Source organism: Lathamus discolor, chromosome 6, assembly GCF_037157495.1.
Source record: "Lathamus discolor isolate bLatDis1 chromosome 6, bLatDis1.hap1, whole genome shotgun sequence".
NCBI classification, from domain to species: Eukaryota; Metazoa; Chordata; class Aves; order Psittaciformes; family Psittacidae; genus Lathamus; species Lathamus discolor.
In genome coordinates, this window is record NC_088889.1 from 15625149 (window position 1) to 15696608 (window position 71460).

Genomic DNA, 71460 nt, shown 5'->3' on the forward strand with positions numbered 1-71460 from the left:
ACATTGTGAAAATCTGCTAATGGTTCTGGCCCAACAATCCATATCTGAATTTCAAATACTCCAGTTTGCAGATAGAGATATAAACCAAATGGACCACCGTAAGGATAAGGGTTATTTGCTATACAATAGCAAATATCATGCTTAGAGGCAATAAGTAACTGCCAGAGGTGTAATTCGTGTGAGAGCAGTGAAGTAAATTCCAAGGTATTTTAGCTGAATATTGCATTCAAATTCTGACATACAGGGATAGGAACTCATATGAAATGTGGAGCTGGATTTAAATTTTAAACTTCTTGCCATTAAAGCTCAGGGTATGTTTGGGTCACACAGCTCAATGCGGGTTTAGATCTCTACAGAATATCAGGTTTTTAAAGATACTTTTCATTTTCAGATGTGACAGTTAAAAAATTCTGGGTACAATAAACCATTTGACTTGGGGAAAAAAGTTGAGCTATAAGCTGAAACCAAAGTAGCTCAACTTGGGAGTGTCCCAGCTGCAGAAAACTCTTAATTTTAAAGCACTTTGATTGATCCCCAATCTCTTCGAATTACACTGCAGTAAGGACTGTGGGCCCTTCTGAAATCAGGCTATGCTTCAATTACTTCATCTGCGTATAAATTTCATTGTTATTTGAAACACATGCAAAACACAGATACCAGTTTAGCCTAAAATTGATTAAATATCTACCTCATTAAAGTACAAGCCTTACAGTATGAGAGGCCCTACTAGGAGGGTTCACTTTGCATCAAGAATGCTAAACCTTGCCAGTGAAATACCATTCTGGATCAATCCAGTTGAGCTGCACAACATCTGTATTTTAGCAGCTGGACATTTCTACTACCAACACCCTCACTAGGGTTTTCACCAAGTTTCTGCTGACACAGTGCATACAGACTGATTCCTGCAGAGAAAGGCTGCTCATCTGATTCACTCAAGCTATCCAAATGCGAAAGGCAAACAGAAGCCAGCCTCAGCTAAAAATCTGGGGTGAAGGCTTCATCCCACAAGCCAACGTTTCTGAGAACCAAATTTGGATCTGAGTATTTCAGAAGATTTTATGTATTCAAAAGTGACTTAAGGAAACACGAAACCTGACAGGCTATTAGTCCATTCTGGGGGACTATTACCTTCCAGACAATTATTTTCAACATATAATTCTGAGGTTTGGAAACCCCTTGTGCCACTTCCCATGAGGATTCATAGTCTGTTGGCCAAACTTGTCGCTGCATTGTGATACTTGCAACATACACAGCAATATTGTGTTTGCTGTCCTTGACACAATGCACCAGCAAGCATTTATAGGAAGGAGGAAAATTTCACACCTTTGCTCTAAGAAGCTATTAAAGAAGAAAAAAATCCCAATAATTATTTTAAAATGACAGAAAAACGTATATAAACGCAAAACTGTCAAGAAAACGCAGGTACATTTGGTCCCGACTTGGCAAGGAAGCACACTGGGTGAGTAGTATCCAGACATTCTGAATGGACGGACCGGTTTTTCTTTGTCCTTCTGCTAACAAGGATTCGGAGTGCCCAAATAGCAGGAACAGCACTTCCTGGTTCTCTCTGTTTTCCACGCATGCACATGCATGCAGGAAAGCCTCTAAGCACCCTAGCTTATCCTTGGAAAAATTAAGTCATGGATGTGCTGCTTGATCAGTTGGAACAGCCAGTTCCCAGTCACCGCTTTCTTTTCAGAGGGAGAATCAGGGGGATGCAGACTGCAAGCCAGATGAACTGCTGTGAAGGTGGCAGCTTACACTTTGCTGATATTCCTCACGGGACCTCACTTCTGGCACCATATGCCTGATGGAATGCAAGTCCAGAAACCCAACAAGGAAAACAGGGGTCATGATCATGGGTTTCCACCACCAAAACAACTTTGGAAGCCAACAGTCCGCACTTTATATGCTCCTGAGTTGGTACCTGAAAAGAAGGCGCAGGTTGCAAACTTGTTATCCTTTGAGTGAGCAATATGCGGCCTGCGGATCACAGGCTGATTAGCCTTACCATCAAGAGCCTCTTGTAAGTGTCTTTGTGCCCTATTTTGCAACTACAATTCTGTGTGAAGTAGTACAGCTCCATAGTATCATAGAATTACAGAATGGTTTGAGTTGGAAAGGACCTGAAGATACAATACAGTACAAGCTGTAAGCTAAAGCAGCTGTTTCAGAGGATACCACACCCCTGGGCTATTTACCAGGGATCAGCTAGTTCCAGCTCCCCTGCCATTGGCAGGGACACCTCACACTAGACCATACTGCTCAAGGCTCTGTCCAGCCTGGCCTTGAACACTGCCAGGGATGAAGCATTTACCACTCCTTTGGGCAACCCGTTCCAGTGCCTCACCACCCTCACAGTAAAGAACTTCCTTATATCTAACCTGAACTTCCCCTGTTTAAGTTTGAACCCATTACCCCTTGTCCTGTCACTACAGTCCCTGACGAAGAGTCCCTCCCCAGCATCCTTGTAGGCCCCCTTCAGATACTGGAAGGCTGCTATGAGGTCCCCACGCAGCCTTCTCTTCTCCAGGCTGAACAGCCCCAACTTCCTCAGCCTGTCTTCATGTGGGAGGTGCTCCAGTCCTCTGATCATCCTTATTGCCCTCCTCTGGACTTGCTCCAATATTGCAGCTTCTCAAAGCAATGTCTACAAGGTGTAAACCACCCCTTCAGTTAAGCAAGGAATTTGAATGGGTACTTGATCAACAGGATGAGTTACAGAGTTGTATCAGGTTTAAATCAATCCCTCTTCAACAGAGCACTTAGGTATGTGATTACCTTTAAAGATGTATGTTCCTCATTAAGTTGCTGGGGTGAAGTATGCCCTTAATGATATAAGAATGGCAAGAATATGCTCCACTATTTTACAGATAACAAGTTTCTCTGAACCAGGACCCTCATTAGTGTTCCCACTCCACTGACAAAGGGACCGATCACTTTTAGTATAGTGGAAATGGGATGTGGTCTTTCCTAATATTCCAAGCATTAAATGCAAATTCAGTCTCTAGAAGAAAGCCGCTCAAATCCACACGGACGTCCTAGCTATGTTACTGTACATCTTCCTTCCTGAGCTCTGCAGGCAAATGTCTTCTGAGTGTGCAAGTGGCTGTCCACATAGCTGCAGGGGCAAGATTCAAAACGTGCATTCTTGCAAAATCATTTGTAAACTTGGCATGAGGTTTGTTTGCTAAAATGCTGCTGTGAACAATTTGTCACTGGCTCTAGTCTGACAAACAAGCCCCTTTAGACTTATTCAGATAAAGATTAGGAATGCTTCATTGGAGCTACGGGTGAAATACAGGCTTCAAAAGCATCGCTTTTACTTACAATATCCAAAATCTGTGTTAAAATAAGACTGACAATGCAATGCCAGGAAAGTTAGGAAGTTAGGAAATATAGGAAATGCCAAAATTAAGGTTGCCTGCACAAACTTCATTCAGCCCTCTTCTGAGTGCACTTCATGATACAGGTTTTCATTATGTGATCACTAACAATTTTTTCCACCAAACCACTCCTCATTTGTTGTGAGGTAAGGGACAACCTGAGGAAAGAATTTGGGTTGTCAAGGGGATAGCTGTCTGCAGAAACGCTTGCTCAGTCAGAAAGCAAGCGGTTATTCAGTACTTCTTTCTGTTCTTCCATTCAACATGTAGCCTCAGGCTTTATCCTATACATGGACTTCAAACTCTATATTTAATACAGAATTACCAATTTCCTTATAAGCATTCCTATGGTCCTACTGGCATAGCATCCAAGAGCTTCACATAGGGTAAAAAGTTTGTCTTCACAACAGATAGGTGAGAACAGAATGAGTAGCCTCCATTCAGTTCATTTTCTATTTCCTGCTACCCCCAGGTTCTACTTCCCTCCCATTTTCTCTACTGAAATTCCCATCAGGTGCTTCTTCCTTTTATTTCTCCTGCCTGTATACTTCAGAGACAGCACTAGCAGCAAAGAAAAAGAATTATGAGACAATGGAATTTGTTCAGTTCAGATGAAAACTTCAGAGGATTTAGCTGCCAAACTCAAACAAGTCCCTACTAAACATCTGTGAACTAAAATCTTTTGAGAGCCATACATCTTGGCCTGCTTTGGGGAAATTTTTATAGGGATGCCAAGAGATCATCCTCTGATATCAGAACAACTTCCACAGCAGATTTCAATTGTTTGTCCAAAGCATAATTGAAAAAATATTTTTCATTTTAGCAACAACAAAAATGTATCTTCTTCTAATATCATAAACAGTGCAGCTGGGTTTAGCTGTTCTTCCAAATAGCTGCGGAATGACTGATAAAATCAACAGGTAACTGTTATAATGTAAAGCTCCAGATAACACCATAGATAGTGTTACTTGTTTTGCATGTAATTAATGTAATGCTAGAATCACAGACAAGTACATCACAGATATCTTCTAGGTGGTTTTAACAATACCAGAATTAAAAGATGAGAAGAACAATTGTTTGCCTAGTGATAGAGTACCTACTAACAGAGAGAAATACTGTTACCACTCACAGCAAAGCTCAGTCTAGCGCATACTGGCAACACCTGTGTGCCACAGTATGACCCTCCGGCCAAATCCTACAGTTCCCAAACCACACAATGGGAAATGTCACCAGCTAGACATGCTGCCTTCCTTTAAACAGCAACATTACATTCATATAGTACAGGAGCAGTGGGTGGTTTCTGCAGTTAATTGAGTTCCATTGGTATGAAATTAATACCTTTGGAAGAACAAGCAAGACCTTCAGTATTCCTCATCTGGAGCATAATCCTCAAAAGCACACCATGTTACATGTCCTTCTCAAATTAGTGTCTCTGGGTAGACCCTTGGCTGAGATCAGTTGGAATAACTTCACAGAATGCATGTCAGTTTGTACTTAGAAAGGTTATGCTTGACCTCAAAATAAATAGGGAGGGATGCATCAGACTATCCTTTATGGATGTCCTAATTTTTTCAGTTCATTTCCCTGCACTTTGGCCTACCAGAATCTGAATGCTGGCCTCCCATGCATCCCATTAAGCTCATCTTTTATTAGAAAATAAAGGTGGTGACTCAGTCTAGCTACGGGGTGGTGATTCCAAGACCTTGGCAGTCTGTTGCCTTTCACATTAATTTCTTTTCAGCCTATATAAATTCCCTTTCCCATTTTAGTCCCCAGGATTAATCAAAACATTACTGGAGGCAAGCTTACTCCTGATGATTTTGCAGTACTTATTACACTGTTGGGAAATGGATATCAAGCAATACAAGGGCACAAATATGAGATGGTTTGGATTGGTGGGACAATGTTTGGTTTAACATAGGATTACAGGTTGTAATTTACAAAAGCTGGGCTCCATTGTCCCCTGAGAGGTTAAGTCCCTAATGATGGCTAATTGACCTGGAAAAGAGAAAGGAATATCAGTGTAAAACACTGTCACCCATAACACAAGAGTGCTGTTACCTAATGAGCTGCAGGCACTGTCCATAGCAGTCAAGGTACTTGGTCATTTCCTTTGAGTACCTTCCAGGTGTAAAATTCCTGTGGAGCACCAATGAGATCTGACAACCAGTTCCCAGCAGCTGGGATTCAACTCCATTTAGCCAGGAAGCTCCACAAAGGAAATTTCATGACAGTGCATTTTTCTGTACCTCTTCCAGCTATTTGAGTACCTAGTTCTTCCCTCTCACCCCAAATTTCTGGGTCCCAATGACAATATGAAAGCCAAGAAATACTGAATAAACCGGGGAAATATTAGAAGCTTATTAAAAAATTTTAGAAGCTTATTAAAGCTACTGGCAAAACTGTAAGTGCTTTTCTCTTTCCTGAAAATGTCAAGGAAAGGTAATAATTTTTGACAAATTTTCAGTAGAAAATAACTTCTTTCAATCAATAACACCCCAATGATATAAAAAGGATAGATTTTCAGCCAAAAATGCACCTTTTGGGATTTAGCGAAAAATTTCCATCAAAGTAGATATCTTCTACATAGAAAATTTTACATGTTTTATCAAAAATTAATCAACAGCAAATTTATGACCAACAGATGCTCTTTGATTCACCTTCTTAGTTTAACAGCCCAGTTTCCTTATTCTTGTTTTTTGGGGTAAATCCTCATGGGCCGCAGAGGAGCACCTTTGTAACTCTTTTCACAGCAACAGAGACTGATCCCAGAGGGCAACCAGTGGGCCAGGAGGATATACAAAGGTTGTTAGAATTCCTTAAGGGCCTAAGGCTTTATTAGTGGGGATTTTTGGCCACTGGTCTCCAAATGCTACTCTTGAGTATGACTCCTCCACCCAGGCTGCGTGCCATGAGAAGGCTTAATTTTTTAGTATAGATGCATATAAAGGAGAATAGGAAGACTATTTTAAATGCAAAAGAAGACAGAGCAGCTAGATTAAGTATGCTTGTCACTAGCTTCACAGTTCCTTTTAAGATTACTATATGTATTTCTTATGCTTTTTAAAATGAGAATTTGTGCGGAGGACTACAGCTGGGAGACACACTGATAGTGAAGGCAGGTGCTGCCACCTGAATATATAAATCACTAAGTGTTACAAAGTGCCTCTAATTCATCCCTTCCCTCTTTTAAATTGACTATGCAATCCAATTAATTTGGTTTTAGTTTATAAATCAGCCCAAGCAAGCACAAGATTTCTCCCTTTCTTCTGCATTCACTACTTTAGTCAGGAACAAGATCCTACACCCATGGCCACACATGGGGCAGGGATTTACATCACAAGGCCCTAAGACTGAACTGTAGAAAAGTCTGTCAGTGTCAGGAACACCATCTGGCTTCTTGGCTTGCTCCACACACAGTTGTGCTGACAGATCTGGAGTTGCCTTTTACAATGTCGTATGGTCATGCTGCTAATGTGATGTCCCCCCTGACTTGTTCTCCTCCATGTCATTTCACTCCTTTGACTCATATTTAGCTTGAACAAAGCTGCATGCATTCATTCCTATGAATTGATGGGCCTATACTCCCTCTCACACAGTGAGCTTAGGCAAACATCCATAGTGAGGCAGCCTTTAGGCACCCCATACAGGATTTCCTTAATAAGGTTTTGGTACTCATCCAAAACTCATCCCAACAATAGCAAGGGCTTTCCCCCCACACCTCCATATCAGAGGACCTTAACACCAGTCCAATGTCACTGCCACTTCATTAAGCAGACAACGGAAGTGCCAAGAAAGTGGTGTCCTGCCCCAGAACTCCAGTTTGCCACCACCTTAACGTGAGTGAGTGCCATATTGTACTATTTCCACAGATGTCTAGTGTGTGAATCTGTGGTACTGGCTGTAAACATAATTCACAAGGCAAGCTGGAGGTGCACTGATAAAGTGTTTTTCCTACTTGTTTAAACATTCAACATACCAAATACATAAAACATCTTGTATATGAACTTCTTCCTGTGTGGACAGACCCACTCTAGAGAATAAGCCCATTTTCCTTATGTCACATAAATGAAAATCAACACTGGATGACAATCTACTGTGGACCCATTTGTTGTGATTTATTGAAGAAGAGGACACTACTTTCTAAACTTATTTGGTGTAACCCACCTGAGATTCTGACCATCCTGTTAAATATGACTTTTCTAAAAGATTTCATAATGTTGCTACACTTGGTCTGTAGTTACTAATGATAAATACCTCAGCAAAGAGGAAAAGAATCCAATTGCAAAGAGGCATAAAGAATTCCTGATTAAAACTCTGCAGCAGACCCTCTACTACTGCAAATTGGCATGAAGCAACTTACACGGGGCAAGAACCTGGTGAGCTATTTAGAAATGATTGACCATAATTCCACAGCATCTGAAATTATTTTTCCAGAACTCCTCAAACAATCGGAGTTCAGCAGATTGAAATGAGTATCTTACAGGCATGATGCTGCAAGATAAAAATTATGCTGGCCATTTTCCAACAAGGAACTTGAGCATGTGCTTATCTTGAAGCTTACAGGCAGTCACGCTGAAGTCTCATGCTTCATGCCTGAAATTAAACATTAACTCAAGTATTTTTCTGACTCAGGGCCAATACAATTTTAAAAGCGCCAACTCCAAAAGCAGGGATTGTTTTGGGAACAGTTACTCAGGTGCACCGAGTATGAGCTCACCTGACAGTTGCAGGAAGGGATGAAAGCACTGTTACCTTTCTGCTTTCCAGTAATCTCAGGGCCTGACAGTGCCTCATTTAACCCATGGTATGAATTGGAGCAGATTCAGGACTATGTGAGTTCATGCCAGTTACAATCCCAGCTGGTCTGCCACTTACTGTTGTGAACAACCCCAGCTGAGTGCCCCCATCTCACACATCCCTAAATGGTAGGGAACCTTCAACTGTGGAGATTTTTGCAGAGCAGGACAGAGTTGGTCTTTATGATTACAGAGCAAACACTAGTCAGTCACTAGATATTCTGGATCCATAGAGAAGCCTTAATGTCCATGGTGCTAATCACCCATCAGAAAACAGCAAAAATCAGGGAAATCAGGGAAAAGGAGCTTCAAGTATTATTTCTCTTATTTACTTTTTTTACTTCATGTCCTAATAAAGGGAATGTTTTCAAGTTACTGAAGGCCTATTAAAGTTAATGAGAATGTAGAATGAACCTTATACAATGCCTTGCAAATACAGCATACCTATAGCTTTATCTCTGTCATCCAAAATATAAAGTTCTAAAAATCTGTCACAAGGCTTTAAGTTAATTATTTTGTCAATAACTTAGTATTTTGCAGCCTTAACCTGCATCTTCAGCTACAAAGTAAATCAGAGACAGGAAGTAGAGATGGAAATTGGGCAGAAGAATAAGAGCTGCAAAAATCAACTGTTCTTCACATGTGAGATTCAGTATAAAATACTTCCCTATAAATAGTTGTCAATAAACACAACTGCTGCAAATGTATTTGGTAAATGTTGAGGTCAAAGGCCTCAACTGTTTATTGCCTTGTAAACTCAAAGACAAGTAAATTTATTGCCTGAATGAGTTTCAGAGTATTGGCCATCATAAAACCTCTGCATCCAAGGTACAAAATAGCCCATCAGCCAGCACCGAGCGATTCCACACAACTCAGGGGCCACCGCTTGCATCGTAATTCAAAGTACCAGAAAGTATATTGTTGCTGAATCTGCACTACTGCAGGTTAGTGCTCAACTGTCTGTCCCTACTATAAGAACTATCACTTGGTGAAATTACACACCTTTGTGCTTTTAAAAGCAATTTGCTTACTGCACTACTGCAGCAAATTGTAGCAGTGCGCTTGCCTGGCACCCTTGTTCAGCATTACGTTTTCAGAAGTCCCTAATTAAAACTGGAGCAGCAGTGTACAAAGCACTGTGCAAACACAGTAAGCAGCAGCATCTACCCCAAAAGTTTGCCATTTAAGTGAAAGCTTACAGACAGATGATGGGACAAATATTTTCCTCTGCACTTTACAGCTGAAAGAATGGATCTTGGAATTTACGTGATTTAGGTCTTGCAGAGAGAGTATTACTTTAATATACCTCATTTCCCTAATTTTAAAAAGTTAGTTCTATAGCTTCCTATAAACTCATTAGGACCATGCTTAGTGTTTAGTGCCAAATTCTATCCTCGGATATGTTATCCACAGCTATAGTTCCAAGATTAATGTGTTGAGAATCTTGCTTTCTTCCAGCTCCAAAACTTTAAAAGGCCAATTCAGGAAACAAAGCGTATAATGCATTTTCTTGAGCAGGGTTCTATTTAGGAAACATGTTTCTGTCCTCCAGAGTTCGAGCTCAGGAACTGAATGTTCAGTGTCCTTCCTCACATACTGTGTGACTATTAAATAATGTAAATTAACAGAGAACAGGTAGGAATATGCACAAATTGGATCAAGAGAAAATTCTGGGCTCACGCTAATATGGCATAGAGTATAAAACATTACACAACCAGACTTTGTAATCCAGACTGCTTGCCTCAGGACTAGCGTTGATATTTTTCTCTCTCTACCATGGGGCATGCGGCCAGTGCTAGCAACTTTGAGAATAATTCAAATCTCTTCAGTTGTATGGTCAAAAGGCAGCTGTCCTGCTGCCCAAAACTATGCTTGCCAGTTTAAATGCAACTGCATCCTGCCTTTGCTCCCAGTCCATTCTTCAGTAGCTGATAGTATCTGCAGATAAAGTTTTGCAGTGTTATTTGAGAATGAAACTGTCAGAGAATGAAGCACCCGACTGCATCTGCCAGTCAGCAGCCTAACTACCTGCACACTTCAACTGAGAATACATCCATGTAGATAGGCACCTATCGATACACACACACACATACAGTACCCCACACAGACAAGAAACCCATCAAAAAATAAAACACTAATAGCAGTCACACTTAAAAAAAATCTACTTCCACAGATCTGGAGGCTCAAGTAAACCAGAGGTCTAACTACAAAACATTTGTGAACATGCATATGTACATCTCGTCTCCTAAGAGAGCTTAGCACTAGTAAAATAAGGCATGTAGATTTGTGTTTTCACTCTAGACAGATCTAACTGTTTTCCAATATTGTTCCCATCAAAGAAAACTGTCTCAGGTTTCCTCCAGCCATTCTTTTGAAAAGTTATACGATAAAAAACCTGCTGCATCTGAGAAATCTACCCCAGTAGATTCCATTTGCTGCACAAAGGCATGAACACCTTGTCAAAATCAACAAACCAACATTTAAAACAAAAGGTACTGTACAAGATACTGTCATGCTGACCCTCTTTTTTTGATTTGTAGCTTTTATAAATACATGATTAATCCAAAACACACATAGCAAGGATAGTACTGTGATGTGGTTATGTATGAATGGGCAAATAATAAAATCTAACACTTTTTTTGCATGTTCCCAGAACAGCTTTATCTTATGATGCTGATATACAGGAGACCAAATGCAGAACACTTATGACTGAAGCCTTCATTGAAGTAAACTATCTCCATCTGAGGAGATTCAGTAGGAACTCTGTGCCTCTGTTGTCAAAAATAAATGAAAATGGAAGAGACACCTCAAGGTTAACTAATTGCTTCTCATTGCCAGTCACTAAAGGAGGCAAAATACAAAGACACACAGGTACAACTTAGAGTCCTCCAGACTCAGTGCAGAAAACCCAGAGAGGACAAAATGTTTTTTCTACTACCTGCAGCTGAGCAAGTAGCTGCTTTCAATTCTAGTAGAGAGGCCCATCAGCTTCTGCTTGCATGGCAGTATACAGTACGAGTACCAGCCTTGACTTAGAGAATGCATCACATCTGTAGGATGTGATTTAAACAGTTCCACAGGTTTGCTGTTCTTGCTTATAAAACACATGGGTCCTTTCCACACCAGGACCATTTTAGACCTCTACTGCTGACAATTTATCAGGGAAAGACTAAGAAAGCAGCACTTCCCACCTTGGCTAGTGTCACCCAGCACAGAGCATATTATCGGGGTTAGGTGGCAAAGGCATAGCCGCTGGGCAGCAGGTTGCCCAGCTCACAACCAAGCTACTCGACAAAAGAACTTATTCTCATGTCTGTGCTTGGTATTTGATGCCAGATGGAGAACTGGTGCCTCAACATGAATCTCTTCATTCCAAATCATGAGGTAAAAATAGCAGATGTTGGGAATAAAATGAGAACAAACACTTGTGTCAGGTTCAGTAAGGTTAACAGGACTGTTCAGTAGAATGGTTAAGATGAAGAAAAAAAAGTCCAAATCACCATGGGGGAAAAACAAGCCAAGCAGTAATAATGCACAAATATTAAATTTAAAACACTTCAGGTACTTCCGTCCTGTGAGTCTGCCTAGCAACAGTTAATGGAATAACAGATAAGTGATATTACATTGCCTACCCAACACAGCGTCATGCAAGAAACAATGCAGCCATACCCATGGGATATGCATGGAGTACTGTTGCTTAATCTTTCTCCTACATGTTTATAGGATGGAAATACTGTGACCAGAGGAGCCACAGGAGAGACACTTTGAAGGCTGCATTACCATGTGTGTCAATAACAAGGACCAAACAACATCTGGTTTAATTCCTTTTTGAGCTGTTTACTAACTGGAGACTGGGTGTTATTTCTTCCTTGCAATGGGAAATGCCCTTAATTGATGCTGGTGCACCTCCCTCTTGCCAAATGGCACTCATGAGATGCTATGAAAACCAGTTAAGCAGTTGTGGTAAAGACAGGGACGGGTTTGCCTACAGTGTCTCCTTAGACTGCAGGCCCTTAGAACAAAGGCTGTCTCTCACTCTGCATGCTGGTGTAGCATTTAGTCCTACAGAGCTTGAATTTGGAAAGGCTTCTTAGTGTTTCCGTAATACAAATGTATGAGAAGACTGCAATTTCCAAAGTCTATACCATCCTTTGAACAAAGAAAATGTAGCACTTTAGCATCAGAATTTCCCAAATACCTGCCAGGACAAGGCACAGGCTTCCAGGAACCCTACCCACCGGTCACTTTTAGAAACACAGTTTTCAGAACCAATCACCTGTTAGCTCTACTGTTTCGGCAAAACCTTTCGATCAGTTGGACTCAGTTTGTCTTCCAAAAACTAAACATTAGCGAAATTGCCCATGATCAGTTTTTCAGAAGAAACTATGGGGTCTTCCGTGTCCATGTTTGCCTTTGTGATCACAAAAAGGGAAAGCAGAAATAATTGGAGGCTGTTACAGAAAAATCAACCTTTCTTCAAATCATCTGTATCGGCAAACAAGTTTAAGGCACAGCTGCAGATAGGCTGTGTAGAGAGGTTCTTTGTCATTCACACAAAACATCAAACCCTATTAACAGCCATAGGAACATGCCAGAAAAAGGTCATTTGAAAATCATTACGCATTCATTTTTACGAGAAACACCTTGTGGCCCCCACTGTGAATGTGGCTGCACTGCAGCCATTTCCCTTTATGTCAGAAATGTTTTCTGGAAGCTCGGTATAAGAACTATACTAATATTTTTGTTAAGAAAAATTTCAGATTCCACAGCAGGTCCTTGAAAACAGCAATGTCATGTAAGTCTTCAGATTTTTATCATTTACAACCCGATTTAAACTTTGCCTTACATCACAATAAAATTCCTTCAAAGCTAATTTCAGTCTGGTCCCAAGAGAGCATTTGTCCATATCGTGAAAACCAGTATTTAATTTAACAGGATTACATACACATGCTGGTGCAGTCAGATGCCCGAATGGAATAGCAGAGTTAAGGCAGGTCAGGATGAAGGTGCACTGGTGGGGCTTGGCAGGGAACCTGCTTTTAGTGCTTTTGGCTCTAGCTGAGAACATCAGTTTCTCATTGGTGAGTTCTGAAAACAAAATTCTTTCCAAAGAAAAAAGAGAAGAAATAAAAGAAATCCCTTCACAAATTCTACTTCGGGCAACTGTGTATCGATGGCATAACTTAAAATCAACAAACCATACAAAGGAGGGGAATCAAAGTTAAACACATCTGTGGACATTACATTCTTTGATTCTATTTCTTACACCACTTTTGAAAACACACTTCTGATGCAGACTCAGCTGGCAGAAGCATTTTATTCAAGTTCTCCCAGCCAGTGCTCCTCCATAGGTATTAACTGCCCCTGGGGAATGCAGGCACAGAGGTAATAAACATATTCGTTTCATTACAACATCTTAAAAAATGTAAAAATTCTAAAAAACCAACTGTAAGCTGACCTCCAGCCAAAGTACACATTAATTATACAGCTTAAGTCAGGCGGATGCTCAAGGAAAAGAGATATAATGTTACACCCAGCTGGATACTTTGTAGTTAGCACAAATGTAATATAAAGCCTACCAGAGTTTGTCAAGTGTCTGTCTGGATTTTCAGTTTTCATTAGTACTATAATTAAAACCACATTTTCAGCTATATTACCTATAACAAGAAAGGAATGAGAAATGAGGTTGTCAAGGTCAGTCTCTTCCTGCTCTTTATACTGAGTATCTGCAGGCCACAAGTTGTTGAATTTGGTGTAAACCAGAGTAATAGGATGGAATGTCACATTACAACCAAACCTTTGTGGCTGAAAAGATAAACTTATGAGGTCACTTCCTTTTAATCACCAATGGAGCATATTTATCAATAGTCACATAAGTCAGGAAGACAGGCAGGCAGATGACAGACAGACTGACAGATATATGGAAATACAAACACCCTAAACACAGACACCGCAGAGCTGATGCACAGAAACACTCCTTTTCAGAAAGCTACGCTACTACTATCTGTCACAGCCCTTCCCATTTATAAATGAAACCACTGTAATGCTTTTTATGCCCTTTAATGCCCTTTCTCCAGCTCACCACAGAGGACATAGCAAAGCCTGGGCAAATAGGAAGCATGGGCAACTTGTACAAGAACAAGCTAAGATTTAGACCCAGATTCATATTTTTAACATTTTCAGAGAGTTCACAATTCTGCTTAAGGCCTGTAAGATAAAGTGACCAGGTAGCACGTAGTGGACTTCCCAGCAGAGAGACATGCTGTTCCAATCATTATATGGATGCCTTAATTAGAGATTGGTGGTGAAAAGTAGCATAGCTTCATTGAACTCGGCAGAGGTCAACATCTTACTAAGATCTGACCCATAACTATCAGTACTAAAACCATGATTTTTTCATAGTCAAGTGCAAATATGTACTTGAGGCAACCAAAGCATCAGTAGCAATAAGTGGAGATAAGTATGCAGTCTAGAAAGAAAATATTGTTTTAGCCTTCAGGAGAACCCAGGAAAAAAAATAAATCAAAAAGTAAAGCAGCTGATCAGTCATGTTAAATATAAACGACAGTTTATTTGTGACACTAAAAAGGGAATTTGGCTTCATTAAGAAAAAGCCAACAAAAACAACAACAAAAAAAACACAAACTGCTGTGAAGGGGATGAGTGAACTATTACAACACTGAAAGACTTAAAAACGATACCCCAAGAGATAACATTCTGAGAATAAAGTGAAAGAGCTCATATAAAATACAAAAGGTGTGTTGTAAAGAAGGATCAGAAGGGCAGACTTTGAGCTTCATCTAGTCATAAATCAAAAGCTTGTTCTCCATCATTCTTGTCTATGAGGTCAGCTTTGATTCCCAAGCTACAATTCCCAAAGGATGGAGGTATTTCTATTGGCAAGTATGTGTCTTTCTTCCCCCAGGCTGGCTCTGCCAGCCCTGCTGTCACCATTGACTGTCATTATCTCAATCTCTTTACTGCCCGGGATTGTTCCATCCTGGAGCCATAGGGAACTATCACAGGGCTGTGAGAGGAAAACCCTGTGTCAAGACTAAGGGCATTTGCAACAGATTAATTGACAAAGAAGTTTATCAAGGCAGGCCATCAGTAATAGTTCAGTCATTCTTCTTCATAGCAGCCAAATGCTTTAGCACACAAGTCTCAAGGTGACATTTTAGGGATACAAACTATCATGGAAAATAAAAATATGTTAAGAAAAGAGTTTAAAAACTTTACCACCAAAACTCCCCAACATTCAGAAGGGCAACTCTCTACCCAGTCATGTACTTCATAGTTTTCGTCTAGGTAACTTGAGAATTAATCTTTTAGCTTTTACTCATACAGACTATCCATACTCTTAAGAACAGTCTGTGTCAATAGAATTACTCACCTGAATACTAGAGGCTGACTTAGCGCCTCAATTTGCCATCTCCATGTAGACAGATAAAGGGCAGATACTTTCCATACAGAAGCATTTACAAAACACATTTAGGATGTTGTTTCCCCGATATTCATGTAACATACTAAAAAAAATATTATATATCAGTTTAATCTACATCTCACAAATCAAATTATTTCAATATTTTTTATTCTAAGTAAAAAAAAAAATGTTAACTTCAGAATCCTTCTTGGGTGTTAATCAAGTACAGCACACTTATAGTGTTCTTGCACAGTGGATTCTATTATTTGGTCCATTAGTACTACAGTGGTTTTACTTCAGTAATTCTCACTTAATATAGAGAAACATAGCTGTGTGGCATAAAACCTGATAGTTACTGCAGGTATCCGTAACAGAGATAACTTTTACAGAGAATAATACAGACATCTGATCCTGTTATGTTTTTAGAGATAAAAACCTTCATTCTTTCGGCAACAATTTGTAAAGAGAGGTATTGATAGGGTGTAACGACTAAATTTTTAAGACAAGATCGCCCTCTACTGCTTAGGACAGTGTAAAACTAGGGAGCATGATAAGAATTACAGAATGGTTCGGGGTGGAAGAGACCTTAAAGACCATCTAGTTCCAGAACCCCTGCCACAGGCAGGGACACCTTCCACTAGAGCAGGATGCTCCAAGCCCCGTCTAACCTGGCCTTGAAAGCTGCCAGGGATGGGGCAGCCACAGCTTCTCTGGGCAACCTGTTCCAGTGCCTCATCACCCTCACAATGAAGACCTTCTTCCTAATATCCCTTCTTTGAGTTTAAAGCCATTTCCCTTTGTCCTACCCCTACAGACCCCTGTCAAAAGTCCCTCTCCAGGTTTCTTGTCTTCTCCTTTAGGCACTAGAAGGCTGCTTTCATCCTTACCTGTAGGAAGTTTTCACATAACCGAGATAAGAAGCTAACGGACTAATTGCAAACTCAGTGGTGTCACAGCCTGGAAGTTGTTCCTTCCATTACAAACATACTGCTGAGTGAGCTCAATGACTGCAGAATAATAACTCCACAGAAAGATGCTGCCAAGGACAGGTTCTCCTATGTACGTCACTCCCTTCTCTCTGCATTTACCCCCAACTTCAGCTCATCATCACTGCTATCCTTCTGTCTATTTACAGTCTTCAACAATACCTATGGAGATCGCTCAGTGAAATTCATTTGCTTGTGTTCTACAGAAGATTGAATGAGATAAGTTGTTAACCCTACAGGTTTCCCAACTGACCTGCTTTGGAGCAGAAGGCACAACTGTTGCAGTCTCATCTACCGTGCTGTTTCCATTAACTGTGATTATTACTTCTCAGCCTGAAGACAGGCTGAGAGAATTGGGATTATTAGAGCAGCCTTCCAGTACCTAAACGGAAGACAAGAAATATGGAGTGGGACTTTTGACAAAGGCATGAAGGGATGGGACAAGGGAGAATGATTTTAAACTCAAAGAAGTGAGATTTAGATTAGATATAAGGAAGTTCTTCACTGTGAGGGCAGTGAGGCCCTCAGCCCAGAGAAGCTGTGGCTGCCCCATCCCTGGCAGTGTTCAAGGCCAGGTTGGACGGGGATTGGAGCAACCTGGTCTAGTGGAAGGTGCCCGTGTCCATGGCAAGGGGGTTGGAACTAGATGATATTTAAGGTCCCTTTCAACCCAAATCATTGCATAATTCTATGATCTGTATCCTGGTAAGACTCATAGTCAAGTTATAAACAAACTGCTAAAAACTGAGTTAAAAGTACTTTTACTTTTTACTCCACTCAACAGAATTTCAGTCTGCAATTCCCTACAGTACGGGAAAAAAAACCTTGCTTTTAAATAATCATTTCTGCTAAAATAGGTTCTTCAAGGTCATGAACAGACCACTGTAGAAAGAACAAGTCACGAAAACAAAATAAAAAGTGTAATTACAGAGATTTTCTTTACCACATTAGGTATAACTTCTGTATATTTAACACAAACAGAAAAAAACATATAAATAAATATAAATGACAGAATAGTGATAAAAGAAGGGCAGACAAGAAACACGCACCATCTCACATCAGCTGCACACTATTCTTGACTCCTGCTAGCACTAGACCTTCTTTGTCCCTACAAAAGGCTTCACAGTTTAACCCCGAATAAACAGGGATTTGTTGAAGACTGCAAGTCAAAATATCCTGGTACGTCATTAGTCTCAGTAAAGCAGGGCTGCACCCTGCTTAGAAGTGTAGAAGATCATCTGCACTAACAATTGCCAGTAACCATTATAAACTGCATGGAATGCTATTTCATTTACCTACAACATTGTTTTTCATCAACCAGCTTCAGGGCCAAATCTCAGTTCAATAGACAAGTAGGATTTACAGAGCTAGACAGAACTTAAGCCCCTTTGTGTTTCTTTCAACTCATAATTCCATAGTACTATCCTGGCAAAACAATCCATAAATCCAGTTTTATGGCAGCAGCAACAGCATAAAACACTATATTCACAAGTAAGTCACTCTACAAGCCAAGAGCTATTCTCGGTAGGCAGAGTGGTTCTGTTCAAAGCTACAGAGAAATGACAGTTTTGAAGCTTTATTGACAGAAAAGACAGCCAATCTATGAACCTTCTGTTTCCAGACAGCTGTCAGCCACAAATGTGTTTGGGTTGTGATGGAAAGCAATGAAAACCCACATGGATATGAAGAAAAGAAGTTCCCTCAGAAAATTTGGAGTAGGAAGGTAGATGTTCTGAAATAACAAACCTTGCAAAGAACCTGGCTTCAGCAACACATTGGCTTGGAGCAGACAATCACCATTCACAAATATTTGTGTAGGTGTTTTCTGGGCATGGTATTTATCTTTGAACAAGATATGCACTAAGACTATGTACCATCAAGTTCTTTTGGTCCTCCTTTCACACTAAGGAGAGACTGTGCCTGTCTCTGTATACACACTAGTTTACTCCCAGGCTTTTACATGAGATAAATCAATTATTTATTTTGCCTGAGAAACCTGAGTGCAGAATAGCAGATAGGAGATACCACACATATGAGCCACTCCACTCTCCTCAGGGATGAGGGCTCTTTCCGTGACCCAAGGACAGTAAAACCAGGTTAGGCTTAACTGCATTTGTCTAGCAGTCAGAATTTTAACATGCTACTGATATGACAACCCGTGAACTCAGGGTATAAAGATCTTCACCTTATCTTTGCACACAGACATGAGAACCAGGTGTAACCAGGGTGACATCTGAAAGCCACCTGGCTCTCAGGAGCTTAACTGTTTGCTCAGAAACAAGAAATAAAAATTACCCCAAAACCCAAATAGGTTTATACAAAATAGGTTTGTCCCAAATACAAACACCAACAGTAAGCAATTATTTTCTTACATGAAGCAGAGACTTCCATATTCTAACTGTTGTTCATTGCCTCTTCTCTTTCTGCTACACACCTCTAAGAACAGTCTGGATCTTTTTTCCACCCTCCCATTTGGTACTTGAAGTCAGCAGTTCCTAGCCCAACCATTTATCTAAAAGGCCAATTAAAATTCTGGTTAAGTCAAACCTCCTTCATCACCCTCTCTCACCAATGAAATAAATCTTCCAAATTATGTATTTCAGCCCATCCCTGTGACTGTTTTTCTTCACTTTGCACAGGCCTCCAAAACTGACAAAAATTTCCAGAAGGTAAAGCTTTGATGTTAATACATTCCTTTTTATATGCCAAAAGGACACTTTCTTGTAGACCAGCTGCTGTTAGTCTTTCCTATAAAATACACCACAAACAAGCTGATCTAGACACTTTAGCACATTAAAATTTCGTGTGCTGGGCAACAGCTCAAGTTAAGAATTAAACAGAGAACCCTAAGGCAGTTAGATAATATTTGTCATAATAAACATAATATTTGTCATTTAATGCTGCAAGATGCCCAAGGTAATAAGGAAACTCACAGGATCTCCTCAGGTTTGGTTTTGGGGGTTTTTTCCCCCCACCTTTTCCCTATATTAATTTCAGATTTCATACTTACATACTGTACCTATTCATCTCTGCTACGGCAGATCCTAAGTTCCAGCCACACATTTCGCAGGCTCCTTGGCATCACCTGCTGTTATTACCGTTTCAGATTCCATGCAACGCTGCACTGATTTCTACCACATGAAGGCACCCGAACTCCAGAGAATTCTTTTGATCTTTTCAAACAACCAAAAGTGTTATCAGTATTGCTATTTAGTATCATTGCTATACGAGCTCAATATGAGTGAATGGTGTGCATCTGCAGCAAAGAAAGCCAACAGGATGCTGGGTTACCTCAACAAGAGCATCACCAGCAGAGATACAGATGTTATTGTCCAATCTAGTCAGTACTTGTCAGGTCACACTTGGAATATTGTGTTTAGTTTTGGTCCCCACTATACAAAAAAAGATGTGGACAGGCTGGAGAGGGTCCATAAAGATATAACTCTCACAGTTAGTCTGAAATACCTTTTACAGGCATAGGCAAAATCAATCACAGAGGGAAAAAAAACCCAGCAAATTTCACATCTACATCAAATAGTGTGTTACACATAAATTCTAAGGAGACCCAAGCTAATTAGACACTGAACAGAAGCAAATAACATACCTGCTCCTTCACACAGTGGCTGCAGAAGTTAATAAAATGATGCTTGCAGCTACAGTAGCTGGCTGTCTCTTGTTGCCTCGATTCTTAAGCAGTATTTATTCCCATTGCTCATCTGCATAATTTTAATCCTCTATTACACTCACTAATGTAATTTTTGTACATTTGCTATCATACTCTGGGTTTCAATAAACTGGTCTTCTCAAGCCTCTCATCATGTTTCTTTATTCCCTGAATCTACCTTAAATCCTGTGACGCCAAGCAATTTGCTTCTACAATCCTCCTCAAGCAGCTTCATTAAAACCTCAATCTGTGGAACTAACATTACCAGTGTTAAACTAAAATCTCCACACCTGGAGATCCTTGCAGTGGTCCTACTGAGAATCCCACTAAATCCAAACCACATCAGGAATTTGTACGTAGCCATTCTTTTAACTTCAAACAAGATCTATCAAAGTCTCTGATGTCATCCTCTAGGTCAATGCCAAAAATCACTGTTTGTGCCTGTTTCCTTCATAACACAGTTCTATACAGGTCTGAACACAGGCTGTAGAAATGCCTTCATAAAGTTTTTAACAACACAATTCCACACTATCAATTTATGCGTTTCTTCCTGTTAATAAATGGACAGAATTGCTGACACCATAAACCAGAAATGATGCAAAAAAGAGGTCTACTGAAATGTTCTAAGTGTGGGCAACAACCTAGCTCTTAAAAATGAGGAAGCCAGAATTTTTTTTTCCCCCTCCCTGAAGTCATCTTTCAGGCTTAGACGAAAGCCTCCATGCAATATCCCTAAAACCTATTTGCACATAACATTTGAGAAGAGGACCACGTCAAGAGCGGGGTGAACACATCTAAAGCCTGAATTTTCCACGGAATGTCACAAGGGCATACACCACAGCCACCTTTAGCTTTCCTTCTGCATGGAGTTATGACTCGGCTATCTAAGCAGCAACATTAAAAGAACATCAGAAAGCAACATTAAGCAGCAACATTAAAAGAACAAAAGAAAAGGACAGTCCCAAAAGCTAGATGTCTTACTGCTGCCAGAACATCTGACATTAACTCCATGGTTTAAAAGAGCAAACATTCCTCATGTTTTGCTTTTAGAAAGCCCTATTTTCTCTGCACCCAGAACTGAGCAAACAAAAACCTCTGCAGGGCACCTGGGAGCCACTTAAAATCTCCTCTGCTCCCACAAAGGCCACAGCCACACACGAAGACCATGCAAATGCAAAAAAGTGGCCACCACACTTCACTGCAGCCCGATAAAGTCAAGCACACCCCTGCTCTCACATGTGCTGCGAGTGAACACTCCCATCTCCCTCCATCGCTTACTCACAGCCTGTGTGGATGTATATTCTTTATTCCACAGCTCCACAGCTGAGGAAGGGCCCATTCCTTCAGCTTTTTCCTCTCACCCTCTCCTGGGTTCAGCAGCAGCAGTTATTTTTCTCCTTCTCAGTAGCTGGTGCAGTGCTGTGGTTTTGACTTTCAGCCCGGGAACAGCGCTGATAACACCGATGTTTTTAGTTGCTGCTCAGTAATGTTTACTCTGACCAAGGACTTTCTGAGTCTCAAGCTCTGCCAGGGAGGAGGGGAAGCCAGGAGGAAGCAGAGACAGGACACCTGACCCAAACTGACCAAAGAGGTAGTCCATGCCTCAGCACGTCATGCCCACTGTATAAACTGGGGGAACTTATCTGGAAGGGTGAGATCACTGCTCAGGTCAGGCTGGGTATCGGTCGGCAGGTGGTGAGCGGTTGTATTCTCTTCCCTTGTTATTTCTCTTATCATTATTATCATTGGTGGTAGCAGCAGCGGTTTGTGTCATACCTTAGTTACTGGACTGCTCTTATCTCAGCTGTGGGAGTTACATTCTTTCGGTTCTCCTCCCCATCCCTCTGGGAGACGGGGGAGTAAGGGGGAGAGTAAGCGAGCGGCTGTGTGGTTCTGGGTTACCGGCTGGGCTTAACCCACGACACACCGCACCTGCACTAAGCACCCCACGGCTGATATAAGCCCAGTAGAGGGAAATGGAAATAAAATGATAAAGCTGCAGGAGCACGGGGAGCCAAGGAGCGCGTGTCTGCTGCGTGCTTTCCAGCACATTTACCTCACGAATAGCATCCCAGGTGAAAACGACCAAGGACAATGCGGAAGAAACCACAGTAAGCCAGTGCAAAGGCTATTTCCGCCCCTTTTTGAGTCAGAAAGGCAAAGCTGGCTTTAACAAAGGAATTAAATGGGGACGAAGACGGCACCTTCACTGTCCGGCCCGCACAGGGCCCTCGGGCTCCAGACACCGCCCCTTCCCATTGCACGGCCTCAGCCAATCAGCGCAAAGATGACAGCCGCCGGCTTCGGTTTGTTTTCGTTTAAGCCCGCCTCTGCCTCGCTGCCCGCCAATCAGAATGCACCATCGTGAAGCCGTCGGGAGGGCTTCTCACGCATCCGATGCGCGACAGTTTTCCATTGGAGGAAGGAAGGCAAGGGCTCAGCCAATGAGATAGCGCAGGCTAGAGGCAGGGGACAGTTCAAACCAGTAGCTGCCCGGGAGCGGCGCCATGGTGAAGCAGGTGAGGGTTGGGGTCATGGCTGCACCGGGATCGCCCAGCGCCGCCTCAGCCGAGGGGGGAGCCTCGGCCCCCCGGTGAGCTCCTCCCTCCCCTCCAGCCACAGGCCTGCGCAATGTTGGTGGGTGACTTTGATTCCTCTGATGAAGACGATGCTGAGGAGGACACGAAGCCGTTCCTTATTTCCTGGTGAGACGTACTCTGAGGCGGGGGCCGGTGTCCGGTGTCTTTTCCCTCAGAAGCTCCACAGGATTAGCGTTAAATCTCTGTCTTGCAAAACGGAGAGGCGTTTTCCTGAAGGAAACCCCTCCCGGGCTCTGGTGTCCTTTCAGAGCGAGGAGGGAGGTCTTAATTGCCAGAATAGTGCCCCTGACATGGGATTAAGTTGGTGCTGCTGCAGAGAAACAAACAAAAATAGCAGCCGTTCAGTACCTGAAGGGTGCCTGCCAGAAAGCGAGAGAGAGGCTTTTGCAAGGGCATGTGGTGATAGGACAAGGCGGAATGGCTTTAAACTGACAGAGGGGAGATTTGGATTAGATATTAGGCAGAAGTTCTTCCCTATGAGGGTGCTGAGGCGCTGGCACAGGGTGCCCAGAGAAGCTGTGGCTGCCCCATCCCTGGCAGTGTTCAAGGCCAGGCTGGATGGGGCTTGGAGCAACCTGGTCCGGTGGAAGGTGTCCCTGCCCGTGGCAGGGGGTTGGAACTGGGTGAGCTTGAAGGTCCCTTCCAACCCAGATCATTCTGTGATTCTATGATGTGGGGCCAGCTCCACTTTGGAAGTGTTTACTAGTCACTGTCAGTCTATGTACCTACCTATATAGTATAAGTGTAGTCTATGTTACCTACCTATATAGGTAGGTATTTCTACTCAAATAATAAAACATTCTCTTCTCATTTTTATCTTATTTCCTGATAGGTTGTCTTTGCTTCCTGTCTACTCTTCTGAGTTCCTGGGATTATGTTCCCTTCCAGGTAAAAAGCATTCACTGAAATTTGCAGGCCTGTTTGAAGCTGAAGAGAGGCAATAACTTGTACCCCACAATTCTGTGTTGCATTTACTCAGTGCGGTGACTTTCTTTGTAATCTACCACTGGAATAATTGTTTCAGAAATACTAAAGCTAATTTAGATGAAAGATTATATGGCAGAGTGGTAAGAGAATAGTGAAGAGGGAGAATTTTTAATGTGATTTGTGCTGAGTATTACAGAACAGGGAACTTACTTTAATATTAGTCAGCGAGACAGTCTTGAGTGATCTCTATCCAGCCCTTTTCCTCTTTTTTTTTTTTTTTTGTGTGTTTTGTGAGGCTTTTGTATTTTATTTTCATAGTTGTACCTAGATTTATAACATCCAAAACTTTTCATCTGGGAAATGCATAGCAGCTTAAAACCTTGGACAGATGTTTTCAATCTTATCACATTACAGTATTAAGCAGATAATGGTGCTTAAACTGACTTCTGCACTAGTGATCTATTTGCAAAAATAAGAACTGTGTTTTACTTGGAGTGTGACTTTGTTCTTTGGTTTGCGGGGGAGGTTGTGTGTGCTCTGTTCTTCATCTGTAGCAGCCATTCCATAAATGTCACTTACCCGTGGTGGTAATTGTCACTCATCATTTGTTTTAGGTTGCAGGTTTAAAGGTATTAGAAGAAATCTTCAGAAAGATATAGGTGAGTCTTCTGGCCAGCGTGTAAGTACCTCTCATTTCCATGCAACGGCAAGAAAAATGTGCAGGTAAACTGAAAGCATAAGTTACTAGAGGTTTACTTTGTCTGGACGCTGCTGGAGTTGCTGTTCATCTAATCTGGGCATAAAGATCCAGACACCTGGTATCTAAACCAGTGGTGTTTTACTGATGCTTTTACAGTGGTTGCTATAGTTGTCCGTGTACATGGCATGATATTGCATGAATGCAAGGTAGTTATTTACAAAGTCTTGCTGGGGGTATATCCAACAGCAGTGTCTGTCTGGGTTTTAGTTACACTGCTTGAAGATACAGCAAATATGTTAGCACAGTCACTGTTATGAGTACTAGACATCATTTTGAAGTGTGCAGTGCCACTTTCTCTGTGGCTTCTCTACCAAGTATTGAATAGTCAGGGTGTTTCCAGACTGGAGCTGAACAGGCATCTGTGTATCTTTCACAGTAACCATGAGGTCTGCTAAGTCAGGTGCAGGAGACAGCATCTTCAAAGCAGATAGGGTCAAGATGAGTTACAAACTTCTAATCTCTTCTTCCCAGAGAAAAGTGAGATTGGGACTGAAAAAATGAAATTATGCAAAGATTTGTGCTGGGTATTCATCTATAGACACTAGAAGAGCAGAAAGTAATACCAAAACAAAAATAGCAGCCCTCTAATACCTAAAGGGGCTTATAAGAAAGCTGGAGAGGGACTTTTCACAAAGGCATGTAGTGACAGGACAAGGGGGAATTGCTTTAACCCGACAGAGGGGAGATATAGATTAGATATTAGGAAGCTCTTCACTATGAGGGTGGTGAGACCCTGGCACAGGTTGCCCAGAGAAACTGTGGTTGCCCCATCCCTGGCAGTGTTCAAGGCCAGGTTGGACGGGGCTTGGAGCAACCTGGTCTAATGGAAGGTGTCCCTGCCTGCAGCAGAGGGTTGGAACTGAATGATCTTTAAGGTCCCTTCCAATCCAAATGATTCTGTGATTCTAAGATTCAAAACACCCTAGTGTTTGGATGCAGCCACAGCTGGAGACAAGACAGAATCATGCTTAAGCTAGCAGCAGTAACAGATTGTTCCAGATGCCAGCATGCCTTCTAGTTAGGCTCGTCTCAAGACTCACTCTGAACTGAGAAAGTTCTTCTCATGGCTTACCTGAAAGCAAATGTGGGAGAGACTCAATAGAAGTAAATGCTGCTCAAAGCAAAGTTGCTGACTCCTGTTGGCTTAACCTCAAAGATTAAACAAGAGAATTGGTACCAAGTAGCTTATCTGTTTATCCTTGAGCTTGACAGGCTTTTGTTTATTTGCAAGTGTCTTAATCTGTTTGCAGAAGAGCTAAAGAGCTGTGGTACCCAGGATATATTTGTGCTCTGTACCAGAGGAGAGCTCTTAAAATACCGAGTACCAAACCTAATAGATGCCTACCAGCAGCATGGGATCTGCGTGCACCACTATCCTATTCCCGATGGGGACGCTCCTGACATTGAAAAGTGCTGCAAAATCCTGGAGGAGCTCAGAAGCTGCCTGCAAAGTAACAGGAAAACAATCATACAGTAGGTTCTGGTTGCCTTTCACCCCACGTTCTGTAAAAGATAGCAGCTTCTCTCTAGATGTGTGACCAGCTGAAACAGAGTCCTCTCAAACAGTTGCATTCTTTAGGGTTAGTTCAAGCTGTGAAAAACTGCTTGTTTCTTCGCATGGACCTTTTTGAGCTATTTTGTCCTTTGTGAGATTTGAATCTCTCCTTTCCCCTTAACTCTGTCCAGCAAGCCCTTCAAAGTGTGTGTTGGATGGCACCGTGTTTCTCATTGCTGCTAGCCTAGCTGGATGCGAGTTGGATACAGTATGAGTTGTAAACTAAAGCAGCTGTTTCAGAGGATACCACACCCCTGAGCTATTTAACAGGGACTCTTAAGGGTTCCAGCAGTGCAAAATTCACTCTTAAATTGCATAACACTTATATAAAGTTATTTCTTTGGACACCTGTAGCTGAACTCAGGGTAGAGGGGAAGAGCTTTCCAAGTTCTGTGCATGACCCTGCTGACAGCTCTCACCCATATATCAATGGAGTCCTTGGGCTCCCTGCTGATGCAGAACCCTGCTCACAGCTATCATCCAAGCTTTAATGTGGAGTAGGAATGAAAGAAAATTGAGGGTGTCCATCTTCATGCTGTTTTGTGGCCTCCTGTGTCATTGAGACTATCCCCATCAACAAAGGGGATTGTTAAAACCAGTTTCTCTAGAAAAATGCTACTTAAGGAAGGTCTGAAGAATAAATGGAGATAGTCTTGTAGGTATTTCTGTAGAAATTCCTATTCTGACTTTCTTGCACCACTGCTCCTCTTGATTATATTGAGACAAGAATTATCTATGAATTATGGGGGGGGGTCTGGGTGTTGCAGTGTACTACTTGTTACAACCAAATGTCTTCTTCTCTTTCAGCTGTTACGGTGGCCTTGGACGCTCATGTCTCAGTAAGCAGTTGTTTTCCCTTTCTCAATGCCTGACTAACCTGTCTTAGAAACCCATTCTTGTGAGACAGCTCTGTCTAAAGTAGCCAAATTCTGCTTGAAGCTTTCCTGTGGTTACGTTGCAAACTGTGGCTACAGGTAGCAGGTTAGTTAATATATTTGGGCTCATTTTTGGTGAAAAGGTACTATCAAATGGTAGTAACATTAGTTGCCTGTATAGAAACCCTTTGGGATGAGTGACACAAGTATTTCATGCTATAGACCTGAGTTTGTAGGTGGGGAGGGTCAGGCAGGTCAGTCTTTCAGTGAGGCTGATGGAAAGTTCTCTCATATTTTCTGACTCTCCATTTTCACTGCAAATTCTACTGTTCTCTGACTGATGGGATTGCACTTTTCCCTGAACATTTCCTCAAGAAAAGGAGATGACCCTATTCCTCTGCATCTTTCCTCAGTGCAATGTTTCGCCTAAAGCTTTCAGGGTCATTAGTTCAGCAAATGTGATCAGAAGACACAAAGGGGAATTAACTATGTGTACTGTGATTCTTGAAGAGCTTAGGATTTGCATCCCAAATGTTGCTGGAAAAGCAGGGGGGAAACAGTGAGAGGGTTTTCACCAATGTCCTGCAGGCTTAGGCGGGAGCAGCAAGTGAACAAGGCCAATGTCAAGAAACAGCATTCAGCAAAAGATCCAACAGATCTGTGACCTTGTTGTGACAAGGTTGAGTTTTGCTGGAGTGGTTTTCATGGAACAAACCATGCAGTGTGCAGTTGGAGGTGCTCAGTACATGTGTGTGTCTGTACCTTTCTCTTACAGTAGCTGCGTGCCTCCTGCTTCAGCTTTCGGATGCTCTGGCACCTCAGCAAGTGATGGACAGCCTCAGAAACCTGAGAGGATCTGGGGCGATACAGACCATCAAGGTAATGAAGCTAGAGCAGGCAATGCATGTGCTGAAATGACAGTGAAGAACTTGCACAGTCCTCACCTTCACAAAGGGATCCCTCTGTCTGAGAGACTCCACAGCTGGTGCCCCTGCTGCTCCCCAGGGTTCAGCTACTTCTAGCTTTCTGCTTCCATGCTGATTCTGTCTTGTTCTGCCCCTGCTGAATTCACCGGCTGTTCTGCCTGTCTGCTCTTCATCATTAGTAAGTTTCTGCTTTCTTCTTATCCCTACTCATAACTCAACTATTCTGTCTTTCTCTGTTGCTCACATTCTACTCACAACTTGGACACCTGCTTGATATTTCTGCCTTGGTTTTGTTCCACTCTCCTAACCCAACCACGTTCATCTCCTGTAGCTATCACATCAACCTACTGGCAGTTTTTTTTAAGAAGTATCCCTAGCATTAGTGGTGAAACCTACATGAACAGAGGCCTAAGTTACTGAGCATAATGGGTTTTACTACTTTTGGTGGGATTTTCAGCTACTCTATACACTTTCTGTTGATAGGAGTCCTAGAGGTAATGCTCTTAACATAGTTCTGTATACAGGAAAGAGGATCTGACATTTTAAGAGTTTACAAGATAGTAGTTTCTGAAGAGAAAGACTTGCCTAAAGACTGTCTGTGTTAGCTCTAAGCCTTTCTGGAAGGCAGGTCTTGTTTTCAATGAGTAGTTTAAACCATTTTTCCACAACCCAAGAGGCAGGTGAGGAGCAGCTTGTGTCCTTGACTGAAGAGAAACCCTCACAGACACTTGGGTCAGATGATCTGTCCTTCAGCTTCTGCTGAGCAGTGGTTTTATTTCACTTTGAACTCAACTTTTTTGAGCATATGATGTATGAGTTGACCTAAGAACTCTTACTACAAACTGTTGTACATGATACTTAGCTGTGCTCCACATCAAGGACTCGTTATGGAAAGACTACTATTCTTGGTGACCCAGTTAAAGCAGCTTTGAATTCTGACATGAAACTCCCACCTATGAGGCCCATGGTTTGTGTTACCTTGAGCTCATGTGTGGCCTTTATGAGGAACCACAGGATCCAAGCCAAGATCCATGTAACTTCTGTCTGATGGTAAAAAATCACAGGGTATCTGGAGTCAGCACAAGAACAAATAAATGGACTAGAGGGTGCAGTTTTCATCTTGGGATATCCAACAGCTTTTGAAGATGGGTACTGCCTCTTCTGAGCACTCACTGCAAATCTGGTTGTGTTTTTTCAGCAATACAATTACCTCCATGACTTCCGAGAGAACCTGGCTGCGCACCTGGTGACAAAGAATACAACACCGAGATCGGTGTCACGGTAGCTAACACCAGCGTGGTGTGTCTTTGTGTCTACATGGCTGCAGCAGGCCGACACTTGTGCAAGACACCTCGCTCCTGACCTTTACAGTCTCCTCATAGGTACTGCATGTATGACACAGCTGCTTGCTGAATGTCCTGCAGGACTTCCTTCTCCCACACCCCAAAGCTTTACACACAGATTTAGAAGCATCTTCCTCTATTTGGTAGTTTCTAATATGCATAGCCTTAAAAACACAAGTACTTGTGTTCATTGCTGTTCTGCTGGTGGCTTACATGCCTCATCTCATGCACTTCTTCGTAATATTATAATATTATAATGACTTTTGCACAATGTCTTCACTTTTACCATCACTTGGTACCAGCCACACACAAAAAGGGCTGCTTCCAAAGGGTGTACTTTCCAAGCAGAAGAGAGGCTAGGCTGGCAAAGTAGCAACTGCATTTCAGTTTGATTTCATCTCCACTTCACATACTGTGAGAACTGGGACAAGCTATTGGATGCAAAGGTAGGATCTGTGAGAAAGCAGAATAGCCTGTAACTCTTCACAGCCAAGTGCAGACTTCTGGTGCCAATAGGCTGGCTTTTACTGCAGTGTGTCAGGGAGGGAAAAGGAGGGGAAGTGAAGGGTAACTCCTCTGCTGCCTTTGTAAGAGTGTCATGCTGGCGTAATGTAGCTAGATAAAAATTACACTGGGGCTGTTTAAGAAAAATCCCTTGGCTCTAGCTTTAAACCGAATGAAAGTCAAGTATGAAGTTTCCTGCTGGAGTGCTTGCTCCTCTCAACTTGTACGAGCTCATTCTGGAACATTACAGTTCTGCTCTTGGTGTGTTCAGTGCTACTGAGGAATGAGACCTCTCATCCCCAAAGGAGGTTTTGTATTGAAGATCTGTGACAAACCAAGCCGGTGGGGTTTTACATGAATGTGGTAGGAAGAGCTGCTGCCCTGTAGCTGTGCAAGTGAGTTTCTGGTAAAGCATTTCTGCGTACTCATGCTAGAGAAAGTAAATAGCTGTAGGCTGAAGAGAGCCTCACAGAAAGATTCCTGTAATGGTCCACATCCCTTCTCTTTAACTATCTCCACTTGTAAAGATCAGGGAAGATGAACAGGCTCCTGAACAAAACATTTAAATTAGTTGTGTTCCATCCTGAGGAAGTGACAAGCATCTGGGTATCCTGTGACGCCCTATGAGGTAAGTTTTGGCTCCAGGAAACACACTGTGTCTTCCGCTATTAGACAAACAAGCGGTGTCACGGAACTGTCGCCCATGGGCTGAAGTCACTGTGTGGCTGCTGTCAGTGGTGTGTCAGCATCCCAACTGCCCTCCTGTTTCCCTGCAGTTAATTCTAAGTGCCTTTTTCCCTGCTGTGCGCTTCAGGAAACAGCTGGTTACCTGCCCCACACCAGCATCTTCCTGTGCTCCCCAAACCTGCAGCCAGCACTTCCCTATAGCCACAGCAACTCAAGCATTCACAGGTCATTTTGAGGAAATTCTGGTAACTCCAAGTCAGAAGTTGTGCCATGAGACTGACACAGCACTGGTGACTGTGACTTGAAGTAGATCTTGCAGCTTTGTGAGTTTTAAAATTCACCGCTCTCTGTTAATGCCATTGTTTGAACCCAGACACTTGAATACACACTTAAAGGTGATTTCTATGGATAGTATTTAATTAGCTTTTACTGCTATTCCCTTCTCCACCCCTAAAGCAGACAACATGAACTGTTTTCACAGCATGGAATCACTTACAGAAAATACTTTGCTGTAAATGTGCGTTGTTCCTTCCTCAGCACTGCTCCCACCACACAAAGAGCAACACTGAAAAAGTGTCTGTGTTCCTTCCTCAGTGACTGATCCTTGCAACTGATGCTTTTCAGACAGTAGGTATCAGATGGCATTTTAAGACAGCTCAGCAGAAAACTTACTGACAGGGAGAGAAATGTTCTTTATTTTCTTTGTATCTTTCACCTCCTGGAGTTCCAAAGATCAATTATCATCAGGTCTGCAGTTTGGACACAAAACAGCTGGTACTCCAGCTGCACAGCACATGTTGGTCTCCACAGGTACCAGTGGCTTTCACAAGTGAGGCACCAGGTACAGATGACCATGTTCATACCACCCAGCAGCTGAGGGGTGCTGGTAGACACCATTTTTAAAGTGTACAGAAACCAGTTTCAAGACTTGTTTTCTAAGGACCCTACCATCATGCTGTGTTCTCATAGGACTTTTTAACTCCTGTTTCTGACCTTTCCCTGTGATGTTTTGACACTTTAAAGACCTTTGAACTGAGATTAAATTCCTCAGTTCTGTGTTGAACCACAGTGGGCAGAGCAGGGCAGGCTCCAAATGAGCATTTTGCTCCTGTGGTTAATGGTGATTTCAGGTTCACCAGCACAATTGTGCCACCAAACCACTGTGCCATTCCCACCTCTTGAATTCCTTTGCTTAGTACTTGGAGGTACTTTTACATTAGATGCAGGAAGCCAGTCGTTGCTGAAACAGCACAAGTGTTGCAAGCGCTTGGTTAAATATTCCTGGACGAAGCCTCCACAGCTGGATTGGGGGTTCAAAAGAAGCTATGAGCTAGATGCAGTACATCCTACATCTCTTACTCTGGAGCGTAACTTGCCTTACATCAACCTGGTATGAAGGGAATGAGAGGCAGCTGAGGGTTTGTGAGCCAGTCTCATTTCTGTAACAGATTAATAAAGATGTGAACATACGGGATTAATGAGTTTTGCTGCTGCATTAGAGCAGTCTGAAGGAGCTAAAGCAAAAGAATAAAAGTGATCCAGCAGGAACAATATTCCCAGGTTTCTAAAAAGCCTTTCAAAAATTCTGCTGCTGAAAGCTCAAAATTATGATTCATAAGGAATAAAATCCTCATCAACTAACAACTGATAGAAAAGGATTTGGGAATGGGAGTTGAGGAGGCACAGAAAACACCAGCCCTGGCATTAACACCTGCGACTGGCCCAAATGTTTTGGGACAGTCATGACAATAAAACTACACATTGTCACACTGCTTGAGCAGGGATGGTGTGGGAAGCAAAGTGTCAGTAAGTGCAACCAGGAAACACGTGAGAAAAACAATTTTAAGTGTAGTAATAAGGTGCCAGGTGTCTATTACGACTTAAGAAAGAGAATTTGCAGTTATCACAGCTTGAGTTCTCATACCCCCAGTACATTATAGTAAGAGGAGAGGAATTCAGAAGCAGCAAGCAGGAAGTTGCATTGCAATTCCCTGGACAGCCACACTTTGTGTGATGACAACGGCTTAGAAATGGAAAATCTGCAAAAAAAAGGACAGTTAACAAAGCTGAAGAAGGACTTCCAATAGAGGAGAGGTTAAACGGGCTTCTCCGCTTGGACAGATGTGATGAAGGTGTATTCAATCATACCCAGCACAAATAAGGTGGCAAGAGGGAAATTTTCAGTGTGTTCTAAAAAAATAAGAGCTATGTGGCACCAGATGAAGTGCAGCAGAAGTTTTAAGCAGGTGCTTTTTACAAACAGAGTAATTCCACTGCAGAGCTCACTGCCTGCCAGGGATCTTCCATAGTGGGTTATGAAAGTGCTCAAAAGCAACTGCAGTAATGGAAGAAAAGCTGTTCAAGGGCTGTTGAAGATGCTCAACCTATAGCGCAGGACATCTGTAACATATCCAAATACATTCTCTCACTGCTCAGGCAGAGACTCAATACCTGCCCTGTTTCATATTCCTTTCCCTCTGCCATTGCTGCTGTCCAACACACCAGCATTGGAGTATCCAAATTTCTGGCTGAAGCCAGTGCAGCCATTGTACAGCTCTTAATGCATCCAACACCCAAGACACCCAAAGTGAACAAATACACAGTTTATACAAAAAAAGTTTTACTAAAACTGGGCACCTATTTGTTATTCTCCAGCACAGGTAAACGAAACAGATTCCTAATTATTACTCCTAAATTCGGCTGTTCGCAGTCACAATTTACAATGCAGTATTATCAGTTTATCTGAAACATCTTTACCCCCACCCCATTTATCTGCAGACCCAGGAAAACTAAAAGCAGGAAAGCAGAGCTTCCCTTTTCCAGGCATAACTTGATTCAGTGTTCTGTTTTTAAAGGTATGTAATTATCCATCATAAAACTAAGAGGTGAACACTGCAAGTAGCTGTTCTGTTCAAAAACAAACCAAGGCACCAGGTAAAAATAAGTGTTTCTGCATTTGAGAATCATTTTGTAATTATCGTTATTTATTACGCTAAGGAACATCAGGGCAGCTTCACAATCCCACTTCTGCTTTGAAAAGGTCTCTAGTAGTACTCAAGAGAAATTTCACAAGTGTCCTGGTTTCAGCTGGGATAGGGTTAATTTTCTTCCTAGTAGCTGGTGCAGTGCTGTGTTTCGGCTTTAGTCTGCGAACAATGCTGACAACACACCGATGTTTCAATTGTTGCTTAGCATTTACCCCAATCAAGGGCTTTTCAGTCTCATGCTCTGCCACTGAGGAGGGGCACAAGAAGCCAGGAGGAAGCAGAGACAGGACACCTGAACCAAACTAGCCAAAGGGGTGTTCCATAGCACAGCACATCATGCCCAGTATAGAAACTGGGGGGAGCCACTAGGAAGGTACTGATCACTGCTCGGGTCAGGCTGAGCAATTAGAATGTGCATCACTTGTGTTTTCTGAGCTTTCGTTTCTTCTCTATTATTATTATCGTTGGTATTCTTTCTGTTACCACTATTTCTTATTTTAGTTATTGGATTGTTCTTATCTCAATCCGTGGGGGTTACAACTCTTTTGATTCTCCTCCCCATCCTGCTCAGGGGAGGGGGAAAGGTGGAGTGAGCGAGCAGCTGCCTGGTGCTGGGTTACTGGCTGGGTTAAAACCACAATGAAAAGTTACTCAAAGAGTAACTCAAGAGTATTTTCATCATTGGACTCAATAAATGTTGCAGATTTGTCCATTTGTTAATAAGACAGCACACACATTAACAAAAACAACCGTCATCATTTAAATTCATTCCTTTGTGGACAATTCAGCTTCTATCACAATGACAGATACTCGAGATTAAAGCAAGGTTATACAGAACTCTCTGAACCATGCATATACAGGGAAAATTAACCAGATAGAAAACAAAACCCAAAATAAACCAAAATAGAACTCTTACTTTTGCAATTGTGTCCATGAATTCATCTCCTAAGACTGACATCACCTACAGGTAAAGCACAGACAGCACTTCCAGTCCTTCCCAAGCCCTCAGCACCTACAGCTGATTTACAGTTAGAGTGGGATACACAAGTCCAGATGAGCCACTACAAAGCCCAGCCTAAAGGAGACCCCTAGTGTGCTAAGGCTAATCAGTAACCAATACCTACGTGGAGATTAGGGCTGTTCCTTGTGGAGTGCAAAGTCAAAACTTTTCAAACCCTGTAATCTTTGTCTTAATTTACATATAATTCATTCATTTCAGTGTCCCAGTAAAATATAAGAAAACAGTCTTTCCACAAGTATAAAATGTGGAAATGTTTTAAAAAGAGGGGTCATTGTTTTCTAACGAAAATGCGATCATCAGATTCCATATTTAATCTTGGTAAGAGGTTCTCGTTGTAAAGAATCCATGTTTTGTGGCTTTTGCATGCACTTAACTGGAAGGAAGCCTGCTGAATGCCTTCTTAAGAGCTCACCAGAACATAAATCATGCTGGAAAATAAAATAAAAACATTGCAGTGCATCATTTTCATTAGTGTTATACATTTAATTCTACATACATATCCTATATTCTAAGGCACAGACCTGTGAGAGGTACAGGGATTGTGACTGGAGGCTTTACACAAAACACATCAGAGGGGCATTATAAAGTACAACACAAGCCAATGCAACAGCCAATTGTTGCTAGAGCAAGAGACACACTAACAGGGAGCCTGTATAATCACAATGCTGATGTGCCAAAAGCCTCAACTGTTGCAGCCGTGTTGCAGGAAGCCCAGTGTGCCCAGAGGAAGGGCTGCACACTGCTTCTATGTCACACCACCCTAGCGACAACCTTGCTTTGGCTCAGAGGAAGAACTGGGAGGAAGAACCAGGCAGCAGCACTGGCTTTTGTGCCTCCCACCCCTGTTAACTCTCGGAATGACTCTTCTACCTTTGACTTCAACAAAGATCATATTTACATCAATATAACTACTTATTCTATAAATATTCTTAATGAAAACAGGGGGGATTATATTATGCTAAAAGAAGAAGAAAAGCTTGGAGCTTTCCAGCCTCCAGTCACAGTATACATATTCAAAACTAATTCTGGCCAAGTTAAGACTTATATTTTAAAACATCATAAATGGTGATTGTAGATTCTTTTTCAGGGAATTTGGCCCTATATATGTTCCTATATACAAAATCTTTCTTGTGCAACAAGACAAAATATCAAATTGAAAATCAGATGGGAGACAGAGGAAAAACAAAACTTACCCATATAGGTAGTAAAAAAATGATAGAAGGTAGAATGCCAATTTGCACCATCCTTCTTTCTGGCAATAGGCTAATATATCTGCGTTCATGATGGTTGTAGGATCATACAGACCAGGGCCACTCATCACAGGTCTACTCATGTACCTGAAAGCGAAGCACAGTTAGTTTTGTGGTGATGGTGATGGGAAACATCGGTTCCAGCCCACTCCTGGCCCCCTCCCCAAGTAATAGCAGAATCAGGACAAGGAATCACACCCCTCAGTAAAGCCCATCAGCTCCATGTAGGAGATGGCAAACTGCAAGAGCGATACAAAGCTCCCAACTGAACCTGCCTATGGAAGAGCTTTCACAGGCTCACCTCACCATGACAGCTCACCTCAGCCTTAAACCACGCTGAGCTCTGGTACACCAAAAGGAAGTAGGACAAATTTAGAAACAAATGAAAAATGGGATTCCTTATAAAAGGATTGGAGAAGCTGCAGAAGAGACCAACATACAACCCTGTGTAACCAACAGCCTGTCCTCATTAAAGAACACATGCTGGCTGCCATGCTGAAGGAATACTCACATGGGCCAGCACAAGATGAGCCAGAAAATGTAGTTTAACATAGGCTAGTAGTGAAAGGAACAGTCCTACCTCCACCTCTCCAACCCGTCCTCTCACCAGGACTGGCACAGATAGAGCTGCACAGTGGAAGCTGTCTGGCTGGGTTACAAGTCACCCAGACCAGCTCCCTCCTGCAGCTCCCCACACAGGCCTAATACCAGCTGATACAGGGACATTAGGTCTAATACAAGGAGAGGCAGAGCCCACGTCTCAGTGGCAGGAGGAAAGCGGGATTGTGGCTGCCGCCGGCAAGCCACAGTGTGAACCTGTAGCAGTGTATCCCTCTGACACGGCAGCTACCTCCAAGCACCCGCAACACAACTCCATTCTTGCATAGCACGAGAGGGTAAAACCCAAAAGTGACAACAGAGAAAGCAAAGTGATGGTTCTTATAGCCATGGCCTAAACTTCCTCAATGCCCTTCCAGAAAGCATCTTTATTTGCCAAAGACACAGAACACTGAACAGGAAGCACTGCAACAGGAGAATGAGTAACAACGTGAGTACAGATGCCAGACTCGTCAATATTACCTCCAAATATGATAAGCCAGCAAAGGCATATTGAGACCCAGCGTAAGCCACTCTGCTGCACAGAGAAACATAACACAGAAGAATGCATGGATGAGGTACTCTGGAAGTACAAGCTGGAAAAGAAAAATATGAGTTAGGAAGTCTCAATTACTCAAAGCAAAACACATGGGGTTTAATCTAGTAAAATATAACTCAAGAACAATGCTAACAAGATTGCAGAAAGTGAAAACAACAACTAGCAGTGTGTGCCTTGCTGTTTTCACGTGGTAATTCATGAACCATGAAGACAAATTTACAAAACTAAAGGCTCAGACCAATTTTTTTTATTCTTCTATTAATTAAGTGCACCATTAACAGGTTCTGTGCTTTGTACGTGACCTTCACAACAGAAGAGATCATAGAGATATTTCTGCTCATGCAACAGTGAAATATCAGGAGGAAACATGCTCCGTAGAACGGTTTATAGGCAAAAAGATGTTTTGTTTTTCCCTGTTTTACCGCTTTGCTTTGGTATTCACTCAAACATCACTTTCCAAAGTCAAACTACTGCTGGGACGTAGCCCCACACGCAGAGCTTCACACACCAGAGCAGTGGTAACGGTGCCTGCGGCGCACAAGGAGGGTGCGACAGCAGCCACACACATAGTTTGTTGACCAGTTTCGTTTTCTTTCCCCAGTGTGCATGCTCTCCAGCATCATGCTTCCCAGCAGAAGCCCACAGAGCTAACTGTCAGTTTACTATGAAATCACGGGAAGCATGAAATGCCGGGTAGTATTAGTGCTATTAATAGGAATCATATGGAGAGATACAAAGATTAAATGCATGCAAAGAGCCAGCAGAAGCCCGCACCCACCACAAGAGTAAGCTCTTCTAAAACAAGTCACCCCAGAGTGATACGGGTTACTCCTTTACCATGTAGCTGAGAAAAGAGGAAATCTGTACACTTCTGACTTGTCAGCTCAGGACACTAAAACATCTCCTCATGCAGGGACACCTCACACCAAACCATGTCACCCAAGGCTCTGTCCAACCTGGCCTTGACCACTGCCAGGGATGAAGCATTCACCACTTCTTTTGGCAACCCATTGCAGTGCCTCACCACCCTAACAGGAAAGAACTTCTTCCTTATATCCGATCTAAACTTCCCCTGTTTAAGTTTTAACCCATTACCCCTTGTCCTATCACTATGGTCCCTAATGAATAGTCCCTCCCCAGCACCCCTATAGGCCCCCTTCAGATACTGGAAGGCTGCTATGAGGTCTCCACGCAGCCTTCTCTTCTCCAGGCTGAACAGCCCCAACTTCCTCAGCCTGTCTTCATACGGGAGGTGCTCCAGTCCCCTGATCATCCTCGTGGCCCTCCTCTGGACTTGTTCCAACAGCCCCATGTCCTTTTTTATGTTGAGGACACCAGAGCTCCACTTCTACCCAAAGACTTTAACTGTCTACATGTGTGCACACACACACAAAACATATTCTGCCCCTTTGTGTGGGATATGACTGACGATGCACAGGATAGCTGCACTGAAGTTTCAGTGGTTTAACAGTTTGCTCATTCTTTCAGTCTGCTTTAAAACCCCCAAAATATCTTCCTAGACATCTACAACCTACCATCAGACATTCTCACATTGCTGCTACAACATTCTGCTTCTCTAAATGAAGAATATCACACAGAGCAAACTTGAATCAACATCAACAAAAAGAAGCTGTCACACAGGAAACGTTTCAAGTAAATATTTTCACCCAGATCCTTCTTTGTATACTCACCATTTACAACTTGGCATTTACATATCCAAAACACAATGCACTTGGCAGCCTGCTGAGGCAGATTTACCAGGTCAGAAAATCTGTAGTTTATTTTAACTACACATCTCAAAACAGGTTTTTAATTTCTCTTGTTTATTAGAGCCTACTCCCACACCACAATACCTGCCTCTCAATCCCACTGCACCTGATCCTCCCTGGCTATCCTAAAGGAAAGTTAACTACATGAAATTCCACCATGATACTTATTTCAGAAGCAAGGGAGGAAGAAATCTCCTTGCTGAGAAGAGACACAACTACAACCAGAGCAGGGAAGAGACGGCATCAGCAGCGTACTGAGCAGTTACTATTTTGGGCTAATCTTTCCGCCAAGGCGCCTCCATTCCTACCAGGATTTTTGATTCTTTGCAGAGGCAAACAACACTTCAGTGTGTTTGTCCAGCACCATTTACCGGATCCCGAGAGTCTGGATCTTAACTTCACTTTTAGTGGCTACTCTACTTTCACAAGAACAGCAAATATGAAGTTATTTAGTATTTTCAGTTCACAAAGCTATCAGATAAATAAACACTACATGCACGTGGGTTAACAGAAGGTTAATATTTGCGTTAAACATGCACATTGTAATACTTCAGAGGTTGCGATAAGATCACAATGCATAAATGTAATGAGAATTTGCCTTTCCCCATACTGTAGCAGGGATGACCGTCGAACAGACCAAGCAAGGGAAACTGTTAGATGCGCAGCCATCGAGTGGCAAACCTCACTCTCCGAGATGCAGTCCTCTGCCTGCCACCTCTTCTCCTCCCCACCCATTCTCACGCTGCAATACTCACTGGCAATTGATGCGCTGTACGTTTAACACTTGGGTTTTCTGCCCCCAACTACTGCAAATTCATTTTTCATTTTCATAATTTACTTAACTCTTCAGAACATAACCCAGGCCACACTGCTGTGCTGCCCCTATATTCTACCTCAGCCCAGGCACACCAAGCTGAAGTAAAACCCATGAGGAATGTACGAAAACCCAGCTGTATCAAACAATACACTCTTTAACAAGCATCCCTCTTATTATCAGCCTGTTACAGACGTAAGCAGATAGTTTGCCTCAAATTGTTTTCATAAACCAAGGAGTGTCGGGAGTTGCATCCAAGAGAGGACAACACCAAGATACACCCCTGATCCTGGAATGGAAAACAAAGAAAGTGAAGATAACACCTACCAGGCTGCATCCCCTAAATCCTCTCAGATCAGAATATATTTGGGCAATGCTTAAAAAACAAATAGTCTCCTATAATCTCAGAGCTCACTAAGTCTTGAAAAACACTAGTTATGTCTATCTGAAGTTACTTCAGCTGACTAAGAGGATATCTAACAGGCATGTAACAGTTTTCCCCACTTCACTGGGTAAGCAAGCAAATCATTTTGCACAAAATATGGAAATCCATGGAGTTGTTATAAACCCCGACAAACAAACAGTGAGCAGATGAACAGGCACACTAAACAAAACAGCTTAATAGTACTACAAACGTTCCTAACAAAATGAAAGGGAAGTGGCATTAAGAACATTAAACTGAAAAGCAGTACACACCTTTAATGCAATTTTGACTCTTTTAATCTTTTTGACCTTTTCAACTGTCTTTGTGCAGAAAACGTAGAAAGCAGATTGAAAGAATGTTAGTAGGACAGCTGACAAGATCACCAGCAGATTAACAACAGTCAGAATATTCAACTTGAAAGTAAAGAATCAGACAAAGAAGCTTCCATAGAACTTCTATCAAACAGCCAGGTTTTGTCAACCCAGGTGCAAGTCTATTGCCTAGTTTGATTACATCAAACACCAAAAACAAGCACTTGCATATATTTATTAACGAAAACCCCAAACTTATAGCATGCTACTCACAGGATTGAGTGTATTACACTGGTCTATGGGATTCTTGTAATCAGTCTTCAGTTCATCAAATGCTATAATCTAGAAAAAAGTAACAACGAAACAGTTGTGATTCTTCAGTCCAGGAGCAACAATGCGTTTTAACCATGAAAAAGTAACATTTTGGCACAGTGCAGTAACATCCACCCAGAACACTGCTTCTGCCAAGTTCTAACTTTGTAAACGCGCAGGTCAGACACGTTTAAAACTGGTTATACAAACGAGAAAGCAGAAGACAGTTCAGGCGTTCAAAGACCTCTGCCCACACCCCACTTTCCTGCCTCCCACCAGCAAGGAATTCCCAACATCCCTCCCAGCAGTTCCTAACCCCACTCCCTGCGCACAGACCTGCTCCATGCACCCACCCCGAACATCGCCAGTGACTCTCTTGGGGACCTTACACGGGGCTCCTGAACCAAGAAAAGTCAGCAGCACTCTTAACAGCAGACAGATGGGTTGTCTTATTGTCAAAGTAAACGCTGACTCCACATATACGTCCAAAAGGTGCATCCATAAAGAAACCACACAGACTCGAGCTTTTCATGTCATACAAATGAGACGAAGGTGCAGCATGAAACACAGCAAAAGCCACCCCATGGAACAAATGTCTTGCCAGACATTATGTCCTCTTCTAGAGAAATATCTCACAGCTGACCCTAGGTAGGTTCCTGTTTGCTCAGCTCTCAAAAATTAAGTCTCAGCACAAAGCACGGAAAAAATACATCACACAACACGGAACTCATTATTTTTGTTAAATAAGCAGCCAGACTGACACCCTCATAAGAATCACGGAATGGTTTGGGTTGGAAAGGCCCTTAAAGCTCATCCAGTTCCAACCCCCCTGCCATGGGCAGGGACACCCACTAGACCAGGCTGCTCCAAGCCCCATTCAACCTGGCCCTGAGTATTGCCAAGGATGGGGCAGCCACAGCTTCTCTGGGCACCCTGTGCCAGCGCCTCAGCACCCTCACAGGGAAGAACTTCTTCCTAATGTCTAATCTAAATCCACTCTCTATTCTAAAAAGGCTGCTCGCATTTAAAACACCGCTCAGTTAAACGGCTGTATTTTCTATGAGCGCTCCAAAATCCACGTTATTCGCAGGCAAGCTCTGCCAGGCTTCTCCCTCTTCAGGCCAAGCATGACACCGCTGCCTCAGCCCCAGCTCTTGATGGGGCTGTGCCTCGGGAACCGGCCCAGCGCTGCGCCTGCCGGCCTCGCCGCTCCGGAGCTTCCACTGGGCCCCCTTCCCCCGGGCAGGGAGGAGGTCCCCGGCTGGTCCCCGGCAGCCTCCGGCCCACACGCTGCGGCTCAGCGGGGTTCATCACGGGAGAGCCCTGCGTGACACGCCTCGGCCCTGCGGCCGCGGCTTCGCGTTCAGCTCCAGCCGGGCTTGGTGCTCCGAAGGCGGCCCCGGCTGTGTCCCCCTCCCACCCTTCCCCGCGCTGTCTTCGGTCCGTATCTGCCGCCGGCCCGGCGCACACAGCGGTAAAGCGCGTCCCGCCGCAAGAGCGGGCACGGGCCGCCCCTCAGGCGGACTGACGGGCACCACCCTGGCCTGCGCCGGGCGCCCGGGAACCCCACCCGGAAGGGCCGCGCTCCGCCCCCGCGGGACCCGCTGCCGGCCCGGCGGCCGTCCCCTCAGCCGGGGCGGCGGGAAGGCAGCGGCAGAGCCGCGCCTGAGGCCGCGGGGAAAGGCCGGCGGGAAGGGCGAGCCGGGCGGCCCGCACTCACATGCCAGATGGCGAAGAAGATGAGCGCGGCGGTGAGCAGCAGCGCCAGCATGTAGCAGAACGCGGCGAACGTGAAGGCCATGGCGGCGGGGCCGGGCGAACCGCGGCGGGCCGGGGCAACGCGGGGAGAGCCGGGAGCGGGCCCGCACCGCCGGGAGGGGCCGCCCGCCACGCCCCGCCCCGCGGCGGCGCCCTCTGCCGGGGACCGCCGGACCCGCCCAGCGGGTGGGGAGCGGGAGGCGGCGGCCGAGCGGGCTGCCCGGCGCCTGCGCGGGGCGGGGGGAAGTGCGTGCGCCGGAGGAGCGGTGTGCCTGGGGCGTGCGGCCCCGTCCGTCCCTTCCGGAGCGAGCGCGTAGGGAGAAGGTGGATTTCACATCGCTTTCTGCGCAGGCTTAGGCTCGGTGCAAGGCAGAAGCTCCTCCCTGTGAGGGTGCTGAGGCGCTGGCACAGGGTGCCCAGAGAAGCTGTGGCTGCCCCATCCCTGGCAGTGTTCAAGGCCAGGCTGGACGGCGCTTGGAGCAGCCTGGTCTAGTGGAAGGTGTCCCTGCCTGTGGCACGGGGGTGGAACTGGATGAGCTTTACGGTCCCTTCCAATACAAACCATTCTGTGACTGCGATTTTCCTTCTGCAGCGTCAAATAAAAGTAATTTCAGCTTTAAGTAGGGATATCTCATGGTAATGGACAACCTGGGTAATTGCTGCAGCCATTGTAGTGACAGGACAAGGGGTAATGGGTTAAAACTTAAACAGGGGAAGTTTAGATTGGATATAAGGAGGAAATTCTTTCCTGTTAGGGTGGTGAGGCACTGGAATGGGTTGCCCAGGGAGGTTGTGAGTGCTCCATCCCTGGCGGTGTTCAAGGCCAGGTTGGATGAAGCCCTGTGTAGGATGGTTTAGTGTGAGGTGTCCCTGGCCATGGCAGGGTGGTTGGAACTAGATGATCTTGAGGTCCTTTCCAACCCTAACTATTCTATGATTCTATGATTCCCTCCAGACAAACAGCAAAGTAATGGGGGCTGGCCTACATGACCTTTGAAGGTCCTTTCCAACCCAAACTATTCTATGATTTCCATAAAACTAATAGCAGCCAAATAATATTTTCCAGTGACAGCTGCCAGAAAGCTTTACGCGCAGTAATTGAGTGTCACAAGGAGAGGTGAGCAGAAGCTTTATGTCCTTCACCAAAATAAGAGGGAAAAGTGTAGCAAACGAGTTGTCTTTGGGAAATCAGTGGTTGCAAACATAAAATTGATCTTTCAATATAAAATCACTTACCCACAAACTACTCCCATAAAACCTCCATGGTGTCATTATGAACTTCAACTGAAACCTAGAAAAGAGACCTGAAAATTAACCTTAGTGAATATTAACTGAAAGGTAAGAAAATAGAGGAGATGTGGCTCTGGCAGTGTATCACAGCCACCCTCCAACGCTCCTTATCCCTTGCTCCTGAGGAATGGGTTAGAAACAACAGGAGACCAAAGTCTTCCTCTGCAATAAGCTATTTTTGTACAGACAACTTACCAAATGCTTCATTAGGATGTATTTATTAGCATAGTTCATTTCCTACCTCAAGAAGACTGCAGCTGCATAGAACACCTATTCCCAAGCCCATCTGACAGGACTCTGCTGGAAGACCTGATGTTCTGTGGCCAGACTCCTGGTTTCAGGCTTTTCCTAAGCAGCCCAAGGAGGGTCATTTGCATCGGAAGAGCTGTGGGATGTACAGAAGATGAAGATGTGTGTAAACATCCTGCTATAACTTGGAATTGCGTAGTGCTGCTTTTCAACTGCCATATGGAAACCAGCCATTTGATCCATTTGAGGTAGATACTCAGTTACAAAGGCACCCAGAAGTAGTGACCATCGTTGCCTGAACTGGTACACCTAGAGCCTCGCTGACAAGCCAAAGCCCTGCAGAATTACAGGTGTTTTGGCACTAAGCCTTTTAATACTGCTCAAGAAAGAGACCTGGCTCCCCACAAGACCCATAAGAAGCCATCAGGTTCACATGTAACACATGAATTTGTCCTTCAAGACACATAAATATGCAGTAAGGACTCCACACAGGATTAGGCCAAGCCAATCTTCATGTAGCACCTGGGCAGGCCAGCACCACGCTGTCAGTGGCTGTTCAAACACACACAGGTCATTGCAGCAGTAAGATTTCCTTCCCAGCACTCCAGCTGGTTGGTTTGGACTGGGATGTATGATCTGAATTAGCTGAAACAGGGGAAAGAAAAGGGAAACAATCTGTTCTGTACCTGAATAAGCAGTGGGGTTTCATTCAGCGTTCCTTTACAACAGAACATTGTACAATAGGGATGTGTAGTACCAGAAATAATAAGGTGTATCAGCCATGTACTTGCATTTGCAATTACTATTGGTTCTGCCTCAAGGAATGTGACATTTTATTGGCTCTGATGCTTGCATGTCATTCAACTGCAATTATCTTGTCGGGAGAAATGGAAGGCAGCTGTAATCTCGTGCAACACAGATCTGTTCATTGAAGGATTTCTTGTGTTATAGATTGTCTTTTTAAGATAACACAAAAGGAAATTAAAAGCAAATTCTATAGAAAAGGTCTAATCAAGTCTCGTTCATTTATTTGGGATCTTAAATCAAGCAATGTTTCTCAAATCCAATCAAATAAAATCAAATCAACCAACCAAAATGAGTATTTGGATTAAACTTTGTAAACAATGTAAGGAAGACACAGTGGAGATCTGGCGATGGCCTACAGTCTTTAATGCACTGTCCTTTTATCCTGGATTCATTGAGCTTAATCCTGATTGGAATTCCAAGGGAAAATGTCAGTGTCTATTCACTTCATCTTAAATCCCTCTCAAGTATTTTCCCTTGTCAGAAAACAGTCATATCATCAGTCATAATTCAGCACGTTACAGTCAGTTCATAGGGAAGATTTAGGTGAAGAAAGAAGACTCTGGCAGGTCATGACAGCAGTGCTCTGGCAGAGAGCTGCGAGAAAAGGTTACAGAGCAATATCTCTGAATTATCATGGTAGAAATGCCTGGGTTAATGACATCTGTTGACATTAAAAATAATATCCCTGGAAAACAGTCATTTCAGTTACAAGTATCGGGGAAGAATCTAATACTGTTGAACTCGGTAATAAAAATCCTACTGATTTCAATAAAGATTTCACTTCCTGGGTGTTCAGGAGAGGAAAATCTGAGTGTTCACCTGCAATTCAGTAGAGACTCCAAATACCTCTGACATAGCCTGACAGAGGTCACCTTTCTGATACACATCAGAAGCAGCAATGCCATCTCCGCACCCGCTTACCTCACATCTGCACCAACAGGCATCAGAGTGGAGGATGGTGGTTCACTGATCAATCCTTAGTCAGCAGAGTGAGAAGATCCCTGGACTTGCAAGCTTCCTTCCCAAACCAGCAAGTATCCTTCCCTGTTGCACTCAATAACTCATCTTTAGAATCCCTGGTTAGACTCTACCTTTACGTATGCGACCACGTAAACAACCTGATGTTATAAATCCATTTCCAGGTGAAAGTAAGTCTCAAGGGAAACCAGAATCACATTTAAAACTCAATTTCAGAACACAGACACTGCCAGGCATCTCACCACATCTCATTATGGAATCCACTTGTGGCCTCAATCCCTCTGACATTTACTGTCACATGGCAACAGTTTTCTTTTAATACTGAATACTCAACCTGGCGTTTTAATAATAACAGGCTTTGGTTTTCTCTTGCTGTGCTGTTGATGCCTATCTGTACAATTCTGAGCCCACGGCATAATGCCAGCCTGTGACCAGGCAAAGGGACCAATAATTGTTTTTTCAAGAACTGTTTTAGAATGCATTTCAGGATGTGGCTGCTCATTAACAAAGTAAGAGGGGGATTTTCCAAGACATTCTGTGCTCGCCTGTAGCAGTGATGACTCTGAAAATGCCACCCTTAGTGTCTAACTCTTCAAAGAACAACTTTAAATTCCGATCCAAATATAAACCAGTGCAGCAGTGTCAGCCTGAATAAACAGAAGATGAAGCCATAGTAGTGGTGTTTTAAGATGGCATCATCTTTGGTACTGAGTGATGACACCTAAAAAAGGTCTCCCTCATTAATTATCTCATTGTTAATTGTTTTAGCAGAAACCCCATCACTGCTGGATATGGTGGGAATATTGCATCAAGGTATTCACTGGGACAAATGAGGCATTCAGTCCTCTGCCAGACATAACATCATTATTGTTTCTGCCCAAAAGGAGGGAAGATACATGCAACTTCTGCTTTGTATCATAAAACCATGAGCTGCTCAGGGATTGGTGTCTTGTCAACAGCCAGAAGACACAGCCCAGTTACCACATGTCCTGGCTTCAGCTGTAGCAGTTATTTTTCTCCTTCCTCACAGCTGGTGCAGTGCTGTGGTTTTGACTTTAGCCTCAGAATAATGCTGATAACACACACCAGTGTTTTAGTTGTTGCAAAGTAATGCTTACCCTAATCAAGGACTTTTCAGTCTCTCATGCTCTGCTAGTGAAGAGGGGCACAAGAAGCCAGGAGGGAGCAGAGACAGGACACCTGACCCAAACTAGCCAAAGGGGTATTCCATAGCACAGCACGTCATGCCCAGTATAGAAACTGGGGGGAGCTACCTGAAGGGACAGATCACAGCTCGGGTCGGGCTGGGTATCGGTCAGTGGGTGGTGAGCAGTTGTATTGTGCATCACTTGTGCTTATTGTTTTATTTTCCTTTTCCCCTTTTAGTTCTGTATTCTCTCCCTTCATCATTATTATTATTGGTGGTAGTGGTAGTGGGCTTGCATTATACCCTAGCTACTGGACTGTTCTTATCTCAGCCCATGGGGTTCAATTCTCCTCCCCATCCCTCCAGGAGTAGGGGGGAAGAAAGGGAGGAGTGAGCGAGTGGCTGCGTGGTTCAGAGTTACCAGCTGGGCTTAAACCATGACACCACAACCTCATGCTTCCCCAGGCTGCTCTTTTGATCCCAGCAGGTATGCAGCATGCTTGAAGATTTGTGAGGGAGAATAAAGAGTCAACACGGGATGCAGTTGGCTTTGGTCTCCTCCATATGCCATAGACAACGCATGCGGCTTTGAGTTTGGCATCTTCAGGCCCAATGTGTATTTACACACTTAAATCATAGTAAATAGTATTTCAAAAGGCTTCATCTACATCTAAATTCCCTTGCAAATCTTGCTTTTCATCTCTCCAGCTATATTCGTATTATCAAATCAGCTCTGTCAGTGCTAGAAATCCACGTCCTTGGTTGTTCTTAAGATTTAAATCCTGCCACATATTGGGGCTCTATGTCTGCATGAGTTCTCCCATCCGTAACCACATGCAGAGGGAGCAGCATGGATGGCTGGCTCACCCATCACATCTGCCCCTCCAGGCCATGTGGACAAGGTTGCAGAGCCAGCAGCTCTAAGATCTTTGGACTAAACTGCAGCAAGAAGAGCAACAGCAGCGCCAGTGTAGGGAATAAAGATGCAGAAGCTCTGTGAAATGAGAACAGCTCCTCCTTCACCTCACAGAGAGGGAAAGCAGGCTTATGTCAGGCCGTACAGACCTTGGATGTGGGCCATTTAAGGAAAAAAGGGCTGTTGAGTGGACGCATCGATTTTTCTATTCTTCCAGTAATACAGCTATACAATTTGTTTTGTACTTCTGAACCAAACAATTGCACATTAACAGTTGGAGGTAGGGTATAAATATTGTCTCTAGCTGATCCCTTGATCCAGTCGCCCTAGCTGAATTAATCACATTCGCAAATCAATCCAGGATTTGGTGCTGTCAGAGCAGATGGCCAGGCAGGCTGCAGTCGTGAGCAAGGCAGGGACATTCTCCTTCCATTATCCAGCAGCAGTTTCCAACAGCAGATACTTAAAATTAGACCTTATTTTGAAGAAAGGCTAAATCTCTCTTGTTCCTTATTCAGCTTAATAAGGGCACTGACCCCTAACTTTCTGCTCTACTTCTGTCCTCCGAGGCTTCAGTAAAAGTATAGAATGGCTGGTGCCCCTTTCCCTTTCAATCGAGTATTTTCTGCCCCATTTTCTTCTGCTGTCTTCCTACTTTCTGCAGAGGTGACAGCAACAGATGCTGTTTGGCATGGGGTTTTCAAGGGTGCGCTATATTAATTGATGAGCTGAGCACTGCAGAAAGGGGAGGAGAATCTGCATTCATGCTATTAGCTGCCTGCCGCAGCACATTAACAGCAGGGACAGTTAAGAGCACACCTTTCAAAAAGCCTTGCTGGGACTTCCCCATCAGAGTAGTCAATTTGCCATGAAAGACAGTCATGCTGTTCTCCCAGCTTTCACATCTGTTCTGCATTGAGAGTCTTTCTGGCTGATAATTGCTCTCTTCTGTCTGCCTCTTGCAGAGGAACCGATAGAGCTGTGGGGGGAGTTTCAGCTGAGCTCAGCCACATTCTGTACGAGATGTCTCACTTATCACCAAAGGTGAACAAGGTTAACCAGGAGTGTGTTTGTAGTCCCTAAAAGAACAGAACATGACAGAACAGTCCAGAGGAGACAATTCCCCTGTGGTGTGACAAAATGGCCCATTCTGGTTAACTACCTCTATGCAGGTGCACTAAAATAATCTCTTTCACTTTAAAGACCTAGAGGCTAGTCAGATCAAGGCAAGCTATACAAGCTACAGGCTGCAGCAGATAGTCTGTCATCCACACAGGATCACATAATCTTAGTAGCACCAAAAGGAATAGCAGATACTGAAGAAAGCCTACAAGAACTGGGAGGGGAACGGTGGCCAAGTTTACACTAATGCAAATACAATTTGAAGTAGTGTCCAAACCATTACCACAGCATATTCAGTTTAGTACTCCACCATTTGCCTTCACTGTCTTCCACAAAATGAAAATGGAGCATCAATAATGTATATATGTAATTGCTCAGCCTCATGCTCAACCTTTCAGTATAGACACCTGGAAGATACAAATGTGATTAACTGAAGCAAATGAAAGCTAATGCCAGGGCTTCCTACACTTCAGAATTGTGTTTATTGAAACATGGCTGGAAACAAAGCTCCCAATGCCCTGAATACAGCACAAGTCAAGCCAGTCCACTGCCTTATGCAGCAGCCCAGAGAGAGGTTGCCAGTTCTCCGAGATCAACATCTGACCCCAGAGGTATTCTGAGAACTATGAATCCTTTCACTCACTAAGCTGCAGGGACCTTTACACTTGCATATCCAGAGCTCTGGACTGCTCTTTAGGAACACGAGGACTTCCTCACAGATCCCAGAATTCTCTCCTCCCCAGCAGTTACAATTTAAGCTGTGTACCCAGGCCAGCCCCGAGGCCAGCTTAGTGCACAGGACTGATTCTCTGTGCTCAATATCCTTCTAGAGGAGATGGGGAAGCAGCAGTCCTTCTGTCAACTTGGTACCATCTCCACAACCCTTCCTCTGCTGTTAGACAGAAGCAGTTGCCTGCCCTAAGACCCTACAGATAGTAACTGTTACCAAACTAGACATACATGTAGAACAAAATTGCTATTCTTCAGCACTGGCAGAAACAATGTATGTCATAGTATGAATTCCTTGGGTCATTAGTAATTTTTTTCTACGATATAAAAACCCCACAACCCTCCAAAGATCAGGAAAGGCAGAAAGTCAGCAAGCATGAGGAAAATAACTGTTTCAGTCAAACTGATCTAGTGGTCTTTTGGCCAGGAAAGAGAGGAGCCAACAGCTATGAGAAGGTACAACTAAGTTCCTTTGACTTCTTCAAGCTTTGAGGCCTCCTCAACAACTACTCTTAACATTGCACAGTTGGCACCTGCACTCCATACTGCTTCACTGTATTTCACTCAAATACTCTATTTCACTGCTCCAGGTCATGCCAGGAGCCTTGGCCTTGTGGAAGTACAACATGGAAGTCTGTGTGGCATGTCAGAATGAAATCCAGCTCTCATGCTGCCTGCAGGTCACAAATGTACACTGAGTTTTGTGACACGGAGGTGCAAAGCAGCAGAGGATGATGGCAGTTATCCCATAGTGCCCCATCAACTGCTGTCCTCTCCTCTCCCTTGCTGCCACCCTTCACAACAGATGGAAAGAGGAATTATTTTGGGTAGAAAAGCAAGCGAAGGAGCACATTCAGGACTGAAGATCCCACTACAAGTACAAAGTCAACTCCAGGAAGCTGAGGAGGAAAGTCATGACTAATATGAATAGATTTTCCCTGTCAGACACCCATGCTAGATGTGCTACTTTGCAATTAAAACAGGGCACCAGAACCTCTTAATTAAACATTTTATTTAAACCAATACAAGCACCACGCTTAGCAAAAAAGATTTGGTTTAAAGTAAACATGCAATGTGAACTAGCAGAGACTACACAGCATATGGAAGTTGTACTGTTTTTTTCATGGAATTACCAAATGCATAAAACTGGCCATGAACCTCTCACACCGTTTACTACCCGCAGCACTGGTGCCAATCCTGGCATCTCACAGCACTCAGGTCACACTGAGTCTGGATCGCGCCACACCTCCACTTCTCTAGATGTATCCAAAGAAAGTATGTTGGATATTTCTTTTTTGAGCACACTGAAGTGAGGAACTGAACTCCCTTCATTTTGCATGTTTGATTCAGACCCTTGTTACCAGCTTAACATAATTTCTGGACTAGTTATTTGACAGTTAAAAATACAAAAATGGAATGCTAGTACAAATGCCTAAGATGCTCCTTTGGAGAACTGAAAAGGTGTCAACACCCACATTATTGCCTCCTTTGACAGATCAAAACAGCATTCATGATACTAGAAACTTAAACCATCAAATACCAGCATGTAATTTTTTTCTTGTTAAAAATATTCAAACAATACAAGTCCATTTTACAGGCTGACATGCAAACTCATGCTTTAATTCAGTCTACCATCAATTAATAAGATTAGAACAGCTGCATCCCAGCCATCTAGTCAATATTTAAAGCAAACAGATTAATTGTGGCAGAATTCTCCCTTTGAGGGACCTTCAACTCTAACTCCAGGCCAAAGATTTTATGGACAAATTACTAGCCCCTGAAAAATAGGAGCTCACAATGGAAAATGCTGACTCTCAGACCTTTAGCTACAAAGGCTCCCACAGGTGCCTTTAGTTAGTTTAGGCTGTCCTTTTGTCTAAACCCTCTTTAAGCATCTGAAAATTCAAAACAAAGATGTATGATTACAGATGGGCAACTCGCTAATAAAGCACAGTCAGAACATACCAGCCTTCTGAACGTTGACACATCTGCCACCCACTGACCTTAAGGGGACAGCAGTACAGAAAATAAAGATTAGGTGGGAAAAATGTTATAAAAACAAGTATTATTTGTGCAGGAAAGATTCTGACATGATTAATGTCTTTGTTTAATCAAGTATTAGCACTACCTGTATCTTGAAAGCCCAGGAAAGTAAACATCATACAGTTGTGTCAAAGCACTGCATTAAAAACAAGGAAACCACAAACAAGCATAGAACAGCAAACATCCTCTGCACACTCATTCTCCAAGTACCTGCAGCTGCTTCCTCACTTCCATAGCTCAGAGAGGAGAAGGAGGTACAGCTACCAGGGCTGTTTGATGAGTAATACTGGTGGGCTGAGCAGCATCATAGAATCACCATTCACAAGAAAGTGGGCTTTAACACTCTCATCAGGATTTGTTTGCTTTCTGCAAGACTTGAGGGGAAGCACTCAAGGTAAGTGGAGGCAAGAAGAACTTCTTTCTGATATAGCCAAAAGTAGCAATATTTTCTTGGCAGAAGGTGGAGTGATGCAGAGATGAAGAACCAAATTCAATCACTTGGCTGCAGCAGCTCCTCCCCTCCTGAGAGACAGGCCCTTTCACTGTTATTTTTGTCAAGACCTGTGCAAGCAGCAGTTGGATGCTGGCAGCCCACCAGTGTACAAAGTACAATGAGAAAGATGATTAATCCCGTTTTCCCCACAGCAAATCAAGCTGAACATTGCAAGTGGCATCTTCCCTCTCACCCACGCTGTACTTTGACATGCCTTAACCTTAGCACAACACCACAAAATGAGATCAATTCTTCCTGTTTCAAGAGTGATGCTTAAAATGACACTATTCTTTAAGCCAAAGTCTTATTTATACAATGTTTGTCACAAAACACATGGCTTTTATTGATCTGTAGTACATCATGATTAAGCAACAGTTTCATAATCAAATTTTTTTTTGTCCAGGGAAATGAAATTGTTTTTCCAGTTCACTACATTAACACAGAAATTTAATTGCAAGCATTTCTTTTCCATACTGAAAGATCAATTGCATCATTCTAACATGTATTTTGAAAAGCTCCTCTCAAGTCAGGTTTGACTCCAAATAAATGAGCAGTAACATCAAACTAAGAAGAGGTTTACCAACACTGAAGACCTTTGCAAATTAATTCCTTGTGATCTCAGGGGAATTAGTGTTTTAACACTAACACAACATATGCTTACAAATGAAAATAAACCTCCTTTCAACAAAGGTTTCACAGCATGAAATACTGGCCTCCAAATTTAACACTGCATTCCTTCCCACCAAACAGATTTGTTAGGGCAGCTGTATTTTAAAGTACATTATCAACAGGAAGCTGCCCCTATGCAGATACTTATTCAGCAGCATAAACACAAGATAGTGAGATACTGTCACATGAGTACTCCTTGTGCCACTGCATGGGCTGAACATGTCCCATATCAGACAACTACTCTATTCAATATAAAACAGACCTGTAAAAAGACTGGTCATTTATAAAAGTTAAATACTAATTTCACATTAGAATATTTGCTGTTTCAAAGAGATGAACCGTAAGTAAATGAAAAATCAAATTATCACTTATGCAAAAGCTTTATCTGGAATGTAATTTTGACCAACAAGCAGTTAAGAAAGTTAAGAGACTGTATAATTTAAGTACTCAAAAGCTGTATGTGGCCAACTTTTATAACAAAAGAGATATAAATTATTCACTATAATGAAAAGCTTTAACCTCCTGACTCCTACAAATGGAGTAGATGAGTGGAATTTCAAAGAAAATGAGGTTGGCTTTTTATTTAAACAGATGTCAACTGCAACAATAGGCACTAGGAAAAAATGTTACTTGGATTCTTTAACAAAGTTTTTACCAAATTTGTAGTAAGTGGCAGTGTAAAATTCTCAAGTCATTTTAAAGCTAACAAATTAAAGGCACACAGTATTAACATGTGTTCATATAACAGGAGATGAGCAGAGGTAAACTTCCTAACAGTGTAATAAGTTATATATGCAAGACATCTGGTACAAGAGTAACCAGAGTCATAATTCAGCCCTTAGTTATCATCTAGTTCCTGTAAGACTGTCTTAGCATGAGAGCTGGACAGTCAAAGCTTTGCCCTGAAGTTTATTAAGACTGACTCAACTGAGGAATTACTGGAATAACAAAAATTTGTTCCAGGAATTTGAGAAAGTTCACATAGACTCGAAGGAAAGATTTGCTGTACAATGATTTTGTCTTTTTAATACTAAATGTTTCCAGGGAATAGTTTTCGTGATTAAGAAGACATTAAGTCACAAAATCTGAAGAGTAGTTGACAGTAGACAATTTTTGCATATAAATGGCTAGTATGTCTTAAGGATGCATTTGTAGCTCACAAAAAGTTAGCGTCAGCTTCCAAATGATGTTTGGAGATAGGTATAAACCCAGAACTGAACTGTTTTAGTTATAGAAATATTAGTTACAAGAGTGCAAAAGGAGTCCCTGCAGAGGAGTATTCCCTTTTAACAGGTACAAATAAGGAAACACCTGCAAAGATTTGTTACTTCAAGAAGACAGACCTGCTATTCTTTGCACAAACTTCGCACAAGAGAGATACTTGCAGGAGACAGATGTAAATACAGTGCATTCTTTAGATGTAAGTATTCATGTCTGGTTCCAGTATTATCAGGATGGTACATAAATACTTATCACAGAGATTTTCTTAATGGAAGAACCCCAGTTTCTCACGCAGCCATTCTTCAGTTAGGTCTTCTGTGTTTCTTATTTCAAATACCTAAACAAAATTGCATTGCAGAAATTCTTGAGGTGATGGTACTTGAAAGGGATAAGTATACAATGCAGACAGACACACAACTTCAGCTGTAATAAACCAGTAACCAAACTAGAGTTTTCATATGCTTTCTTGAAAGGATTGGTTAGTATTCTAAAGTAACATCAGTGGAAAATGCACACAACTAAGTGGCAAGGAATATTTCTAACTTGAATAAGAATTCTGTAATTCCTGTTTCTAGGCTTCTTTAAGAATATGTGACAACAGCACATGTACTACATTTTAAAGTTACTCTGAAATGGCACTATCTCATAATTGTTATCTCAGCAAGAAGACTGTCTATTCGAAGAATACAAATGACTTTAACATCTGGTAAAGCCAAGTAAGTAAATTTTACAAATCACAGAATGGTTTGGGTTGGAAGGGACCTTAAAAATCCACAGGTCTTCAAAAGCATTCTTCTAGGCAATGAAAACAAAAATATTTTAATATTTTAAATACTGACAATACTGAAAATAAAACCACATCAGCACCAAATCGATTATCTGCCCTTCTAGTGGTATGGAGCACCCAGCTGAGAAAAGCACGCTCAGTCCAATAGAATGGATGGGATTTTGAGAGACTCACAAAACAAGCTTCTCCGTGAACCTGACATTTGGAATGAACTTCCTATTTAGTCCTGTCCTCAGCCATTTCACCATTTTATCTCTTTCAGGAAAGAATTCAAGTTTTGTACTTTTTCTTCCTCGTTTTACATCTCTGCTGGAGTGGGCTCTGGACACTCCTTCCTGTATTCAGACAGTAATCCACTACTATCAAACTAATACTGATTTCTTAAGTAAAATATCAGGGGAACCCCAAAAATTCAGTGTTATAAGGACAGAACAGTTTAACAGAAGCCAAGCTAATATGCAAGCCACTGGAAAAATAAAAGGGCTCAGTTGAATCACATGCTGAAATCACACCAGGAAGAAGTCACGGCATGAGCTAAATTGAAACATAGCTCAGTGAGCGGCAAGAATAAAGCACATTTGAAGTGCAAGTAAGCAACCCGAACTGAATACAGGCTATCTTCTCCAGCTTCAGAAGAAAGGTGATCACCTCTATATCCACCCCTAGGCTTTCATTCAAAACCCTTTCAGAGTGAATTTCTCCCACCTGACAGGTGCTAGGAAGTCCCATACAGCTAGTCCCCAGGTTTTCACTTCTCATCAACTCTTTCCTTCCCTATTGCTGAAAACTGCCTTCCTCCTCAAGCAATTCTTCCTTTCTATCAAAAATGCTAGAGTTGTCAGGCCTCTAAGATGCAGTTTCAACAGACCGAAACAGAGATTTCTTGGGGCTGTAAATGACTGCTTCCACCATCTTCTCTTAAGCTTCACTCCTATTTAATCCTGTCAACTTGACATCTAACTTAAAACAAAAAGGTCCTTTCTTACATGGTACAGCTAGAAGAGGTAAAAGTTCACAGTTCTCTTACTGGCCCAATATATGTTTTTACTGCGATGTTAAAGTACTCAGGATAAAAAAAACCAAAAGGGAACAGTGCCATTGGGGAATGGTTAAGTTATTTCACATCTGAAAAAGCTGAAGTAACCACTGACTATTTAGCTTTACTGGTTGGAACTAGAACTTGAAGAAGTCTAGGTCCCAACTAAGCAGACATTTCAAAGATTTCCCAAATGACAATGAGGTAGCTTTTTAAACTTTCAAATATATATATATATATATATATATACACACACACACACACATACACACACACCTATCCCTAATAAATACAGTAATCTCTTTTGATTTCAGTACTGGAGGAAGCAAACACAGGAAGATTTAGAATTGTTCAGCACTTGGCACACACTAACTTATTCTGGAGGCTATGTTCTGCAAGCATACAGCCCCATAAATCATGCAGCAAAACCAGTCTGCACCACACCAAACTAAGACTTCAGTATATTCCTCCCATCAATAAATTCATTCTCCAAATAAAGACATCCTATGTTAGTTTTAGAGACCACTGTTCTTCCTGTACCCTCAACCACCAGAAATCCCCACTCCTCTCTTCAGTCTTCCTAAAACAATCTGTTCAGTGGAACTGCAAAGTCTTGTAACATCTTTCTTGTGATAGGTTCAAGCAAGATACAAAACAGCTTTCACAACCTGCGTTTAAGGAGGAGACAGTTATTTCGACCAGTCAGTTATACCTTAGTGAGTTCAGCTGTCTGTACAAGTTTATTCTTGCTTCCAGCATACATCATCTGCTGTTCAGGCTTACATCCTGTAGTTGTGTGGAAAAAACAGAGGTTTTATTTAGTTATTTTGACTGTAATGCTTAAAAAAAAAACACAACAAAAAAAAAAAACCCTGAATATTTGAAGAATCCAAAGTGAAAGCTGAAGTCTCCATTAAGTGACTTATTTCTTCATGCACATTCTCATCCTTGCTTTTACTTTCACATCTAGTACTTGAAAGACGTTTCTAGAAGTAACAGTTGTGCAGGTTGAATTGATGGTCCCAACATGCCAACCTTTCTGAGGCAAGATCAAATGTGGCAGCAGTCAAACTCGAATCACAAGAGCCAACAAAGTAGTTATCTCCTGCCACTACAGTAATGTGCTGATTACACTATGTTAAATTTTTTGCCCTCTTGCTATTTCTGGAAGATTCCCATGGTTTTCCTGGTTACAGTTACACAGATCTTTATATCATATGCCTTTGAACTGGAGTCAAACTGAGAACAAGCTAAGTTAGTTTGAGTTTGTTATTCTTTTTCCTAATCTAATCTCTCCCCAAATACGCCGATTGTATTGGTAGGTCTAAGCGACACACGCTCCCCTTCCCCTCCTCCTGCATCAAACACAGAGCAACTTCAGTCACAGTCAAAGTTAACTGCTGTTTAAAGTCCCAACTAATGGGTTTTTTTTGTGACTACAGTTACAGCCTAACCACTAACTGCAAGTCTGCCCGCTTTGCTATTTTAAGGTCTCCCAGGAAGTTTCTTACTGCTTTTCTAACTCACAGAGTTATCTCTCCTTCAGAAGAAAAGTAACACCCATAACATCCACGCAAACATTCTCACGTAACTAAAGACACATATGCCCACAAGTTGCTAAACTTTTACCTACCTATTCTAGTTCTGAGTAATGAAGGGTAAAACAATGCAATCACTTTATCTTCTTCTATAGGATAACAAGGATAATCCAGTAATGCTAGCAAGCTACCCTATTACAACTCAGAACACAGATGGAAGCCACAGGAGCAATTCAGCTCTGTAAGTCCACATCAAGTACACACAGGTAATTTGGCTTCTGTTAAAAATCACACAGTTCCCTGCACAGGTATATTTATATTGAAGGTGGATGTAGCACAGAGGAAGCTACTGCTCTATATAAACCTGGAACAATCCAAGATTAGTTTCTTTCTCTTTGCACATAGTCTGTTCACCCAGCACTTCCACCTCCGAGAGCCGGGTTACGGAGCCCTGTTTACGTCCTTCACCTATAGTTGTAGCAGCCCTTTAGACTTCCAAATCACAGCAGTGTTTGGAGGCATCCTCTGTCATTAACATTGGAATAGCAAGATGGACAGAGTTGAACAGAAACCCTCAGGAACAGTGGTGGCATCTTCCAGCTCTCTCCTCACTTATCCCCTGAGCCTTGTCTGGTCATTATCTTGAAGATTCATCAAGATTTGAGGAGAGGGTAACAGGAAAGCCATTAGGCTAAACCTGTATGACTACACGTAGAGTGCTTCAGGCCCCTTCCTTTACAGGAGGGTGCTGCTGAGCACACCACCAAGAACACAGAGGGCAGGCACATTTATGAAGACCCATCTTTTGGCCAGCTACGCAGGAAACTAACACTTCCATTTAACTTTTAGAAATGGAAAAGAGAGAATCTGTTCTATCATTTACCTAAATGTCAACCCCTAAAGACAGTGCAACTGGACAGATAGAAGAACTTGTCATCAACTGCTGGTGTGAACAGAGATTCCTCTCTGCCAAAGGTCTCCAGTAATGCCATAGCTTTACAGTGCCTTGCTTCTAGCAGTGGCATAAGCACATGTAGCCTTAAACACCTGAACCAGTATGCTAGCATTAAGAACTCAGCTTCTCTTCCACAGTAAAGAATATTCCCATTTTTACAGCACATACTACCTACTATTCACAATGTTCACTCACCAACTGGACTGGAGAAGATAAAGCACAAAGGATAAGAAACTCTTCCATCTTCATGCTGATACTTGTAACTGTACACAATAAATGTTTTTTCCAAGGTTAAAGAAACTAAGAAATCAATGATTTTATTAGCATATAATCCTTAGTTACCAGAGCTTCCATACCTGACTTTCAGAACTGACCCTGCCCATCTTTACCAACCTCTACCACAGCTGGGTGCAAGGGCTGTCTCTATATTACTGTTTCACATCAGAGCTAAATATCGCTGTTTCATCACAAATGCTCCCAGCTGTGTAAAAAGATTTCCCACACCCACCAACATGTTTCTGGCTAGTGAAAGGCAAATTCTTTCTTTTAATGAAATTTAACTCCTTTGCTTTTAATGAAAGAAAAATTCTTTCTTTTGCAGACTAAGCACTTCAGTTTCAGGTGTTTTGCTGAATATAACTCAAGTTTTAGCTAGGACTCCTGCTTTATACCCTCCTACTGAACTACAGTGATGAAAAGAAAGATTCAGAACAGCACATGGAATAGCACTAGCCAACTTTTGAGGCTGATAGTTTCTTACACTCATAACTTGAGTGCTCCTTTTATTTCATCTAGTTAAAGAATAATTTACTTGTCCCTCTCTTTTTATTTTTAAATACAGGGATTCTTCCCTAGATCACATGCCTACAGCACTCCCAGAACCAGTAACTGCAGCAAAACAGCAAGGGCCACACACTGAGAAAGTACCAAAAAATTGATTCGTTACACGGGCAGTTTTCTATGTTTACAAGTAGCCACATATGAAACTGGTACATTTTACTCACTTCTTTACATTAACAGCAGTGTGGCTTCGCTTTGCTTTCCCGAACATTACATAGTCTAAAGAGAAATAAAATCTTGGGAAAGGCTTAGATGTGTCAGTCATTGTTTCAGCAAGTGGGACAACTGCTCAGCACAGCATGAGAACTGATTCCTAGGTCACATCACAAAGGAAGTCCAGGTAAAGTCAAACTACAGGCAAGTATGGGCCCAAGAAGGTGAAGTCCAACTTTCAATGTTTCAAACAGCTTCCAGGAGTAAATGCCAGCAGCATAAAAAGGATATCGAGGTTGTCTCTCAGGCAGCTCATCTTTTAGTTCATCGGGAGAAATACCCTGGTAACATTAAACACAAGCAATATCTGAGCACATGATCTTGCACTTTATGAAGGCTAAAGCAGAATAATGGAACAGTGAAACAGTTGTAAGTCAGGTGTACATCTACAGCTTAACTGGTAACCTTCTCTCAAATTACTAGAGCAGTTCAGGAAAACTCATGTGCTAAGAGATTCCTATGAGCCAACACAGAATTAATGTTAGCATGAGTAATCACCCCTATTTTAGGCATAATGAGTTTAAAAAATATTTCTGGTTGTATGTGCTGGCAGCTATCATGCTTTTCTAACTCTAGTGCTAAACAGAAGTAAGCAAGCACACAGAAAATTATCTGCTAAAATCAACGACATAAATGGTTCTTTTGAAAAAAAAAAAAAAACAAACCAAAAGAACACAAATCAATCCTTCCTCCTTAAGCAAGCAAGAAGAGTCCCCATTCTATTTAAATGTTACATTAACTCCTACATTCTAGGGAATAAGAGCTATGGTTAATGCTCAAATCCCTGGAAAGGATTTAATTTTTCCCTATGTACCGTTAAGAAACACTCCATGCTGGGCTGACCTTATTATGCCACCCATCAAATTTAGAGTCTGCAGAGGATTAGCAATCCTAGCTTCTAATTGACGGCAGACCAGCTCAGAGGCAAATATGCAGCTTTACGTGGAAACAGCAGAAACCTCTTCAGCCAGCCAGCAGGTGTAAAAGATACTTTTTACATAGCTGTGCCCTAACAGCTTTAAAACAACTTTTTCTTTATTGCAATTAGTTAGTCAATTCAATTGCTTCTGCATAGTTCCACTATAAATAGTGCTGTGCTTTACATGCAGAGTGACCATGCATTTAAATAAGCTCATGACCCAAATTAGATTAAGAGTTTGATAACAATTTGAAACTAAGGCAGTACCTTAGAGACAACAATACATTGCAGGCTGAAGATACTCTTATTTACAATTCATTTAACAAACCTCATGCTCCTCATCCAGTACCACCAACTGCTTATCCTTGTCGATTTTCACTATAAATCAAAATAAAAGACATCATTTCTTTCAATCAATTTATACAACATATGCATGATGCATTTTAACATTCCTCCATGAGTATATTCCTTGTGCTTCCATTGTGCTGCTTCATCCCATGACTCCACAAAATCACTAAGGCTAGAAGTGCACAGTCTGAGCGGGGTTCACTGCAGTACGCTATCCTCAAATTTCAAAGACAGAAACGTCAACCCCCCCTACTTAAAGGCTATAAAACTTACAAACTCAAAATGACTGTGCCTAGACATTTTTTATTATCATTTTACAAAGAGTGGTAGACTTTGAGCCACAATTAAGTAAAAATACTACAAGCAGATGCAGTCTTGTGTCATAAAAAGCATTGCTTTACTGTTAAAACTACAGGCAGACTTGGAAGAACTTAAGTTCATACAAGAAACAGCCTTTTGGCTCACCTCTACCTGTTACAGCAGCAACATTACATGGGAAGGAAGAGACACAATTTTCTGCAAGACCTTGCAATTTTCGTCAGACATGTTTTTAACTTACTTATAATGGCAGCATTGTTGGTTTCTTTACGAAACCGGAATTTTCTCAGTTTCTCCACCAGGTCTTCAGCAACATCACAAACCACCAGAGATTCACTCTATAAAACAGAAATGGGGGGGGGCGGGGGGGGGGGGAACCGATAAATCTTTCTAGAAAAACAGAAAAAAAATCCCTATGTCACATACAGATGCACACAAATTCTACTGAAGTGGAATTGTGTGCACCCTGTCCAAAGTTCGAAAACATACACATAAACAAAAAAAACCATGGATGAATGCAGTTTAAAAAACACAGTAACAGAACCTGGTAGTAAAGCCTATCTGTTTTACTATCCATCCTCAAAGCCACACAGTTAACTAGAAATAGTTTATTAGCTATTCCCAGAGTGGGATTATTCTCAGAGCTCTTAGAGGCAAACAAATTTTGTAGTTCATTTCCTAAAACACGCCCTGAAATAAGGAAGCCCCTCAGAGCAGCACTAAATTAATTTCAACAATTTGAAAGAGCAGAAGCTACTGTTAGTATTTCAGAAGAACAAATACAGTAGTTGAGGATGAAGGCTTATTTTTACCTACAAAAATATTAACTGAACTTTTGAGATTTATGCACACAGAAAACATTTTAGACATTTTAGTAAAAGTACACATGCTTTTTGATTAATTCCAAATTTTCAGAAGAGAGGTCCAGATAACATATTAGTCATCACACCGCAGATGGGGAAGGAAATTATTATTTTGCAAGCAACTATGCAGGTTGTCTTCCATTACACATGCAATTTTCAAACTGTACCAAGCCAACCACTGCCATTTCCTGAATAACATTTTATACACACAACCTCTATATTGCCAGCTATGGCAGGCATGCCAGCTAGACGAAGAGAAGTTAACATGTCCAGCTTATTCATTCTACTGTATTCATAAATTCCTAAGGCATCAAGGCTTTTGTGCCAAAACCAACTGTATTTCAGGACTTCTTAAAAAAAAAATAATAAAATTGTTCAAATAATAATTAGTTGCAAAATTACCTATCACAAGCTCTAACACTCTAAAGAGCTGTTTCATTGAGACAAATCACTGCTTATAATCAGAAGAAAGTTACTATTTAAACTCTGAGTTCTGTCTCCTCCTACTCAACACTGGCTTGTTTGCGAGATTTTCCTCAAAAAAGCAGAGAAGTGTCTCTCATTCCCACTTCCAAAATCACCTTGTAAATATCCTATATTTGTTGTTACTCCTAGGAAAAAATTCCACCTTGACCAAATTCTGGCACAAAGTCTTGTGCCTCTGCTTCCTTTTACCAGCTGGAGCTGGAACAACAGTAAGGCAAATGCTCTTTCCTGAAGGAAGCATTTCTCCCAGTTCTCCAAGCTCAGCAGTTTCCTAATGCATTCCAGCAGACACTGCAGGGTAAGCAGTGCTGTTACAGAATCACAGAATGGTTTGAAAGGCACCTTAAAGACCATATAGTTCCAACTCCCCTGCCGTGGGCAGGGACACTTTCCACTGGACCAGGTTGCTCCAAGCCCCATCCAACCTGGCCTTGAACACTGCCAGGGATGGGGCAGCCACAGCTTCTCTGGGTACCCTGTGCCAGGGCCTCACCATGCTCATGGGAAAGAACTTCTTCCTAATACCTAATGTAAATCTGCCCTCTGACAGTTTAAAGTCATTCCCCCTTGTCCTATCGCTACACACCCTTGTTCATACCTGTGCAGCCACACAAACACAAATCCCTAATAGAAGCTGAAGGCTGTGCCTGCAAAACACATGGTGACATCTGATTTGGATCATCTGTTGGGGCTAAGCTGGCTCACCGGTGCTTGCTTTAGTAAAAGCTGAAGAAATTCAAGAGACAGAAGGGCTGCAGAGAGCAGACAAACGTGCCACCCAGCGCAGGGGAGGGGTTGTCTTGCTGTTGGTTAACCTCAGCCACCATACTACAAGACTACCAGAAGCCGATTTAACTGGCTGCCGGCAAGGCAGATCACAACTTCCTTTTTAAACAGCTGTTTCTTCACCCTCCCCCCGCAGGCTGCCAACGCCCGCAGAAAAACAACCGGGGAGGTCCGCAGCAGGTGAAGGCGGCGCGACCCGGGGCAGCTTCTCCCGGCAGCAGCTTCCCGGGCAGCACCCCAAGACCGAAGGGCTCGCCCTAAGGAGACCCCGGTCCCCGTTACTGCACAGGCACCTATCCTCCTGTCTGCGCCTCCTCCCCGCACGCTGCCCCTCCCGCCTCAGCGGGGCACCCCCCAAGCCCGCAGAGGCGGCCGGGCTCGGCTCGCCCTGCCCTGCCCTACCCTACCCTACCCTACCCTACCCTACCCTGCCCTGCCCTGCCCGGCCCGGCCCGACCCGGATCCCCCTCAGGCGCCGCGGGCTCCTCTCACCATCTTGCGCGCGCCCAACCGCCGCCGCTCGCGCGCCAACAACGGAAGCCACCGCCCGCCACCCCTTCGCCGAGGCTGCGCACCCCAACTGAGCCTGCGCGGCACAGACCCCGCCTCTCCACCCCCCCCTTCTCCGCAGCTGGCCAATCAGCACCGCTATCCGGGCTGGGCGGGCGGGGTCACCCGCCTACGGGTAGCGGGAAGGCCCACGTGCCGCGGCACCACGTGACGCCCTCGGCCTCGCACCCTGCTGTGCCCTCCCCTGCTGCCCGTGGCGGCGAGGCCCTGCCCTCCCGCGGAGCCATGGCAACGGGGCGGGAACGTGCGCTGACGCGGTGCGGTACCGTCTGTGCTCGGCGGGAGGGGGCGGGGGTCGGGACGGTTGTGTGTCAGCGGCCGATGGCCCTTAAGGGGGACAAGGGGTGGCCGTGCAGGTCCTGATCTGCTGAGTATCCCCCTGGTGCCGAGACCGGGCTGCGGTATCAACCCGCGGGCAGGGTCAGCGCCAGGCCCGGGGAGGGTGACCACACTTCAACAAGGCTGTTAAGTAACAGTAACTTTGCATACTTTACTAGAACACCAAAAGCCTCAGCTAGAATGTCTGTCTCATTAAATATCAGAAAATTCAAGCACAAGGCAGAAATCATTAAGTTCTGCTGCTTGTGGCGCTTCTTGTTTGTACAAGTCAAGTGTAGTAAACCAGGATTTGGAGCTCATGAATCACAAATATGAGAGCTGGGCACGAGGCAGACACTTCCCTAATAGGCTGTTGGTGGAGGGCTGTTGTGGTGCTTGGGTAAACGTCTGGCCTTTTTTCCTGCTGGGAATTTAAGCGGCTGTAACAGAAATCTGAAGACAGACTTTTGATAAGGGCATGTAGGGATAGGACAAGGGAGAATGGCTTTAAACTGGCAGAGGGGAGATTTAGATTAAAGTAGAAGTTCTTCCGCCTGTGGGTGCTGAGGCACTGGCACAGGCTGCCCAGAGAAGCTGTAGCTGCCCCATCCCTGCCAGCGTTCAAGGCCAGGTTGGATGGGGCTTGGAGCAACCTGGTCTAGTGGAAGGTGTCCCTGCCCATGGCAGCCGTTGGAACTGTATGAGCTTTAAGGTCCCTCTAACCCAAACCATTCTGTGATTCTTGGCAATCCTGTGTCAGTGAGAACTGAGAGTATCGTTGCTTGGCTCATTCAAAGAGAATGAAAATGTAGTCAATACTTCAAGTGTCCAATACAACCTCTTGATAATTAACGACTTAAATGCTGGCTCCACAAGATACAATTGCACATTTTCAGCGGGTGTTTCAGCATTTGGCACTACCCCATCCTCACCCAGATCAGTTTGCAAGCCCGGGCTTGCCGCGTCAAGGCCTGGGGCGATTAAGGTGGTGGTGCCGGACGGCACATAGCCCTTCTCTTGCTCCTCTAACGATTTGTGCCTCCGCAGGCAGGGAACGCCGGCAGGGGCCAGCAGCACCGCCCATCTCCGGGCAAGACGAAGGCAACGGCTTCCCCCCGCCGCCGCGCATGCGCCCGACTCGCAAGCCGGAGCGTTCTGTTGTGGGGCGGGCGCCTCGGCCTGGCCTGTCTCAATGGCCGCTGTGTTCCTTGTCACACTCTATGAGTACTCGCCGCTCTTTTACATCACCGTGGTGTTCGTCTGCTTCCTGGTCACCAGCGGCCTGGTGCTGGCATGGTGAGTCGGCGGGGCGGCCGGCCGCGGCGGTCCCTATGGGGCCGGTCCTGGCTGTGGATACCTGTCTGGGGCGATGGGCTTTGGCCGCGGAGGTCTGTCCGTGCATTGAGGTGGCAAGGCGTAGGAGAGGGGTAATAGGAGCTGGTACCCCTTGGGGAATGAGCTCCAGGATGTGGGGTGTCTGTGGGGTGCCACAGCGTCGGGGCTGGCAGTGGGGATGGGTGTGTGGGGCTTATCAGAGGCCGGGGAGCGGGGCTGCGTTGAAGGAGGGCTGATAAGGAGGGCTAGTACTGAACATAGGGGAAGAAGAGGGGCTGCTCGGGCAGGAGAAGAGAATGAGAGCTGTCAGGAAACACGGTGGCCAGGAGAGGGCCTGACCCTGAGCATGGGGGTGGGGGTCAGGGAGAGTTCCTTCAGGGGAAAAGTTTGGCAGTGTTGGAGATAAACAAATCTTGATCGTAAATAAAATGGGCAGATATTGAGTAAGATGACTAGTGTCAGGCCGAGTAGCAGCTAAATCTGACAGGCTTTAAGGCAGGGCTGTTACTGAGGTATGAGAGTACCCAGGACTGCTGATGGGGCACCAGCCTGTTCTGCTGTTGGGGGAGAAGGGGGTGTTTACGTAACAGGGTGCTGGGATTGGGATGAAGAGGAGCCTTAAATAACTGATCTGCTAAAGTATATAAAGGGGCCACAAGTGGAAGACATTCTACTTGTGTTTGCGAGGATTCAGCAAAGATGTCACTGCTGCCTTTTTCAGAAGCAGGTCCCTGCGTGTCTGTCATAGATAGCACTGTTCTGTCTGCCTTCCTGCCAACTCAGGAGCATCTGTAGATGTAAATACTGATACTTGCCAGTGCAGGGCATTGATTAGCAATCAAAATATTTTGTGTAGGAACTGTGGATACGCTACACTTGTGTAGCTTCTGGAGAGAATAAAATTGAGTTATTTTGTTTCCTCTCATTAGCTCAACATTAATATTTGTAGTGCTGTGCTTCAGTGTTTTCCATCCATTGTTTCTCTTTGAATTAGAGATGTTTTAGCTGTAGCTGTTTGTTCTTTTGGCAGCTTACAAATACTCTGCTTGACTTTTCATTCAGTGTAAACTCTTTGCCTTGTTTACATCACTTTGTTAGCTGCCATTGGCTCAAACATATGCCATCCGTTGCTTTCAGTGGGAATAAAGCATATCTTTTGATCTTTCAGATATGTTTCGTGGAAAGTTTTCGTTCCTCTTTTGCATTGCCTCCCCTACTGCTCGGCAAGTGGTAGTGAAGGCAACTGGTCTTATTTTTTTGATGGAGGAAGCTCCACCTCATTATTTACTTGGAGAAAAAGTTAAAGAAATCCTTTCATAATGCTCTCTCTGTGTCCTACTGCACACTCATGGTATTACATTGCCATCCACTTTTTTGCTTCATCAGTTCTTCAAAAATACTGTCTTTACCAAAAAATGATACTGAATCATGATTCAAATAAATCTCCTGCATATATATCCCAAACCAGTGATCCGTTTATCAATTTAATATTTTTTTTACAGAAACGCAGAATCATTTAGGTTGGAAAAGACCTTTAAGATCATTGAGTCCAGCTATTAACCCAGCACTGCCAGATCCATTGCAGTGGACTTTCAGTGGACAGAGCCATGCGTGACAAGCTGTATCTGGTCTCCTCTGTTTTCTGGTCCAGATGAGGCTGTTGGGAATATTCCTACCCCTATTTAAGAAAGAAGCTGCCAGCACTCTATTTCTGTATATCAAGGAAAACAGTGTGTTGAATTAAATGTGATGGCTGAGAACCTGCTTCAAACACAGAATCAGCTAAGTTCGAAAAGACCTTTAAGATCATCAAGTCCAACCATTACCCTAGGACTGCCAAGACCACCACTAAACCATATCACTGAGGGCTTGCTTTGCAATTCCCAACTGTAAAATGTCAGAAGTTCCTTACATCTGATCCTTACATATGTCCATTGATGTATTTTGGGCCAGAGGGTGTGCAGAGGACTGTCCAGAGGCATTTTTATTTCCGGATCAGAGATTCTAGATGTATCTATACTAGGTATTACTGAAATTTATGTAAATATATACAAACTGTCTACAAACTAGTTTGTTAAGGAACTGTTAGTCAAGTAGAACCAGTAGTCAGGAGCTCAGCACATACTTATCTGTGAATATGTAGCCAGTTGCTCAGAGGTGATTGCTGCTGCCTTTGAACTCTACCTTACCGTAGCCATATGACCAATAGCTTTGAAGCAACCTCATTGTGTCTGCAGTTGCAGTCATGGTTTAAGTGCTCTAGAACTTACTCGTGAAAACAACTTGATCCTTTATTTGCTACAGAGAGTACTATAAATGCATATGGTGCGTTATAAGTACATAATACATAATATATTGTTGTAATGACATTTTTTCCCCCATCATTTCAGCATCAATTGTCAGTTTGTTTTACAGATATGTTTGTGGTGGTGTCAGTCAGCCTGAAAACCACCAGCTGCTTGGGAATGTTGATGGTTTTATTTGCAAAATTCTGCACTGGTTTGATGAGTGGCTGTTTTTATGGCCAGCTCTGGATACCTGTGGCTTTGCTCAGAGAGTCTGGGTAGGTTACTGCACAGGTAAACTACCTACTGCAGTAACCTAGAGCCAGTCCAATAGATGCTCTGGGTATATAGGAATGACGTGGAATTTAAATTAGCTGAAGACAGTCCTGTGCATCATCTTTTAGCTGTGGATGAATTATAAGGAGGAACTGGAGGCTCAGCACCTGTTTGAAGTCCAGACTGCTCTTTGGGGAAATTAACCCATGAACAGAACTGTTGGAAGCTCCTGCCTTTTATAAACTAACATTGTTCTGAAGAAATTAGTTTTCCTCTATAACAGCTAAAGATCCTGGCTGAGAGACCAGGATCATAAAATGAAAACTATATTCATCCTTCATATGCTCAATACTACCTTAAAAATTTTACAGCAACACTGTACCTTATTGTTGAACAGAGAGGCCTTTTTGCCTTCAGCTGCTGCTAAAACTGTACTAGAGGCTCTTTTCTGTGGCTGCTTTTCATGGTGATTATCCTGTTGCTTTTAACCAGCGAAGAAAGTTTCCAAAGAACAGGGGTTTTACTTCAGAATCAGCCAGATGGTATAAAACAGGAGGCATCTTTATGTGCAGTAGGAGAGATTAGCTCCACTGAGTTTTGGATATTGAATAAGTGAAACAGCTGCTGCACCTGGTTTCTTTGTAAGATGTTTAACTGGTGTGTTTCATTACAGTCTCAGGGAAGTCAGTGTGGCTGGTTTTACTTGCATCAGAGAGATTTGACCCTCCGTGTGCCCAAACCGAATATGGCTGAGTGTCCTATATTATATCATTGAAGAAATGCAAAATGTTTCTATCAAAGTCTAGCAAAACAAAGGCATTTCTCAAAGATGGAGTAATTAGTATAGAGTATTTTCTGCCAGCCCAATCTCTTTTCTCCGTGTTGTATCTGTGACACTCCGGCACACAAGATGTTAAATGGTAAAGGCAAATATTTGTTAGACTGCCAGGAACAGGTTCTTGCTATTGAGAATGGATTTGCAAATTTTTTTCCTGAAGTAGTTTCCTCAACTTGAAAATCACTTTTGACTGATGTTTTTCCCAGTTAGTCTTGCAAAGGCACCTCTCTGACATGAATCAATAGAAAAGAGCCCGGTGTCAGTAAAAGCTCTGCTTTTTTCATCTGCTTTTGATGCACACGAGTTGGAAAAGATTTTAAAACCAGGGAAAAGTAGTAGTTAAGCACATAATTGTCTGTTTGGCTCAGAGCTGTATTGTACACAAAATTACTTTAGCAGTTTCAAACTGATTACATTCAAGTTGGTAGTGCCCTTTTCAGCTTGAGTTATTGATATAAGACCCATCTTACTGTAATAGCTGCTATTTCAGTATATTAAACAGAAACAGTTGATGTGGAGAAGAGCCAATGCTTTGTGCCATTTGGTGTTTTCCAGCACCCAATATTCTGATGGCTGCCTAAACCAAAATTCAAAGCCATTAAACAGGTTGTCATGTCAATAGTACATGTGGCAGCAACAAAAGCACAAATTCAGGAAAGTACAGCCTCAGCTACTTAATAACTGTTTTCTAAAATGCACTGACAGAAGCCTCCCATAGCCTCTCCCTGTTACCTTACTAAGGAGACAGGACGGGATTAATGCAATTAAGGAATCTCTTCAGTCTCCAAAGTAATCTTCTTATAGCATATCTGGGACAGTTTCTCTAATCAACTTTTGGTTATTGAAAGTTATTTCTAAGAATTATATTTAGCTACATGTAAAAGGAAGTCTGTTGTGGAGCTTGTTTTTCTAGATCCTGACCTTACGTAATGGTTCTTTTAGAAGCCCCAGGTAATATGAAAATCTTGGGGGTTTTAATTGGCGTCAAAAATCATCCCAAAATATTCTTCCTCACTTTCTTTGACTTTTATTTTTATTCATAGGGTGTTTAAACTTTTAAACCTTTTCTTTGTTATCCTTTCAGGGTAAGAATACCACTTGGGTTAGTATGCTAGGTTTGGCTTTGAAGGGGTCGTAGTGTCTCAGCTTTGATTTAGCTGTTTTGCACTTGGTTTCTTGCTCAAAGTAGAGGCTTTACAGCCTTTGATTCAGTATCAGCATATTGTAATTGAGGTTTACATGGGAAATCAGGATCTCAGTCTTGCTGGCTGTAGCTACAGCTAGAGAGATATTTTAGAGCTGAATGATTTACTCTTCCATTTGAGCACCCGATCGATTAAGGTTGTTCCATCTTTGCAAGCAGTAATTTTTGTGCCGGGGATCCTGTAAAAAAGGGTGCGCAAGAATGTCAACTGGGAGAAAGTACTCGCTAACAGTTTACCACTAGAGGGCATTGACCATTCTCATTTATTTTCTCCCTTTCTGGAGCGGCAAGAGTAAAGTATTCCCCTTTTAGAGATCTTCTGTATCACTGTGAAGACTCCTACCTTCTGCCACGGAAAGCTGAAGTCAGATTGGCAGCCCGTGTTACGTTTGCATCCTGACAGATGTTGTGCTGCTTGCTATTTAGAGTGAAGAAAAATTCAAATGTGTCAACACTAATACTTAACCCACTTGTTCTTGTTTTGTGTCTCATAGGTCTGGGTTGGGTGTTCCTGTTATTCTGAGAAACTCAGAAGAAACAGAATGCAGTACAAGAATGTTGAAAAAGCAGATGAGACAAGTGAAGAATCCTTTTGGGTTAGAAATCCTTCATCCTGCTACGGCTTCTGTAACAAGTCAGTGGATTTCTGATGTGCTTGATTTTTGTCAGTTTGGGTTCCTGAACTTAGTACTTTCTGTTTTCTTGCTCTCTGCCTTTTACTTTATCAAAATTGCTCAGAAACATGCTTCTGTCCATCATTACAACAGAAATAATTTTTACACCATTTATAAATGTGGTGGTTTTAAAAGTAAAATTTTTGGCTATTTAAACAGAGTTTAATTCTTATTAATGAAACACTTCCTACTGTAACAGATTTCTAAGTAGCAAAACCATTTGTAGATTACAAAAACGCCTGCGGTAGCTGGTAAACTTTACAGAATTGTTGAACTGTATAGATTTTATTACAGCATATATGCCAGCCACTAAAGTCTAAGTCCCAGTCTCCAGTGGAAGTGCGCTACTTTACTTTAAAAACAAATCTCCTCTTTCTATCTGTGTTTTGGTGGAAACTGAATTTAAATATCTGTTTGGATCAGGGTTTGAGGTAGTTCCTAACATCCGTGAAATGGCCCACATAGGAAGTGAAATTCATGCCCTTCTGCATCACTGGGGAGTAGTAAACAAGGCTGACTTGCATTGGCTTCTTCTGCCATCACGGATGTGGAGCCTTCCTGTGAATGAGAAAAGGGCTGCAGCAGTTTTACCCCTCTGTCTACATCAAAAAAGCCCAACAAACCCCAAACAAGAAATCCAGCGATGTAGTCTTCGGGTAATTTGGGTTTTTCAAGAGGTTTGGGCTCTTGAATTTTGTGGGACTTTTCAAGAGCTCTGCTCCTGTATGTGCAGTAAGTGATTAGAAGTTAATGGGTTGGGTGTTTGATTTTTACAAGAGAAATGAAGCACACAGATCCTCTGTTTATCCTCCCTCTGTACAATCAAAAGGACCTTATTATTTGAGACCACAGAGTGTTGTAGGCTGGTGATCCAATTAATACCATTATCTAAGGAGGGAATGGACTTTGGACTAGGGATTGTACTCATGGGTCTGCCAGTGAGTATGTAAAATGTTACCAGAAGTTAACA

The 71460-nt window shown here is 42.9% G+C and overlaps 4 protein-coding genes across 5 annotated transcripts in view; 2 read left to right on the forward strand and 2 right to left on the reverse strand.

Annotated features, from left to right (window-relative positions):
• Positions 1–22658: 22658 nt before the first annotated feature.
• On the forward strand, positions 22659–34337 carry CDKN3 (cyclin dependent kinase inhibitor 3). The gene is made up of 8 exons (XM_065683015.1): positions 22659–22777; positions 22875–22963; positions 23691–23746; positions 24400–24444; positions 25796–26018; positions 26908–26939; positions 27751–27854; positions 29100–34337. Exons 1-8 carry the CDS (start codon positions 22766–22768, stop codon positions 29184–29186), a joined length of 648 nt encoding a protein of 215 aa, XP_065539087.1. The 5' UTR covers positions 22659–22765; the 3' UTR covers positions 29187–34337.
• On the reverse strand, positions 33039–42389 carry CNIH1 (cornichon family member 1). The gene is made up of 5 exons (XM_065683016.1): positions 42200–42389; positions 40441–40509; positions 36774–36886; positions 35637–35780; positions 33039–34871 (listed from the first exon to the last, which is right to left on the reverse strand). Exons 1-5 carry the CDS (start codon positions 42278–42280, stop codon positions 34844–34846), a joined length of 435 nt encoding a protein of 144 aa, XP_065539088.1. The 5' UTR covers positions 42281–42389; the 3' UTR covers positions 33039–34843.
• Positions 42390–50470: 8081 nt separating this feature from the next.
• GMFB (glia maturation factor beta) lies at positions 50471–63575 on the reverse strand. Of its 2 annotated transcripts, none has more exons than XM_065685361.1 (7): positions 63483–63575; positions 61097–61193; positions 60518–60567; positions 59500–59551; positions 58413–58493; positions 56437–56510; positions 50471–54238 (listed from the first exon to the last, which is right to left on the reverse strand). In XM_065685361.1, the coding sequence occupies exons 1-7, from the start codon at positions 63483–63485 to the stop codon at positions 54167–54169; spliced, it is 429 nt and encodes a 142-aa protein (XP_065541433.1). In that variant the 5' UTR covers positions 63486–63575; the 3' UTR covers positions 50471–54166. The 2 variants fall into 2 exon arrangements, with proteins under 2 accessions (XP_065541433.1, XP_065541432.1); XM_065685360.1 differs by lacking the exon at positions 63483–63575 and adding an exon at positions 62803–63200.
• A 1373-nt stretch (positions 63576–64948) lies between these two features.
• CGRRF1 (cell growth regulator with ring finger domain 1) overlaps positions 64949–71460 on the forward strand; it is a 13390-nt gene continuing 6878 nt past the window's right edge. Inside the window, exons 1-2 of the mRNA XM_065685538.1 lie at positions 64949–65174; positions 70311–70450. Of these exons, the coding sequence (XP_065541610.1) occupies positions 65071–65174; positions 70311–70450 (244 nt within the window). The 5' untranslated portion in view covers positions 64949–65070. The remainder of the gene's footprint in view (positions 65175–70310; positions 70451–71460) is intronic.

Coding starts and splice junctions, on each gene's coding strand:
- CDKN3 (XM_065683015.1), top strand. Junction 26,019..26,907: donor AACAGGAAAACAATCATACA/GTAGGTTCTGGT, acceptor CTTCTCTTTCAG/CTGTTACGGTGGCCTTGGAC. Junction 26,940..27,750: donor CCTTGGACGCTCATGTCTCA/GTAAGCAGTTGT, acceptor TTTCTCTTACAG/TAGCTGCGTGCCTCCTGCTT.
- CNIH1 (XM_065683016.1), bottom strand. CDS start 42,280: ATGGCCTTCACGTTCGCCGCGTTCTGCTACATGCTGGCGCTGCTGCTC. Junction 40,510..42,199: donor TCTTCTTCGCCATCTGGCAT/GTGAGTGCGGGC, acceptor ACTTTTTTCTAG/ATTATAGCATTTGATGAACT. Junction 35,781..36,773: donor CTGGCTTATCATATTTGGAG/GTAATATTGACG, acceptor CTTCGCTTTCAG/GTACATGAGTAGACCTGTGA.
- GMFB (XM_065685360.1), bottom strand. CDS start 62,886: ATGATCCAAATCAGATGTCACCATGTGTTTTGCAGGCACAGCCTTCAG. Junction 61,194..62,802: donor GTGTTTGTGTGGCTGCACAG/GTATGAACAAGG, acceptor TCTGTTTTATAG/AGTGAATCTCTGGTGGTTTG. Junction 58,494..59,499: donor GCCTGAGAGACAACCTCGAT/ATCCTTTTTATG, acceptor TGGAAAAAACAT/TTATTGTGTACAGTTACAAG.